General features: G+C 34.6%; 10 protein-coding genes and 1 long non-coding RNA gene across 19 annotated transcripts; 5 read left to right on the plus strand and 6 right to left on the minus strand.

The window, feature by feature from the left end:
• Positions 1-2,051: 2,051 nt before the first annotated feature.
• LOC108453444 (protein NARROW LEAF 1-like) lies at positions 2,052-8,228 on the minus strand. Of its 5 annotated transcripts, none has more exons than XM_017751547.2 (7): positions 7,929-8,228; positions 7,498-7,602; positions 6,123-6,568; positions 5,711-5,854; positions 4,013-4,253; positions 3,279-3,779; positions 2,052-2,865 (listed from the first exon to the last, which is right to left on the minus strand). In XM_017751547.2, the coding sequence occupies exons 2-7, from the start codon at positions 7,556-7,558 to the stop codon at positions 2,447-2,449; spliced, it is 1,812 nt and encodes a 603-aa protein (XP_017607036.1). In that variant the 5' UTR covers positions 7,559-7,602; positions 7,929-8,228; the 3' UTR covers positions 2,052-2,446. The 5 variants fall into 5 exon arrangements, with proteins under 5 accessions (XP_017607036.1, XP_052884026.1, XP_017607038.1 ...); XM_053028066.1 differs by having other exon boundaries at positions 6,123-6,628; positions 7,929-8,227; XM_017751549.2 differs by lacking the exon at positions 7,929-8,228 and having other exon boundaries at positions 6,123-6,671; positions 7,498-7,801.
• LOC128293025 (uncharacterized) lies at positions 2,401-4,593 on the plus strand. Its single transcript, XR_008283046.1, has 3 exons — positions 2,401-2,943; positions 3,239-3,924; positions 4,028-4,593. It is a non-coding gene; the product is annotated as an uncharacterized LOC128293025 (long non-coding RNA).
• An 855-nt stretch (positions 8,229-9,083) lies between the features above and the next one.
• Positions 9,084-9,758, plus strand: LOC108453388 (uncharacterized). Its single transcript, XM_017751460.2, has one exon. It carries the CDS (start codon positions 9,243-9,245, stop codon positions 9,516-9,518), a length of 276 nt encoding a protein of 91 aa, XP_017606949.1. The 5' UTR covers positions 9,084-9,242; the 3' UTR covers positions 9,519-9,758.
• A 128-nt stretch (positions 9,759-9,886) lies between these two features.
• Positions 9,887-15,703, minus strand: LOC108453387 (uncharacterized). Of its 2 annotated transcripts, none has more exons than XM_017751458.2 (6): positions 12,430-15,703; positions 11,498-11,722; positions 11,229-11,405; positions 10,895-11,119; positions 10,657-10,785; positions 9,887-10,440 (listed from the first exon to the last, which is right to left on the minus strand). In XM_017751458.2, the coding sequence occupies exons 1-6, from the start codon at positions 12,505-12,507 to the stop codon at positions 10,207-10,209; spliced, it is 1,068 nt and encodes a 355-aa protein (XP_017606947.1). In that variant the 5' UTR covers positions 12,508-15,703; the 3' UTR covers positions 9,887-10,206. The 2 variants fall into 2 exon arrangements, with proteins under 2 accessions (XP_017606947.1, XP_017606948.1); XM_017751459.2 differs by lacking the exon at positions 12,430-15,703 and adding an exon at positions 12,301-12,414.
• On the minus strand, positions 13,488-15,661 carry LOC108453386 (pentatricopeptide repeat-containing protein At4g19890). The gene has a single exon (XM_017751457.2). The coding sequence runs from the start codon at positions 15,659-15,661 to the stop codon at positions 13,583-13,585; it is 2,079 nt and encodes a 692-aa protein (XP_017606946.1). The 3' UTR covers positions 13,488-13,582.
• Positions 15,704-17,628: 1,925 nt separating the features above from the next.
• Positions 17,629-19,134, plus strand: LOC108451944 (protein EXORDIUM-like 7). The gene has a single exon (XM_017749660.2). It carries the CDS (start codon positions 17,878-17,880, stop codon positions 18,874-18,876), a length of 999 nt encoding a protein of 332 aa, XP_017605149.1. The 5' UTR covers positions 17,629-17,877; the 3' UTR covers positions 18,877-19,134.
• Positions 19,135-20,764: 1,630 nt separating this feature from the next.
• On the minus strand, positions 20,765-25,301 carry LOC108453124 (uncharacterized protein At4g19900). The gene is made up of 5 exons (XM_017751056.2): positions 23,742-25,301; positions 23,518-23,667; positions 22,530-22,658; positions 21,792-21,986; positions 20,765-21,007 (listed from the first exon to the last, which is right to left on the minus strand). Exons 1-5 carry the CDS (start codon positions 25,049-25,051, stop codon positions 20,821-20,823), a joined length of 1,971 nt encoding a protein of 656 aa, XP_017606545.1. The 5' UTR covers positions 25,052-25,301; the 3' UTR covers positions 20,765-20,820.
• A 398-nt stretch (positions 25,302-25,699) lies between these two features.
• Positions 25,700-29,894, plus strand: LOC108453125 (proteasome subunit alpha type-2-A). Of its 2 annotated transcripts, none has more exons than XM_017751058.2 (12): positions 25,700-25,970; positions 26,057-26,140; positions 26,240-26,316; positions 26,421-26,485; positions 26,908-26,954; positions 27,710-27,785; positions 28,019-28,086; positions 28,621-28,690; positions 28,790-28,875; positions 29,088-29,150; positions 29,324-29,389; positions 29,644-29,894. In XM_017751058.2, the coding sequence occupies exons 2-12, from the start codon at positions 26,100-26,102 to the stop codon at positions 29,690-29,692; spliced, it is 708 nt and encodes a 235-aa protein (XP_017606547.1). In that variant the 5' UTR covers positions 25,700-25,970; positions 26,057-26,099; the 3' UTR covers positions 29,693-29,894. The 2 variants fall into 2 exon arrangements, with proteins under 2 accessions (XP_017606547.1, XP_017606548.1); XM_017751059.2 differs by having other exon boundaries at positions 25,755-25,907.
• Positions 29,895-31,312: 1,418 nt separating this feature from the next.
• LOC108450937 (phospholipase A1-Igamma1, chloroplastic-like) lies at positions 31,313-33,486 on the plus strand. Its single transcript, XM_017748701.2, has one exon. The coding sequence runs from the start codon at positions 31,411-31,413 to the stop codon at positions 32,989-32,991; it is 1,581 nt and encodes a 526-aa protein (XP_017604190.2). The 5' UTR covers positions 31,313-31,410; the 3' UTR covers positions 32,992-33,486.
• Positions 33,112-37,069, minus strand: LOC108453665 (CSC1-like protein ERD4). 3 transcript variants are annotated; one of them, XM_017751914.2, is made up of 6 exons: positions 36,427-37,069; positions 35,539-35,696; positions 35,150-35,425; positions 34,217-35,055; positions 33,884-34,139; positions 33,112-33,785 (listed from the first exon to the last, which is right to left on the minus strand). In XM_017751914.2, the coding sequence occupies exons 1-6, from the start codon at positions 36,695-36,697 to the stop codon at positions 33,408-33,410; spliced, it is 2,178 nt and encodes a 725-aa protein (XP_017607403.1). In that variant the 5' UTR covers positions 36,698-37,069; the 3' UTR covers positions 33,112-33,407. The 3 variants fall into 3 exon arrangements, with proteins under 3 accessions (XP_017607403.1, XP_052884189.1, XP_052884188.1); XM_053028229.1 differs by having other exon boundaries at positions 36,398-36,512; XM_053028228.1 differs by lacking the exon at positions 36,427-37,069 and adding an exon at positions 35,970-36,323.
• A 5,990-nt stretch (positions 37,070-43,059) lies between these two features.
• Positions 43,060-51,435, minus strand: LOC128292613 (uncharacterized). The gene is made up of 2 exons (XM_053027469.1): positions 51,018-51,435; positions 43,060-43,274 (listed from the first exon to the last, which is right to left on the minus strand). The coding sequence occupies exons 1-2, from the start codon at positions 51,433-51,435 to the stop codon at positions 43,270-43,272; spliced, it is 423 nt and encodes a 140-aa protein (XP_052883429.1). The 3' UTR covers positions 43,060-43,269.
• Between the last annotated feature and the right edge of the window lie 18,285 nt (positions 51,436-69,720).

Consider the following 69,720-nt stretch of genomic DNA (forward strand, 5'->3'; position numbering starts at 1 on the left):
TGTATTATATTTGTTTATATTAAACAATAATCAGCTTGGACGGTTGGTATTAATTTGGACTTACTGGCAAAAAAGGAGATAGTTACTTTCAGCATTTAAGTTTTGAACGGCTGATATCATCTGCTATGGTCATTTTTTTTTAGTACATGATCTTGGGACAGCGCAGTTGGTGGCCTTTTAATTTGTGGATCGACAAAATCTTTAATGTAGACAGTCATGTCCTTACAAGTTTTGGTTATAGTTTGTTTCATATGAAAATTTTATTCAAATAGAAAAAAAAAACCCTACTCATATCTCAAATCCGATGGTTTCTCTTTTTAGTTACCATTTCTTTTTTGGGGATTTTCAGGGGTCAGCATCTAGCCTAGGACTCAACCCTTTTTCATTTTCATTACATTAGGATATGTGTTTGTGTGTAGCAATGTATCTGACTCATTGAGGGCTGCATGCAATGAATTATGTTTGACATTGTGATCTGATAACTGAACTTTCAGGGTTTTATTTTGGTAAGGTGTGAAGTACAAGAACTGTATCCACAGTTCCAAAAGCTTCGTAAAATAACCTTGAGAGGCTAGTTTTGCTTAATCTAATAAACCCAAACATTTTTTTTTTGTTTTTTCTCATCTTTCCTGTGAATTTGAGATAAAATAATTTACTGACTGCTTCATGTAAATGTATATATTATATATACATGAATATTATTTGCATTCCTTTTCCATTAATGGTTTTCTTTTGCTCTAATTAACTTAATTTGATTTCGATGATGGACCGGCAGCTACTAGCAAAGTTAGAATCACTGGGTTTTAATTTTAGAATAAATGATTCTGTGTGATCTTTGTTTCTCTAGCTAGTACGTGCACGAAAGGTTATAACTAGTCTAGTTTTTAAGTAAAATGAAACAGTATAATTAGTATTATCATCAATCATAATTATCAATTATTTGATTTTATAAATTAATTTGTATTGTTTTCAATTATTTTTCATAATTAATTGTAAAATAACATATGTTTATTAAGTTAAACAATTGAACTTAATTACCAATTATTTGCTAAATCTTTTTAAAATAATTCTATACTTATGTTTTAAGTTTTTTTTTATATTCAATATTTTGTAATTTTAAAATACATGACCACTTCAATTACAAGAAAATTATTCCACTTTTGGAAAGCAATAATGCTTCTATAATAATGTTTATATCATATCATCAGTTAAACCTACCCCACTCTCTGCAGCTGTTTTAGCTTCTTTCTCATGTTATGTTGGAAAGATCCTTATCCATCAAATCCATATATGTGTTATGTGTTTTATTGTGTATGGAATATTTTCAGATCCTTCTGCACTGCTGCATGAACTTGAGAATGTCATTTCGGAGATTATTGATGATAGTAATTATTGTTTTCCAAATAATAATTTCTTTTCTCACAATATATGAAGTGGGTGTCTAGACATATACTTTGAAACTAAAATCAGTTTTGAAGATTTTTCTTTAAGGAAATTTAAATTTATTGTTTTTTCTTTGTCGTCATTACTACTTTAATATGCATATGATTAGAAGAGATAAGCATTGACATGAACATTTTCTTAAAGCTAAATATAATTAGAAGCTTCTTTTTATTTTAGAAAATCACAACTTAGAAGGATAAAAAATGCTTACTGGTTCCGAATCCAGACTTTTCGAATGATGTATCTTAATGATTTCTTTATGAACCTTGATTTTCCAAATCAGAATTTTGAGCAATTCTATTGCAGAAGTAAAGTGAACTCCAGTTACTGCAATGGTTTTTGTTAGCTCAGGCAAGGAAGAAAAGAGAATGTTGATCTTTGTAAACCTGAGTTCAACCTCTATAATAAGTGGTTTGGTGCAATAGTAAAGTTTCGATTCGAACTCTGGGGACAACGTTGTTAGGAGAGACAGCTACGAACTAGAATGAACCTAAATAATACCAAAAATTTATGAATGCATTCAGACAAGACCATACCTGAAAATACCGACTAAATTTTATCATAACAAAGAGGAATGGGGAACCCAAGTGCTATCACCAAGTTGTGGATTCATCAAAAACATATTGTTTCCATGTTTTTCATTCTTGATAGCTGTCCATACTCCCACTTTCGGAGTGCTTTATGGTACACCAATTCGACACAGTAACACGAATCAAAGAAATATATAGCCAAGGTACCACTACTGCCTAACCATTATTTCTTTTTTCCCGCTAAGACCGTATAATGCATACATGTAAACCTAGCATGGTGTTAGGGGGAAAATAACATAATTCCCCCAAGTAACCTCGAACTCCTTCATGCGGCCCGATACTTACAGTTTTCTTTTATACATATAATAATCAGGAAGGCACACAAATTTTAAGCAACAGAAATAATTGTGTGACCTGATTTTGATAGGATGATATATCTCCAAGCAAATTGCCTCTACTCCATTACTCTCACTTCAAGTCTTTGATGCTACAGAATATTTTCTTCGTTTTGGTTCTGGCTCTCCTAACTGCAGTGAGACATAAATCTCCTCATCTGATCCATTCCTTAATGCTGAAAGATTTCTGGATTCCACATTTCCATTTCCCTGTTGGTTATTAACGGGAGACCTTCCGTTGGAACTAGGGATAAATTGATGTTCCACATTAGAGCCTGCTTCAACCCTATCTTCAGCTCTATATTCGGTACACATGATTGGTAGCACAAGCCCTTGCCAGGACTTGTCTTCAGTCAGAACTTGCTGGATATTTAAATTAATTGGCTCCAAGTTTTCTTCAATCCTATCCTTGGATGGAACCTGGACCAGAGGAGAAGACTCCCCGACTGTAGAATCAATCCCAGCTGCGGAAGCATTTCTTTGATCTTGCACTGCAGCTGTGTCAATAATGAAGACAAATAGAGAGCGTCAATGCCGCAGTTCAAGACCAGATGCAAAAAATATTAACCATAAAGGTACAAAGGCCCTTTCCCCACTTCTTATCTTTTTCTATTTACACTTTATTTTGCTTGATAGTGAGATATTCTACCTAAATTACCGCATATCGAAAGTTACTAAATAATAAATGATATGAAGGAAAAGTAAGGGATATAACACCAGTACTCAAAAGTGAAATAAACCTTTCACACTAAAATACCGCTTGATTAATATTTTCATTATCATTCAGTGAATGTTGGAGTCTATATACATTTTAAACTTTACAGCCATTGGAAATGGAACTCCCATTTCAACATGTAATTTGCTTGGCAGGAACTATAGTTTGCAGCACGATTGTTTTGAGAATACATACCTTGAATCCCCTCATTGGTTGTGATGAGATCAAGTTCAAGGAGGTCTAGAAGACGTCCAAGATCAACTCCGCTAGTCCAATTTTCTGGGGGTTGGCCAACTTTGAGTTTCAACCGACCCCTGTTAGCAGTCCCACCCCAAATGATTCCAACAGGCTGTGGCTTCTCCCCATTCTGACCCTTTAATAGTATGAGGCTTCCACTGTCTCCTTCAAGGTCAAAAGTCTGCTGGTTCTCACCAACTACAAGGAAATCAGTAAAAAAACAGATCCCTTTCTCATCATTGTACTCTAAAGCATATGCCATTATTGTCCCAGTGGTCAAGCCGGAGCTTCTTCCCACTTTGACAACTTGCCTCCCAATGAGACTGCTGATTGGAGATTGCAAGTCTATGATATGGACATCACCAATCTGACCTATGCCTTTTATGGTTGTAGTTACATTGTTCATATTGAAATCATCAGCAAACGGAATAAAAGCCCCATCTGCCCGCACAAATGTTTCTGCAGGAGGACCAAACCGTAATGGGCATGTAAGGGAGTCAGGACGCAATGAAAAATGCATTAGCACAAATGTAAAGTTAAACATAGCATCCTTCAGGATTATGAAACCTAATAAATCTTTGATGAAATTGATCCTAGCATCCTGGTACGAGTTCAATTTCTCTCATTTATTTTTGCTTAAATTTTCTAATGCAATGATCAACGGCAGAAAACTAAAATTAGAACTGCATTACCTGGATTTATACCAGCAAAGATTCCATACCAAAGGTCATCGGTGATAAATGAGGTTGCCCGCTCTACGGCACCAAGGTAAACTCCAGGCCCAAGGTTGGGCGGTAAAGGATGAAACATCTTCTGATTTGGGTAGTCCAAGTCAACTGCAACATGCCGATTTGTAAGAAAACCTACCTGCCTATTTCCTGTTCGGCTCCTCACAATAGCACCCAGTGTACCATATGTTTCTTGGCTCGCAACCTACATGTGCAAGGAGGAACTGAGTGCAAGACAAGTAAAGAGTTATATCAACATTTCTCAAGAAGTCCAGGGCAGAGTATGAGAGAGAAAAAGCCATTTTTTTATCTAAAGGATGTGGGATGGAGTTCGAAAAGGAACTGTACACATGATGCCAGCAAAAAGATACCAAGCAAATCTAGAATGAGAACTCAAGCTTGAAGCTGTCGAAATGTCTCCACATCTAAGACGGAGAGATAGATGATTGATTCAGTCACAGTTGTAGCATAAATAAATCATTAACAAAGCATACCACCTTCAACACTTCATTAATATTTGCAATAGAAAACAGGTAACTCTGAAATCAAGTTTCTAGCAAAATGTTGTCAAAAAACCCACAGTTAACCTTTTACATACTGCCATATTCATTATCAACCTGACAACTTCAACTGTGCAGCAAGATGTAAAGCGAAATGAATTAAAGCATCAGATAGTCATAGAGAATCATTCAAATGGCTATTGGAATTTTTTAAGGCAACAAAAGAGGAAGTGACTATTTAAGAACGAGTCTTTCCCCATAACAATATTCGGACAGCAAGCAAATATGCTACGGACTAGAATATGAGATTGCATGGCATTAGAAAAATTTCCATCAAGTGGTTGAAAAGATTCAACATGTCAGAACAGGATTCTTTGCCAATGTATAGTTATTACCAAAATGACGATGCAGGTGATATGGATGACACAATACAGGGCAGAAATTCAGAAAAAGACTATGAGGAAAGTCCTACCATGCCACTCTTCATGGTATTCCAACAGAATAGCTCCTTAAACTTATTCTCGGGACCACTTTTTGCAGTATTTCTCACAATATTGTTCATACTATAGTCAAAAGAATATCAAAACTTTATCTACTCTCATTATTCTTTACGTTGTTATAGATAGTTGAGAAGGATTTAGTTTTTACAATTCAATGACCAGTATGATAAGAGCCAAGAGCCAAGAGCAATACGTATAAGATTGTGAGTTTTCAACATTAACATCAGAATATATGTAAGAATAATGCAAGCATAAGAAGAAAGCATGTGAATTAGAAATTTTAAGGATCATGGTGGCTTGGTTAGTACGAGCACCACCAGGACTCTAAAGTTTTGTCCCAGAGAAAAAAAAAAGTTACTGCAACAAAATTACTATTCTGAAGATGATAAACTCAACACTTCATATTTACAAACACTAGCAGTAATACGCTATCAGTTACTGAGGAATGGTAAAAAAAATGTTGTGATCAAGAACCCGTAAACAAATAAAATGCTTGCAATTGTTCGTCCCGCAAGGAAACAATGTTAACCACATACTTGAAGACATTACAATATAATCATAAATACCTTTTCTTCATTTAATAAATCTATATACTTAAGCACTGAATGTCTTTGAGTGCCCATCAAATCACCAAGTTGTACATACGTAATAAGAACAATTACCTGTGAACCAGAACCAATGACTGGATCACTTCCCCTAAAGCCATCTACAAGCTCAGTATATAATTGCTCTTTTGGAGTTGCAGCAGGTGCACCATAATAAGAAAACTCCACCACATCTACATCACACCACACACCTCCTGGCCCCTGACACAATATTTTAAACAAACATTTAACTTTCCATGCAACAGATAAGTCTATTCAAGAAAAGTTAGTCATACATTTGAAATTTCTTGATCAGATCTATGCTGTTTAGAAACTTTCAAAACTATCAACAATTCACAACTTTAAAAAAATCAAATCTGACATGAAATAGTGAATTTCCCACAGATATTGTACCACCACATTAGCAGCTATTGATAAGTGAAGCCAAAAAGTTTTTGAAAAATAAGTGAAGCGAAGGGCATAAACTTACCTCAAGAGCAGCAGGTAAGCATTGAAATTGGCTAAGCCATTGCCTGTGAACTTTACGAGCAACGAAGACAAGAATAGCTGGTATATCTGTCAAAACACCCCGTCGAATACGGAACCCAATTGCTGTGCCAAGACTAAACCTGCGCAGCTTTTTACTGTGAAATGCTCTAATTGTCATCAACTCAAGTAAGGTGGTTGCTTGCTGCCCTGATGGTAACCGTCCAAGAGTTTCTGGCAACACCCCTTTCTGTAGGTTCCCAAAATAGTTTGCTCTATCTTCTGCCGCATCAATTAATCGACTTGAAGTAGGCCACGAGAAGTAGGCAGCATTGCTCTCAGGATGCTGAGTGCCGGATGCAAAGGGTTGAATAGGTGAAGGACTTGATGAAGGCATATTAACATGGTTGCAGCAATTCCTTTCCAAATCTAAAGCGGATTCCTCTGATTCTGTTGATCCAGAGTTATGAAATCTTAAATCCGATCTGATCCGCTCCATCGTACAGCTCTCTTAAACCATATAATTCAATTTGTCTCAACACTCAGAGCATATCTTACTAATATAAAGCAAACCAAACTTAGTTATACGATTACATGCAATTCTACTTATAATAACAAAAGTGGAAAACATTGATGGTCATTAAGTAGATAAACAATCGTAGTTAAATGGCAAACCAGAACAACTGCAAATGGCAAAAGATCAAATGAAAAAAATAAGAGAGAAATAAGATTCAAGAGCTGTGAACTCTAACCCCTTACAGAGAGAGAATACTAATACAATACAAATCTATGAAATGTTAATCCTAGCTAACTTATTAAATATGGATAGATTCGATAGAACAGATAACTACCCTATAATCAATAATTTTCACAAATAAATAAATAAATAGAAACAAAAACAGGACATCATTACATTCAATGTCCAGTGGCCATAGAAGGAGGAAAATCCTTCCAAGTGTGTTTTCAAAACTGAAAGCCAACCCAGATGGAATGATGATATCATCCTCTCCAAGCTGGAAGAGGCATGTAAGAGTGTGAGAGAAAATATGACCAATGGGGATAATAGGTTTGATATCAGCAGAGAGATAAACAATAGCCAAAACAGATACCCTTTTTATTGGAGGATGTTGAAAAGAAGTGAAGCAAAATTTTGAACCTTTCGGATATGGCTATTTTAGGAGTTGAGCAATAATGGACTAATGAAAACCCAGAAAGGTAAAAGGCAACAATTCAACATATTAAATCCCCGGAAATTATAAAAAATAAAAAATAAAAAACTCAAAAGAAGAGATAAAATATTTGGACAAATTTAGATGCAAACCCAGCAAAAGATATAACCTTTATCGAGAATCCTAAGCATATAGTAAGCTAAAACTCACCTATAAACAATGATGCAACTGGTATAGAGGACTCCAAGTCAAGCCCTTTGGAGATTTCCATGCTTTAGTGACACTCACTGTGACTGTGTTATTCTATTTGTATCTCTACGAAAAAAAAAAAGAAAAGAGAAGCACTGAATTTAGAAAGATTGAAGCTTTTTTCTTAGTAAAGGAAAGAAAGATGGTCTGATTAGAGAGAGAAAGAGAAAAGGCCCCAAATATCTGCTAGCTGCTACTTGCTATAGTGTTTTGGCCAAGCAAATATATAACTTTTTTGTAGTTGTTGTTGTCAATAGCAAAATTTTAAATTAATAAATAGAGATATTACATATTGCATTACGGAATATAGACATATCTAGGAACTATTCCAATGATGAGATTTTTAGAGTGGAAAATATAAATAAAATTGGGAGAAAAAGAAAAGAAAATACCTTTCTTTCTTTCTTTCTTTTATTCAGTCTTCATTTCATTGAATGGCTGGGCATATAATGGTGGAAAAGAAAGTGCAAGCATGATAAAGAGAAAATATATAATGGAGGAAGAAATGGGGCAAAGAGTAAAATAACTCTTTTTTCTTTTTTTTTTCTTAGACATTGATATTTTTAGTGTAATGGAGAAAAAAATTAGGGGCCATCCATATTTGCTCCCCAAAAGCAGCACAAATTCTTCTCCGAAATAATTCTAAATCCCACCTATTCATTCATTTTAGATTTAGGATTTTAGTAGTAATAATCTTTTTTCTTTAATTTCCCTTATTATCATCTTTGATTTTTTTGCTTTTGGTTATTGGGATAGAGATAATTAAAATATATTTGAGGTTATGATTTAAAGGTTGGGTCGTTATCATATAATATAAGATAGAAAATAGATGTCGTGTGGGGGCATATAGGGTCAAATTTGGTGGTTGAAGAAGCCCTCAGTATCCCCAATTTATTATTATTGTTTTTATCACTTTTACTTTTTTTTTCTCTCTCTCTCACACATTTAATGGGTTTTATCTAAAAGAGTGAAGTTCATTTGTGCGATTTTCCATTACTCGCATCAGACACTTACATAGGAGTATAAATTAATTAAGCTTGAATGGATATAAATTAAATTTGCAGAATGTCACCGCATAATTGGCAAATTTTATCCTAAAGTTTTATAGAAATCAAATTGCCAAGATTTAAAGTGGAATATAATGCAGCAATAGAATAGAAAAATTTGTGGGGGGGCGAGAGGACATATTTCACATACAGTTCGTTCATGACTTGTAGTATATGATTATTTTGCATCATTGATTAGAAATGGAGGAAGTGAAAGGGTCCATGGAGAAAAGTTCAACATTGCAATTATTGAATCCATGTACCCAATGAAACATATGGGTTCCCACCACAATTCACCCATCGCTCATTTTGTGACACCACTCACTTTGAGGCCTTTTTGGTCAAGTCTTTTGCTCCTCATTTCTTCTTCTTTTAATCTTTCATTTGGATTAGATTAAATTCGCATAAATCTTCAACTTTGTTTTGTTTTTTGTTTTTTTTAATTAATAAATCATTTTTATTTTATTTAAAAAAGTTTAATACCTTTCCTTTATATAATAAAAACTTTTAGTACTAGTTACTACGTGGCACACGCCCTTAGCTTTTGATATATCATCATCATCACAAACAATCTTGTGATGAGTGAGACCTTTTCTTTCTTTCTTTTTCAATGATTTGGATCTTTTTGATCGAAGCGTGACGCGGTCGCAGACAATAAACATGGAAGAAGCCGGTCGCGATCGAACCGGGTGCGAGAATCTCCAGAGGGCGCTAAGCGAGTGCTACCAACGTTTCGGACCTGGTGCGACGCGGCACGCGGCCTGTCGGCACTTGAACCGAGCCCTAGCGGAGTGCTTGGTCTCGTTTGTGTGCCCCGATGAATCGGAGGCGGTTAGGACACTGTGCGGCAGCGGCGGAACCCTGCTGAAGCGGTCCCAGTGCCAGCAGGCCCAGCTCTCTCTCTCAGTCTGCATTTCTTCTCATCAACCAGATTGAACGATCCTGATCTCATGTTTTCGCTTAGTAAAATTACCATTTTGACCTCTTTTGAGGAGAAGAGTGATACAAATTTTGTATTTGTTGGTAAATTCCATCAGAATTTTATGGTTTATACACATAGATTATTAACAGTGTGATTACTTCTGAATAGTGTTTATGTCATTTCAAATATTGAATTTAGATTACATTACATCACTTCTGGATAGCTAATAAAGTTTTATCTTTTATTGTTTTTCATTTGCATTTCATATATATACGCCTCTCTCTATATATAGACCACCAAGAATTTTCTGTTCTTTTAAACTCGAACCACCCAGAACTGGAAAACTTCAAATGTCCATAACTAAGATGAATATTTCATTAGCTTTAATCACAAATGACACCGTAAAACTTTGATTAGATACAAATATATATAATTCCATATACTGCTTGTATGCATATTAAGCTGATTATCAAAGAAAATATTGAAGCGACCATCGTTCCCCTTCTAGGTATTTATTGGTAACTAAAAACAACCTGCCACAATGAAAAAACTAAAAACTTTGATCCACGAGAGTATAACATATAATGTCTTTTCCAGAATTAATTCATCTTAAATGCAAGGGGAGTTGTCGACCGCAACAGCGAGCATCGGTGCATCATTGAACAAAATAAACAAGAGCTTATAGTATGGGATACATACTTCCTATGCGGTAAACCGTGCTCGGTCATGAGGAGAAGAATAGTCAATATTTGGGCCAACAGGGATTATCCCGAATGGATTTATAGAAGGGTGGCTACCATAGTAGTGGCGCTTGATGTGTTGCACATTCACCGTGCTGCTCATGCCTGGAATTTGGTAAATGTCCTTGGTATAGTTGAACAAATTCGGGTACTCCCGTAGAAGCTTTTTGTTGCACTTGAAATGTACGACATAGACCTGTTATGAAAACAAACTCGTCATCAATGGGCATGAAACGATTTTATTGCAAAGATGTCAAGGTTTTCCATCTTTTTTTCAAAAAGAAAATCAAAGCGTTTTTCCTTTCCCTCTGTTAGAGTTTCAAGCAATGAACGTTACTGGTCACCATTGAAGGTGTTTTTAGTTTATCTCAAATACATAATATTAGAAAGCTGTACGGGCAAAATGAAATACCTCATCGAATCTTATGAGGGTTACAAACAGTCGAATATCTCCCTCGGTTAGAATGTTTCCGCAAAGGTACCGCTGCTTGGAAAGAATCTCCTCACATTGGTCCAAAGCGTCATATAGTTGTTTTACAGCCTGATGGTCCAATTATAATACATGCTTTAGGGAAGAATATAACTCTTTCAAGAATGTAGAGACCAACAAGTCTCGCATTGAACTGAAGATAACAACCACATGAAAATACCTCATCATAAGGCTCTTGTTTTCTAGCAAACCCGCATTTGTAAACACCGTTATTGATTCCGCTGTATATCCACTCATTCGTCTTGTCAATTTCGGCTCTCAAATGTGGAGGATATAGGTCCACAGCAGGATTCTCAGCTATATCGTTGAATTCGGTATTAAGCATGCGGATTATCTCAGCACTCTCGTTACTAACAATAGTCTTGAACTTCTTGTCCCATAGGACCTATAATATAACAGAAAGCACAAAATAAATTGAAAGAACTTGAACATGGAAATGTAAAGGAAAAACAGAATGAGAGCTGGAAGGAGCTTTTAATACTTTATGAACTTACAGGGACTGTGTACTTCCCAGTATAGTTCGTACTTGCAAGCTCATATAGTTCCCTTATGCTCTTTGCTCCGTTAAAGGGGTCGGGTGCAGCACCTGGCTCTTCTGTATCAGAAGTGGGAAAAACCCATCCCATGTGCTCATCAGTTTCCTTTGTCCTTTCCCATATGGGTTTGACTGACTGGTGAACAATTGAACAACAAAAGATCATTAGCTTTGTGACAGATTTAATCAAACTACAAGAGCTTAAAATACATGGCATGATTCACCGACCGTAAAACCAATGGCCTTGTCAAGTCCTTTGATCTTCAAGTATGCAAGGCACCTGGAAGCCCAAGGGCAAGCATAAGATACATACAAATGATACCTTCCTGACTCAGGTGGAAACTGAGAACCAGGGTCTCGAGAGATGAAGTTACGAAATGTTGAGGCAGTTCTCATAAAAGCCCCAGAATCTGACATTTCATCCAGTGCAGATCGAGCCATTTGACAAGTACGCTGAAAAAAGAAAGCATCATTTCAGAAGCTTGTGACTTCTCAAAGTCCACCAAAATCATGCAATCTTCAAGATTCAATTAATAAGCAAGAAGACTTTCTCAACCCCAAAACATAAGTGTGGTCTTTTGTCTTAAATTTCCCATATAAATCTTGTTTATATATTTCTTTCAATGAATTCTCTCTGTCCTGTTTCTGTATAATCAAGGAAACTTGACGCATTCAGCTATTAGCTGGAGAGTAAAATATTTACCATGAAATGAAGTTCATCATCATTCAAGGCAATAAATTGAATTTACATATGATGCATCAACAAAATTTATATATATATATATATAAATCAGTTCGAGCAAATAAAGCAAGCCTAAAAATAGAAACCGTTTTCACTCGTAAGACAGGGAGTAAAATTTACTAGATAAAAAGCACATATGGTCTAAATTCCTCAACATGCACCCATTATTCCCTACTGTTTATCCCATTATTAATAACAAACGATATGAATTTGTCAAAAGATTGAATAGAGATATGATAGAAACCCATTATCATCAAAAGAGATCTGAACTAAAACAATAACCCATCACCTTTGTTTCTCGGCAGCAAGTTAAAATATTCAAGAGTAAGTAAAGAGACTAACGGAAACGATACAGCGTATAAACTAAAACCCAGAAATATAAAGTCAAGAGAGATCAAAACTAAAGCAGAAGTCTTACCTTGAAAGCAAATAATGAGAAAGTGGAGGAGTTGTTGGTACCGAATAATGACGGAGTTTTGCAAAAGAAAGGGAGCATGGGCTTTTTATAATGTTCCTTTTTTTGTTGGTTATTTAATACCGATGTGTTTCGGTGCTCCTATAAATACCCTTTTTATCTTGGTCTTGGCTGCTTAAATTCACAGATGCAATGCATCTAACCTTTAGGAGGCTAAAACAAATGCTGCTATATATATAATAATATCACTAGTTGTAACAAAAGCGATGACATCAGAAAAAGCTAAGATCTTTTGGACTTTGACTATGTGAGCTGCTAAGACAATTCATTTAGGGGGAAAAAAATTATGACGAAACATTGACATCATTCAAGGACAAATCAGTTTTAACATTTTTCACTGGGATTTGAGAGGTTTAAAAGAAAGAAAAAGAAACTCTTTTCACACTTTGTCCTCTTCGGATATGTTATGTTTTAATGACTCTAGTAGAATGTTTTTAGTTGTATTTGTGGTTCTTCTCAAGACTCTTTATTGCCACTGTTGCAGGATGATGCTAGTGATATGGTTGTATTTCGCACTATTTACTAGTTTTTAATGTCATGTTCTTTTTTCTACCAACAAAAGGACACCATTTAGAGGTTAGAAAGTTTTAAAATGATGATAAGAATTAGAGTATCTTTAAAGGTTTTGCATTGTAAGTGAGCTAGGAATTAATTATTAGACAACTAAAGTTAGTTCCTAGTATGGTAACAATAACAAAGGTTTGCCCCTTTCTTTCCTGGAAACAAAGCCTTGGAATCCTAACATCTTACTAACAACATCCGCTAAGACTTGAGAGGATAAACAGGGAAATTCATTTTGCCATTCAATGTGATCGATGCAAACTTTTTATTTTTGTTTTCACAAAATAAAGTTATAATAATGCATTCCTCAATACCTGAGGAGCACTAAATTATCCAGTAGGCAGGTCCTTTGAATTTTCAGTTGACAGCAGAAATGCCAATGGACGGAAAAGGAACTGAAGAATCTCAAACCACCAAGGAAAAGGGATCAAAAGATTGACTTCTTTTTGAAAAACTCAAAAAAGGGAACTTCATTTCTTGACATGTTACCTGCTTCAGCAGAAAAGGTTTTGATTGAATACATAGACCATTTGCCCTAACCAATTCCTTTAGAGATCCTTTCATTCAGGTCAGAGACAAGAGCAAACTTGTCAGTCTCATAACATGCAGTAACGAATGCTGCCAAAGTTACACGATTAACATTGCGATCCTTATCCAATAATCTATGAAAGAATAATGCTGCTATGCCCACTTTCTTCTCACTACAAAGCTTCCTGATCAAGGTGTTAACCGTGCGCATCCAAAGTTTTTTCTCTAGTCTTTCCAACATAACCATGGCAATGGCAGAATCACCTTTTTTGCAATACTCGTAAGCAAGTGTTAACCGAGTTACTTCACATGGAAAGAGCCCTTTATCCATCATAGTCTCATATAACTGGCATGCCTCCTCCAACCTAGACTCTCTGCAAAGTCCATTGATCAATGTTCCGTATGTGATGCTATCTGGTACACAACTGTGGTCACTCATCTTGTTGAAAAACTTGAGCCCCAAGCTTAAGTTTCCAGCGCGGCAGTACCCACTTATCATGGATGTGTAAGTTTCCTTGGTTGGAACCAATCCAAGCCTTAAAGCTTCCTCAAAAAGGTTCTCACTCTCTTTCATTTCCTTTTTCTTGCAGAATGCTGCAATCAATGTGTTATATGAATGCATATCAGGCAGGAGGCCAACTTTAATCATCTTACCAAAAAAGGCCATAGCTAGCTCAGTATTAGCTTGCTTGCACTGTTCAGTAATGAGAATGGTATACGTAACTCTATCAGCTTGCAATCCATGCAGAAGGCCATTTCTAAGCAGTTCATAGGCTTCTTGAACCCTTCCCCTTTTACAGAGACCACAAATAATTGCATTATATGTATATATATTCGGAGTAAAACCTTCTTTATCCATTACACGCATCAATTCATATGCTCGGTCAAAACTTCCCATTTTGCAATGGCCATTAATAAGAGTGGTATATGTGTTGGTGTTAGGAACCAAACCTTGCTCTTTCATTCTGCTCAATAACATCTCTGCCCGATTCAACTTCTCCTCACTGCAATAACCACTGATCATAGAAGTATATGTATGGACATTTGGCTTGTATTTATCACTCCTAACAAGCTTAAGGAACAACCTAAAAGCCTTCTCAGTCCATCCTTTCTTGCAAAGCCCATCGATCAAAGCAGTATGTACATACACATTAGGCTTCCATCCTTCCCTAACCATTTCTTCCAATTTTCCGAAGGCTTGCTTTATACTACCCTTCTCACACAATCCATTAATCAAACAAGAATAGTTAATCAGATTAGGCTTAAATCCCATCTTCACAATCTTATCAAAGTACCAGAGTGCTCGATTTGCAAAACCCTTGTCACAGAACAAACTGATAACCAATGTGCAAGTAGCATTATCAACAATGAACCCTCTTTCCAGCATTTCTTTCAGCCACTTATCAACCTCTGAAACCCTCCCCATTCTACAATACCCAACTACCATCAATTTATAACTACAAAAAACCCCACACACCCCTCTCTCAGACATTTCATCAAACACTTTCTCCAAATAATCAAGCAACCCCATTTCCAAACCAACCCCCAAGATACAATTAAAGGTTTCAGCATTTAGCTTCAAGCCATGATTTTGCATCTCAAAAACCATCCCAACGGCCTCCTTTAACCTCCCGAGTTCAGAAAAATTTCTTACCAGACATTGCATTACTTCATTGGCTCTATCAAAGTTACCGTTTCTAATCAAAGAAGTGGCAGTTACAATGTAAAGCCTCATGAAACGTTTAAATATGTAGATATCAAGTGCCCAGTAAAAGAAACTTAGAGCAACCATGGAACCAGATTCATTAGCCAGAAAAGCAACGATTGAAATGGCTTGTTCATGGGTCAAAGAATAAGGATTGATGTTAAGGTTGAGCCTTGGAGGTGAAAATCTAGAGAAGGCTTGTTGCTGATACGATTCATAGACTTGAGAACAGATTGTTTTAACAAAGGATTGGGTTTCAGATGATGGGAATGGAGATTGGGCATCAATGGGATTTGTGCTAAAATGGAGATAAGACTGATTGAGAGTGAAGAGGGGATTGGGTGATAATCTGGGTTTAATTCCATGCTGCCTGAGAAGCATTAGGAAACACCAAAAGAGGGTGATTATGACAAAGAAAATCAAAACTGCAATTTACAATTCGACGCAGAAACGTTTTACTCGGTGCCAAATCAAAAGCGAAAGTGTATGATTCTATGAAGCCATTGAACTTAAAAAACTCAAATCGAATTTAAAACATTGGGCTTTGGTTTTAATGAAATTTACAGGGTCCTTAATTTGGGCTTCACTTCGTAATTTGTCAGATCCAAAAAATATCTATACTGACTCGGATTATTTGGTGAAAAGTTTTGAGTCTCATTCCAAGCATATCTGGTGGTTGAAATCACCATATATATTTTTTAAAGTTATTGTACATCTACAGTTACAAAATAATAAATATATATTATTATAAAATCAAATAAATACAAAATATAGTAAATAAAGAATTGAGAAAATTTTATATATTGTAATTACATACGGTGAAATCCGAAGAATTCAAAACCTCTTCTTTAACCAACATGACAGTGGTTTGGCTGGTTAAGGATAGCTTTGGGGCTGTCTTTTAGAGCATTATGGCAGTATGGTTCCGTCGTGGTGCACTGGCATGCTGACTGATAGATAATGCAGTTATTTTTGTTGGTATAAATTGAATTGACTTGTTGGGAACCCACCACAATCATTTATTTCTTAGTCTAATATCTCAATTAGTAGCATTTCTTTCTGCAGTTTAAAGTCGTAGATTTTTTTCCCCCAACACAAAAGGCAATCTGAAACGAAGTTGACAGCCCATGCACCCTTCAACACCTTTACATGTTTCATTTGATTGCTCCTTGATGATCGCCCACACTGCCAAATTATAACCAAAAAATGCTATCCAGAACAGCAAATTAAATGCAGAATTCAACAGCCAACTATACTCATGAACGTAATTTTTTTTTTCCTTTTCACAGAAGAAAATGTAATACGATCATGTTCAAATTTGAGTTAAAAGAAGCATATATAAATTCATTAAAAAATTAAAATAAATTGAAGTATTTGTATTCGACACATATATGTATTTCAAGGTTTGAGAAAGTGGCCTTAGAAGTGGGAAGGCTGGTATAAATATATTCTGTTAAAAAGGGGCAAAGTTTTATTGGTTTAGTGAGGGAATGGAGGGTTACTTTTCCCATGTTTAGAAATCAATCATCCCCTGTAATTAAGGCATGGGAAATTGAAGGTGGTTATGGGTCCATCCATCACATGCATCTCCTGCCCTTTGCTTTGCATGATTGCAGACTACTACGTTGTTTTTTATCTTTCTTATTCACCATATATATAACTACCAATAATCAAGTGTCACATGGTACTTATGTGAGCTCTCACCTCACCTAACCCAAAACATTAATGGAATTAATTAAAATCCAAATCAACTTGCCTCCTCCACTTTTGTAAAAATGTTCCCATTTTGAATGATCCTTTTAACTCATTCTCTCCCATTTTATATTACTTGGATCCAAATTCAATATTTGAGGGTATACATTCATCATTTTACATTTTACTTACTGCCTTTCACTCTCCTTTTTTCTCTTTAGTTTAATATTGTCAAATTAGTCAAGGATATACACTCCAAAAATGTAGACAGGTCATTGTCTCTGGACCATCAAAGGTTTGATCCCAGCACAAATGGCATTCATTAAAAGAAATTAAAATTCAAAGCTTAAAATTATTGGATGTCATTAAAAGTTTGAGGTAGGCATTTATGAAAAAGAAAAATATCATCAAGGTGTCAAGTTGATTATCTTTTTGGATTTTTCTCTCAGTGTTTGGTAGATGAAAGTCATAAAAGATTATAGTGTGTTAAAAGAGGGACTCAAAAGCCAAAGATGCAGTAACCACTGTATTAAGTAATAAAAATAGTTTTGTTGTTCATCCAACATTATGCAATTATTTTTTAGCCCTACACATTTAATTAATACATGTGAATTAAGATTAAAACAAATGAATCTATAATACCAAATATTAATCTATAAAACAAAAAGAAACAACGGATTTGAACATTATTATATTTATAAATGATGATTAAACATTAAATATTGACCATAAAAGTAAGTAATGGAAAAGAGCTGAACTCGGAATCATAAGGATGTAGGCCTCAAGAAAAATAATAAAGAAGAATCTCAACCACCCTCCATTTTCTTTCCTTATATAAGAAATCTGTATTGTCTTTAACCGTCACAAAGCTACAACATCCAAAGAAACAACGACAGAAAAAAAAAATGGACAAGCTCTCTTGTTACTTTCTCTTGCTGTTGTCGTTCTTTTGTTTTCGTTTGGATCTTTCATGGAGTCTAGAAACCAGGTTTAACCGAGCTCCCAATAATCAGGGTTCTTCAGACCTGGCTAACCTTGTGTACCACATGGGTCCAGTCCTTTCATCGCCTATCAAGCTGTACATAATCTGGTATGGTAACTGGAATTCAACCCACCAAGCTACTATTAGGGATTTCTTAAATTCCTTTTCTTCTCCAGCTCTTTCTCCTTCTGTTGCTGATTGGTGGAAAACTGTGAGGCTCTACACCGACCAGACAGGATCCAACATCACCGATAGCCTTTCCCTTTCGGGGGAATTCTTTGATTCAAGACTTTCCAATGGTGTTCGTCTAAATCGTTTATCAATGCAACACATCATCAAAAACGCAGTCACTTCCAAGCCAAGCCCACTGCCTCTCGATCCTCGCAGTGGTCTCTATTTGGTGCTGACTTCATCTGATGTCCAGGTTGATGAATTCTGCAGGGCAGTTTGCGGCTTTCATTACTTCTCCTTCCCATCCATTGTTGGTGCCACGGTTCCTTATGTCTGGATTGGTTACAGTGGGACTCAGTGTCCAGGCGTGTGTGCCTATCCATTTGCCCGGCCTTTGGGGGCGCCACCGCCGAGTGCGATGGGAGGTAACGACATCATGCGCCCACCGAATGGAGATGCCGGAGTCGACGGGATGATTAGTGTTATAGCTCACGAGCTAGCTGAATCGTCGAGTAATCCACTGGTGAATGCATGGTATGCTGGTGATAATCCAATTGCACCGGGTGAAATCGCAGACATGTGCCTCGGTTTGTACGGTTCAGGCGGTGGCGGTGGGTATGTGGGTAAAGTTTCCACGGATGCAGGGGGGAATGGCTACAATATGAATGGAGTTAAAGGAAGAAGATTTTTGGTTCAATGGGTATGGGATCCTGTGAAAAAAAGATGCTTTGGACCTAATGCCATCGATTAAAAGTGCAGCACGTAAAACAGTTTAACCTGTTTCTTGCTATATCGGCATGAAAAGACAGGCCCGCGGAAGCATAACGGGATTGGTCGGCAATGTAATAGAAAGAGTGAGCTACCTTGTTGATAAATATTGTTTGTACTTTTAAGAAAGGAGCGACAGGGATGACGATCCTTTGCTTGTTTAATTCGCATTTACTTTTCGTGTATGTTAGCAGCACAATTTGAATAAATAAATAACTCAAATTTGGATTTGAATTTATAATTTATAATTTATGAAAATATTTTTTATTTGGGAATTAAAATATTTGAAATTTAGGATTTTCAATTAATCTAAATGGGAATCTAAATTCATTGTTTGGATAATTTAAATATAGAAATTAATTCTAAATCTTAAAAACATTTTTAAATTTAATTATTTAAGAGAATTTTGAACATTGTTGTTTTAACGGATTAGACTAATCGATTGGACTGAAAATCAACCAAGGTATTGTTATGGAGAAAGGTATTAGATCGGTTGACTTGAGAATTGATACAGACAAGTTGATTGGGCGATTGAACTTATTGAACTAATTTTTTTTAATATTTTAATGGTTTATTTAATAAAATCGAAGGAACCAATCAAACTAATCGTACAGGTCAAATCGAACAAACCAATTGGGCCAGCAAATTGATAACCTAATCAGTTCGACTACTAGATTAGTTTTGAAATTTGGATCGACCCAGCTAGTCAGACTGATTACGCTGGGCATAATTGGACTTAGGTATAAATTAAAAATCAAGATTTTAAAATTAAAATTGTGGAAACCATGGTATAAATTAAAATTTTGAATATTTATGTTCTATTAAATTAAATGCATGAAGCTTTATCATTGTTTCCAAATTCAGATTAGATCAAGAATAGATCGGGACATAAGTCCGAAATAAGGGGTCAGATTGGTTGACTTGTGAACTGATTGAATTGGTCGAACCGACGATTGAATCAATTTGATCTATTTTTAAATATTTATTTTTATTTTTATTAATTTATTCAATTGAATCAATTGAATTGATCGAACCAATTGAACCAAGAATTGGTGGTCTAATCAGTTTGCCTACTGCTTCAATTCATAAAACCTTGAACTTAGTTAACGATATATTATAAGTAGAATTAATTAATTATTATTTAGCTTTTGAAAGAAATGAGAAAGAAGAGAGAATAAAAAGTTTTAATCAATGTTGAATTTTAAAATTCAAAGTTTTAAAATAGATTTTAAAATTCAAAATATAACTCTTATCAAAATTAGACTTAAGTTTACTCAAATTCAAATTTAATTATCCAAAAGAAGTAAATTTTCAAATAGAAATCCATTTACTTTTACCCAAATCATGATTTCGAAACAGGCTATAACATAAATCAACTGTGAAATCATAGGATCTATCAAATGAAACACCAGTCACTTTTGCCTGGTATCCTTGTCTTCACAATACCCGACCAACTTCCATTACTTTTGCATTTGGCTTTAACTTCCATTACTTTTGCATTTGGCTTTCTTTATTGAGGAAGTTTTGGACACAATGCTAACTACAATTCACGAGAATCTAACATTGGATATCACTCAGCAACATGTCAATGTAATAACTTGATGTTGATGGATCAAAATGACTATTTAATAAAGAAACCACTTCTATTCATTAGGCAGCCATGTCTTATTTGCACAACGGCCAAAGGTATATATTACCAGCTGAGCTATTTAATTGGCAATAAAATTACAAAAGATCAACTTTGACTTGGTTGGGGAGCCTAATCATTGGCAAAATTGGAGGAATGAGATTATAGAGACTTTACAACTATGTTGATTTCTAACATGAAATTGAAAACCTAAAAATATCATAAACCATTTTGTGACCGTCGGTTAAAAAATAATTGTTTTGATTAATTCTTTGGCAACACCAAAGAGAGATGTGAAATTCACAACAATTCGGAGCAATGAATACATGGATGGTTAATAAGCCTGGCTACGAGGCTCTTTGGCTCTGGAATGAGCGCAGACGTCAAGCTGTTCCAGAAATGAAACGTCACAGACTCGGTCAGAATCCTGTTGAATAAAGCATCTTGCTGCAATTTCTCAGATTCTGTCGTCGGTGAGACAAAGTATCTGTTTTTTATCCAAATTAGTAATTGCAGAAGAGAATAATTTATAACTTAAAATGAAAAGAAGTCAACTAGTTAAAGTGCAAAGAATCGCAAGGCAAGCTAGAGAAAATGTTAACATGCAAACTGTAAAAATTTCCTTTTCATAAATGCAAGTTAGTGTGTGCCTTGAGGATCACAATTATAAGGTAATACCTTTTATTGGCTATGGAACACTTGCTGCAAGAGCAGGCCATTGACAATCTGTTTTATGGTAAAAGTGGGTGTTTTTTCTAGGTTCTAACAGAGTTCGGCAAACTGCAAGAAACAAACTCACTAAAGCTATTGAAATATAAAGGAGATGGTCAAATGACTAAATGTTCATTCTAAGATAATAACTCTTCTTGGAACCATCTACACCTGGAAATCCAAGGATCTACTTATTTAAAGCGTAGTTCTAGGCATATAGCCAAAACATGGCAAAATAGAGCGTTTGCTAGAGTAGAGATATCCCAAAAAGAAGATATAACAAAGGAATCACCTTCCCACAAACTAATCAGTCACTGTGGAGAAGCAGAAAAAAAGGCAGTAGGAGAAGAAAGTTGGAGTTGGGGGAGCATGGAGAGCATCACTAGTCAGATTTTGCAATAATAAGAACAAAATATACATATGCTTAGAAACATGTACATGGATGGTTTCATGTTTATTCGTGCATACATGCATATTGCCTAAAGTGACTTGGAATTGTAAATTTTACGAGAGACATGCGTTTATCATTTCCAAGAGGTGGGATGTATATGGGATGGTACCTTATAATATGCTGAGAACTAATAGGGAAGAAAACAGCGGAAGGTTTCACATTTAACTCTGGCTGTTTGATGGATATGTTCTTTCCATTCGAAAACCTTTTTGCAACTCTTGATAGAAGATCAGCCCCATTCCATCTCAATCGGGTATCATCATACGTCAAATAGAACTCATTCAAACACTCCATTATAAAAGGACTGCACAAATGCAAATATCCAAGATTGATTTAATTGCTGGTATAAGAAAAACCAACAATCTACCAAAACCATATAAAATCGAAAAGGAAAAACAATATAAATTTCTCTACTTCAGAGGTGCCCTTCCAAACCCCAGAGTGTAGCTCTCCTACAATCCCTCCCACCCAAAACTTTGAGGAAGAGACTTTCATTTCAGAAACTAGATATAAATTATAGACCAAAATATATGTCTAGTCATTAGAACATGCCTCAACACAGAATAAAACAGATATAGCTTTCTATTATAAAATTTATTCGAAGAAAGGAAACAAGAAGAAGAGCTTTTTCTTTTGAAAGAAATGAATATGATAAAACCAAAAAAAAGCAGCATCATGTTGAGAAGATGACACAACAGCTTCAAGTAGTAAAACTCTTAAAATACTCAAGAATTAATAAAAAAATATTTTTATTACTTGAAAAATCCAAGCACAAGCAACACTAGTTTCAACCAAGCCAAAAACTGGAAAAAATAATTGAGAACATAAAAAACAGTGCAACATTTACCTCTCCTTTCTAAATGCCATTAAAGCTCCATTCAAAGAGCTTCCTTGATCTTCAAGGCCCACAGAATTATTGAGTGTCAATAACGGTTTCAGAACTATAATGTCAGAATCAAGATAAATGCCACCATATCTGCAAAACAATATCGGAAGACAAGCAGGAATAAGGGTACAAGGAAAACAAAAACTGTAAACATTGAAGCTAAAAGGTAGCAGCGTACTGACTGAAGTCAGTCATGTAGCCACCTATTAAAACCAATGATTTAGAAAGTTCAACTTAAGAAGAAAGAAATAAGAGATTGTCATAAATTCTCTATGTCGTGCTCCAACTAGGAGTAATAATTAACATTTACCATACTAAAAACAAGAGAACTGAGCTCAAAACTCCAAATAGAACCATCGTGATCCTCAACATTGAGTAAGGGAGACTGCTTCCCTTCTGCACCACTTTAAGCTTTTGATTTGACAGTTAGTTACTTTTACCCCTCAACAATGTGCCCAAAAAAGTTAAGCACATTTAGAACGTGCTAGGTTGAGTTGAGTGGAAAAGAGAAAGGATGGAAAGAGGGAGTGGAAAAGTAGAAAGAAAATAAATTTTGAATGTGCTAGGTATATACTATAACAATAATAATAAAAGGGAAAACGGATGAATTTTGATGTACCGACAAATTTAATGCCTTAGTTTATCTATAAATCTCAAATATAAACTATAACAATAATAATAAAAGGGAAAACAGATGAATTTGACTATCAGAAAAGAGCATAATCCATTGAAACAAGACCTGATTTCCAACATGTATTGCAGCAAATTGATAAAAACATCCTAAACTTCACAAAAATATGTGCACAGATGAGCAAGCTTACTTGTAAAGAGCATAATTCATTGAACAACCAAGATCCAGTTTCCAATATTTATGGCAGCAAATTAATGAAACAATTCAAAATTGCATTCTAGACTTCACAAAAGTATGTAAATAGATGAGCAGGCTTACTTGTAAAGAGCAGCAAGTCGAACGAGCTCACTATAATGGATAGTATAGAATTTTGTCTTTCTCCATTTAAACCACACAGATGCAAATACATGGGTAGGTGTATCTTTCAACAATTCATCAAGGTTTGGCATTGCTACAGCAACTTTGTAACTGTGCGGCACACGAAACCATTTATAGAAGCATTGATATGATAAATCAAAATGCAGAACCAGAACAAAACTTACCCATCTTTCAAAAAGCTAACTTTGAAGAAATCAAGCTCAATCGTTTCGGAGAACACTAAGACACAAGCATCTCTATGCTGAGCAAGCAGACTCTCTAGCCCCCTTTGGTGCCTAACACTATACATCCATGGAGGGGAATTCCATATCATAAAAACTCTCATATCACACTTCCCTTTCTTAAAAAATGCATCCACAAAATCTATAAAAGACAACCTTGAGTCCAATCCAGGATAGTAACCCCATCTCTTTCCATCCGCATATATATGGCCTGAAAACTCAGTGTTAGTCTTATGAGCCTCCAAATCTTCATTCTTGACCTCATTCTTCCTAATTCTACTCTCATTTCTATTTGTATTTGAACTCAAATCTTCACTGCTACTACTTTCTCTTTCGCTTAACATATTCCTCGCATTTTCATTTTTCTTACTCTCACTGCCTTTATTAACCTTCAAGCCCGTCTCGGAAATCTCCAAGGGCTTCTTCCCAGTAAAAGGGACCTTCTTAAACTCACTCAAAATCCACTTCTGCACCATTTTATCCCCTCTAGTCAAGCCAGTAGCACCAATCCCGTCAGGGTCTTGCAGCAAAGGATTATTCAAAGGATTCAAAATCTCCAAATTCGACTTAAACATTCTATCCCTTCTCAAAAAATCACTTTTCTTATCAAACCAATCACCCCATTTCTCCCTCAAAGGGTTCACTTTTCTCCCGGCAACTTTCTTGACCAGCAAAGCATCTTCAATACTTTCCACTTCAGTCATCTTGCTCCTAACTTCCTCATCCAATGGGATATCATCGGATCCAAAGGCTGCCTTAATTTTGACATCTTCCCCCGAAAACCCTTCGTTCAAAAACCCTCCATCGTAATCCCAATCTTGAATCGAACGTCTATTGAAAGCTCTTCTGATTGATCGACTTAAATGGTCGAAATAAAAATGCCCAGACGAAAAGATCTTGTCTTTTTTATTCATAGTCGTGATTTCTTGCTCCTCTTGCTCGATCTCATTGTTGTTGTCGTCTTCGGTTATGTCGTTTTCTTCGAGAGTGTCGAGTTCGTCAATTTTGTCGTCGGTTGAGGAGATGATGGTGGTGGTGGCGACGTCTTCGGAGTCGGAGAGGAGAGGGATGGAGTGGAAAACCGCGTCGTTGTTATCTACGGAGGAGTGGTGGGGATACATGTGGGATTTGGAAGAGAGGGAAAGGCGGCTGTAGAGAATAGATACTGAAAATAAGAGGAGAAGAGCTGAGATCACAGCACATACCTGTGCGCCGTAACGTGGCCGCCGCCGAGATCGGAGATTCCGAATCATTTTCCCCCGCCGTTAAACTCTTAGCGAACTCCGGCAATGGATAAAAGAGAAGACGGAGTGCGACAGTGCAGAAAGTTCCTAGCCTTCACGTGGAGCATTTGGCTATGGTGGGAAATTAACATATTTTTCTATGTTCTAACCAAATTTGTAAAATTTATTTATAAGGGGTAACTTCTGGGTAACGTTACGCAATTTTGGTAACCATTTTTAAAATTGTATTAATTTGCAGGTTAAAAAATTCGCTAATATGTAAAAAAGAATTTTCCTTAAATTAATTTGTGCCTCCCTCCATCCTTAGAGTGGTTTAAAAATTAAAATAAAATAAATCACCTTTTTAACAATGTAAACTACTATGGATTATGCCACCTTTCGCTTTATATTATTTTTTGGATTAATTAATTATTTTAATTTTTATGGTTTAGAAATAATTACTATTTAAAAGTCATAGCTCAAATAATTTCTATTATTTTTATTTCTTTCACTATGTGTGAAGATTAAAAAGTTTGTGAATGATAAAGTTAATTTATGATTAAATTTTTCAAATTTTAAGTCAAAACATTGTAATTAAAATTTTGAGTTTCACATCAAATTTTTCCATTTGCATGCTTAAATATTAATTTCTGTAAAGCAAGCAAGGAAATTTGCAGAGCACATTTTGTGCAATTCTGATGATAAAAGAGCAAAAAATTGGAGTTTCACAAACTCAGCTCCCCTGGAAATCCTCAAACCCTATAAGCTCATGGGCCTTAAATGGAGTTTAAAAATGGTTTATGCAAACAAAGCCCAACCCACATCTCCGCGAACCTTCTTCCTCGACAAGAAATGAAAACTTCTCCGATCTAGCAACCTACATAAAGTAAAAGTGCACACTTTTTTTCTTTTGTTCATAATCACCCCCCCCCCCCCAAAAACCCCCGAAGTAAATCCTTTTCTCTTTTAGTGATATCCGCTTGGTTCCCTCTCTCTTTTCTTCTTTTAACAATTTTCAGTGTTTCGGACTTTCAGGTTTCTGTATTTTATCAATTCCGTTTCTCCTTAAATCAAAACCATGGGAGACAGTCAATATTCATTTTCTCTCACAACTTTCAGGTAATGTCTTCTTCGCTTTATAGCTTTGTTAATGTACTATATTTCATAATTTTTTTAGAACAAAAGTTCTTTTTTTTTTTTTGTTGTGTTCTTGAACAGTCCTTCAGGAAAGCTAGTTCAGATCGAGCACGCCTTGACGGCAGTAGGATCGGGTCAAACATCTCTTGGAATCAAAGGTTTCTTTGTTTTCTTTTTAAAAAAGGGTTTTGGGATTTTAGAAGTATTAAAAAAGTTGCTGATGGTTTTGATTTTTATGCTAATAAATGGTTTTAAATTACAGCTGCTAATGGGGTAGTAATTGCTACTGAGAAGAAATTGCCTTCAATCTTGGTTGACGAAACCTCTGTGAGTATATTATTTAGTACCATACACTCACACTTTCTATCTGCATTTGGATTTCTAGATTTTCCCATGTTACATCGACCTTGGTGTCAATATGACCTTGGGTATTGGGTTTACCAAAAATTAGGGAATGGTTGAATGCACTCACTTCCTAGCGATAGAAACATGCAATGCTTGTATTTGCTTAATTACTTTTAGTTTTTGTTTTGGGAAAATATGTGAGGCTCTATGTTATCATGTAAAAGTTAACTGATAATTGATGATGCTTTAATTTTCTTTTCCTGGTAGAATTAGTTTGTTCTTTTGAAGCAATTCAACTTTATAATGTATGAAGATTAAAAGCCTAGGGTATTCGATTTCTAGTTCCATGCTGATGATTTTTTGTTAATTACCACAAAATGTGGACATTTGATGTCTGATTTCAGGTTCAGAAAATACAGTGTCTGACACCAAATATTGGAGTTGTTTACAGGTTTCTTTTCTTTCTGCAATTATCTGGAAAGCTCAGTTATTTTGTTCTTTTAGTTGGAGATATATTGGATCTGATTAGCATGCATATTGGATTAAACTTCTTGAAAATTAAATCTGTAATTATCTCTGTGTTTCGCCAATGTCTTGAGCAAGTACCAGTTCATGTGCATCTATGACATTGTTGACTTACCAAACAGAGATTTCAAAAGGAGCACCCTAAGTTACTAACTCCACGGTTCATAAGTTGGTCTATCATAGAATACTCTTTTTCTAAAAATCGACTATCCAGTACATGGCCATTTTTTGTTTCATGGAATTTATTCCTTTTTTAAAAAGCTTCCCTACCTTTTCTTTTTGTTCTATGCCTTGATTAATATATGAAGAATTCATTTGCTCATATCCTATTTGTCAGAGAATTTTTATTTATGATCTTGCTGTCTTGTTATGTTTTTTTTTTTTTGTAAGAAGCTCTGTAAGTTGTTAACCATGTAATATAGTTTTTTTTATGGTTTATTATTTTGTGCCACTTTTCGCTATAGCCAACAAAAGAAAGGAGACTGTGCTTTTGATTTTGAAAGACGGTTAGGCATGTAGAAAGGTGAAATGCGTTTCTTTCAAAATAAGTAGGTTTGATTACTAGGCTACTAAGTAAATAGCTCATCACCATTTCTATGTTTTAATACAGTTCTTTGCTTCTAATATAACTTCTATATTTCTGATATATAGATTCACATAAATCTTCGTATTGTTCTGTAGTGGTATGGGCCCTGATTTTCGAGTTTTGGTTCGGAAAAGTAGAAAGCAGGCAGAACAGTATCATAGATTGTATAAGGTATTGATGGCTCTTAATGACGCTTAGTTAACTTAATTTCTAACCTATGTGCATCTGGGAAAAAATTATGTCAGATCAAATCATGGTATTGTAGCTTTGGTCTGATCTATTAATCAAAGTTAATTTTATCTGTACATTTACCTTATACATTTGTCCAATAACTCAGTTAAAAAATAAAGGGTTATATGTCATATATTGACTGGATTCTAAGATGTATTAGTTTTTGTTTGAAGGAACCAATTCCAGTAACACAACTTGTAAGGGAAACTGCAGCTGTGATGCAGGAGTTCACTCAGTCTGGGTAAGAATTTTGTCCTTGTCTGTAAAAACAACTATTCTTCCTTCTCTTTTCTCAGAATTATGGCTATGATTTTGAGGAATCAAACTGTTTACAGGCTTCGATAGTAGTCTGTTATGCAAAAGTAGGTCATCTTTGCTTCATGTCAGCTATTGAGTTGTAAAGTAGCATAGTTTATTTGGCCAAAGTGAAAGTAGCATAATTCTTAAATGTTTTTTTCTTAAAACTTTCTGTATAATACTAAGTTTCTTTTAGAAGACTTTGTCTTAGAATTTTTGTATATTACTAAGTTTTTTCCGGTGTAATTTTGGCCTTAATATTTTTGCATTATGTTGGAGCTGAAAGTGGAATATGAGAAGAGAACTTCAGAGAAAAATGGCAATGTTGTAGACCGCAATTTTTTCACATGCCTTATCATCCATGGCCTTGCTGCTATTTTTGGGTCCGTTTGAATTGGACCAAAAAAGTGGAAATGCTAAATTGTGCAATCCTCTTGCTTTGATAGTAAGTTTGATGTATCTTTCTTTCTCTTTGTAGTGGTGTAAGGCCTTTTGGTGTATCTCTACTGGTTGCTGGATATGACGACAATGGTCCACAATTGTACCAGGTACTTCTCATAGATAATAGTTAATTATATGGCCAGTTAGAGATTCAATACAGTGTTTTATGTGCTTTTCAGCTTCATGATTTTGTTCCTTATCACTAGGTGGATCCATCTGGTTCCTATTTCTCATGGAAAGCCTCAGCAATGGGGAAAAATGTCTCAAATGCAAAAACATTTCTTGAGAAAAGGTGTTTGCCTAGAATCTGGTTCTTATAGAATTCAATTCTAAATTTACCAAAAATTTATATGATATGTTATACTGATTATGTTAGGATATCAATTTATTTAGCTTAAAATTATATAAATTAAATGCCCATCATTTCCAGAATTGAGATGGACATTCTCCTGCATTCTGTTTCTCTGTTACTGAAATTGCAGTTGATTTGTTCTTTCCTTGTAGATACACTGATGATATGGAGCTTGATGATGCTGTGCATACTGCTATTTTGACTCTCAAAGAGGGGTAATGTCAATGCTAAAATTTCTCCCACCTGGTTATCTTTAAATGTTACCGCACAGGAAGATCCCTTATCTATATATATATATATATCAAAGAACCTCGGAAAAAAAATTGTATAGGTTGTCTTTACTATTGTGTCATTAATAATCTTACAACCCGTTCTCTCAATTTTGCAGATTTGAAGGACAAATCTCAGGGAAAAACATTGAAATTGGGATTATTGGAACTGACAAAAAATTCAGGCAAGCACCGCTTTGACCCTTTCCCCCACTTTCTAAACCCTTTTGCCGGTGGTATGGTGATGGAATATGGCCTTTTAGGAAGTTTTACAAAGTAGCGACTCCTTGTGAAATGCGCTTCTGAATCTGAATGTTGTGTTTGTTTACTTGCAATCATGCTTATTGCACTTATTTGTGTTGTTCGTGCTATTTTTTATTTCTGAAATTCAGAACGTTTGTTTCTAGTGGCTTAATTACTTCTGCTTTCTGTACTGCAGGGTACTAACCCCGGCTGAAATTGATGATTATTTGGCTGAAGTCGAGTAGCTTATCTTCTTTCTCGAGACTATCAAGAAGTGTTCCTTTTTATGCAACATTTGTTTTGAGACCGTACATTTCAGTCAAAAATGATTTACTTTACGTTTCTGGTATACATGTTTTTAGCTTTGTTGCACCTCAATTTTAAGGGCATGCTCACATGCGCCTGTTGGTTAGGGAATATCTTCAGGGTCTCTCTTCTAGATTTAAACCCTTCTGCCTTGTTCATTTAAAACCAGTCCTTTGTTGGGCAGTTTTTTTGCCGTCAAATGAGGGATTCTTTACTCAATTTACCAACATTTTCACATGCATATGCCTGCGTGAATCCGAATTAAACTCTGACTGTACTTAAGAAACCATCAATAGGTGAATTCCCAATGAATTGAATCCGTGCTTGATTACCACTGTCAATGTTTTTAGTTCTAGTTCACCAAGCTCATCCCGGAAGACATTGTTACAACAATAATTGATCAATGCTATGCCATGCGGTGAGCTTGAAATTCCAAAGCAATTAAACATATGGGAACCAGGTGACTACTACAAATATTAAAAGCTTTAAATTATAGAAAAGAAATGGTTAATGTAATATACACATAAAATTATCTAATCAGAGATGATGCTATTAACTTCAAATAATAGTCAACTGAGAATAGTTAATATTAGATTGCAAGTTGAATTTTATTTGATTTTTTAAAAAGGTGGTTGGGATTTTCAATCTATTGTTCATGAAGTTGCAGTCCAATGGCATATAGGTGGGGGCCTGGAGCTAGGACGATCGCATTTGTGCAGGGGCAGTGAGTGAGACCCAGAACTATTGTCATATATGGTCTTATCCAGTTTTTATTTTGGACCTAACATTAAATATTCTCTAAATCATATATTTAAACCCAATTAAACTTAATAAGTCAATTGCAATATAGCTTTTTATAAAGAAATTAACAGTAATACGAACTTAGTCCATACCACATCTTTGGTCAGTTGAGGCTGCTTAAGAAGGGGAGCCTCCCAAGAATTCATGAATATGGCCAATGCACAAAGCGACACAGCCTCACACGTTTTTTAAGTCTCAAATTAAAATTGACCCAACCAACGTCCAAGAACAAAGCTCAGCTGCCATTGGCGACGATATTATGGCTTTTACCAATTATTTTGTTATCGTTAAAGGGTTAGCAGTGATGGCTCTGAGGTTAACCCTAGACCAAAAAGTAAAAACAATTTAAAAAAAAAATCAACATGAAACGTTGAATAGATACGAGGATGATATAATAAATACGATATGGTATACTCAAAAACATATATTATATTCATGTTTAAAATTAATAATACCTTAATAAATTACGGATTTTACCAGTTATACACACAACAAGACGACGTGTATTAAGTTTTTATTATTTGATGCAGTCTCCAATTGACTTCCGTGGAACAAAGAAAAAACAAAAAAAAAGTTGATAATTGACCATCCAGATGGCGATGGCGATCGCAGCTTAGAATTCAGAAGGTTCTCAGAACAAGAAAGTGTTGCTACTTGTTCCAAAGGTCTAACAGTTTGGTTCTCTGATTAAACAATCAATATCTATATAAACCCTCCCATTCCCATGTCTTTCTCAAATTTACATCAAACATACCGTTTTCTATATTATTCATTTTCATCCACCACCTTTTCACGGTTCTTGCTTTTTGCTCTCCACCACTACGCCGATATTAGTATATTACCAGGTTTTTCTTTCATGGATAAGATGCAGTTGTCACCGGTGAGACATGTCGATAGGCAGAAAACAGAAAGGCCAAGGACCAAAAGGGTATGGAAACTGAAGCTTAGTGTTACTTGGCAGCGTATGAAGAAGGTCTTGAAATCCACTCTCAAGCATCGCCTTCATCTCCATCTTGCATCAAACCTGAGCAAGCTTTCGACTCTTAAACTTAATCATCATGATATGGCTATCATCAAGCCGATTAAGCATGTAATGAAAAAGAAAAAGACAATTCGTCCCACGATGCCATTGGCACAACTCATTCAATTGCCCTACACCGCGGCCGATTTCATCGACCACGGTCATGCAATGACTCCCACCAAGTCCCCCATCGAGAATATATCCACACGATGGCGTGAGCTTCATGGTTTGCATAATTGGGATGGCCTTATTGAGCCTCTCCACCCTTGGCTAAGGCGAGAGGTTGTCAAGTACGGAGAATTCGTCCAAGGAACGTATGATGCTTTCGACTTTGATCCTTTATCAGAGTTTTGTGGAAGCTGTAGATACAATAGGCACAAATTGTTTGAAGAACTAGGCCTTACTAAACATGGTTACAAGGTTACCAAGTACATTTATGCCATGTCCCATGTCGATGTTCCTGAATGGTTGGAGAGGACTTATTGTACTTGGAGTAAGGATTCCAACTGGATGGGATATGTTGCAGTCAGCGGAGATGCTGAAACCGCAAGGATTGGGAGGAGAGATATCCTCGTGGCATGGCGGGGCACGGTGGCTCCAACCGAGTGGTACACGGACCTCAAAACACGTCTGCAGCGTCTTGGGAAAACTAATATCAAGGTGCAAAGAGGGTTCCTCAGCATCTACTCTTCCAAGGGCGACTTCTCAAGGTACAACAAGTTGAGTGCATCGGAACAAGTCAAGGAAGAAATCCAGAAGCTTGTTAGCTTTTTCAGAGACAGAGGTGAGGAAGTTAGCTTAACAATTTGCGGTCATAGCCTTGGAGGCGCATTGGCACTCCTCAATGCCTACGATGCCGCAACGTATGTCCCCCATCTCTTCATCAACGTCATCTCTTTCGGTGCACCAAGAGTTGGGAACATACATTTCAAGGAGAAGCTCAAGGAACTAGGAGTGAAGACACTAAGGGTTGTTGTCAAGCAAGACATAGTCCCAAAGTTGCCAGGGTTCATACTCAACACCATTCTTAACAAGTTTACAGCGGTTACAGGGAGATTGAAATGGATTTACCGGCATGTCGGAACGCAGTTGAAACTTGATGTACTCATGTCCCCATACTTAACACGTGACCCGGATTACACAGGGTCTCATAATTTGGAGACTTACCTCCATCTGTTAGATGGATACATTAGCAAGACATCAAAGTTTCGCTGGAATGCAAGAAGAGATGTTGCCTTGGTTAACAAGTCAACTGATATGTTGATAAAGGAGTTGAAGATCCCAGAGTTTTGGTATCAAAGGCCATTCAAGGGACTTGTGCTGAACCAATATGGCAGATGGGTTAAACCAGGGAGACCAGTTGAACACATCCCTTCTCCACGTAGCATCGGATCTGATCACGACCCTTCACTTTAAAGATTAATTGTTGATTCAAAAACATGAACCCAAAGTCCAATTTTGAGTGTGTTCTTTTAGCCCATTTCTTCTGTTGATATAAGAGTCATTTATTTGTTGAACATCTGATCTACAAATGAGTTCTTTTAGCTCTCTTTTGTTGAATTTGATTATACAGTAAGCTTGAAAGAGAAGCAATTGTTTACAAGGCGACCTATCTACAAAACTCCATTAAACACTGAACAAGAACTAATTTAAGAAATTCAAGCTGAAGATCCAAAGGAAGTGATTGTGTTAAAAACAAACTATCTGACAGCAAGGTTCCCTAAAACCATATTATCAACAGACAAATCTAAGTTTAAGGACACTTGAGATTCAAGACAATGACATGGTACCTCAGTGGAAAGACACAAGCAAGACAAACAAAAAAATGTACATCAAACAGAAGATTCTGATCTTGAAACTTGAGACAAAGCATCTTCAAAGTGCTCATCTTCTTGTTTGTCAGAGATCAAGCTTGGTGGGATAAAGGATTTGAATATCTGTTCCATGTGAGGAGTTTCTTTCAGTTCTTGGCTAGCGACCTCAAGCACCGTGTGACAAAAAGCCCCATAGAATTTCTTCCTACAGACAATGACAAAGACGAGAGACAATATCGGGAGCGGAACCAGGATGGGAGTATAGTAGAATCTCATGACCCCAAAGTAACCCAACATGGTAACTTGGTATAAGAACAGGGCACTAATGATTCGGGTTTGCATGTGAGGCCACATTCTTCCATAGCTCTCATATGCCGGAACATAAACTTTGAGTGCCTGTTATACGAAGGGTGTACAACCAATAAATAAAACGAAACTAAAATCAAATTGTGAGAATAATTATCAATAAGCAGAAAATTAACGGGGTAAAATACCTGATTCCGGAGAACAAGCCAACCCAAGGCAAAGTAAAGTACTCCAAATGGGATGATCACAGGAGCTATAACCGAGTAGCAAAGAACGATTGTGACGATAAGCATGTCACTAGGAACTCTAGTTACATAGTTAATATCTCCGGGAAACCAAGCTTCTCTTAACTCGGCTTCGTTCTTGCAAAGATATTTCCTCTTCAAATGATATATGATTAGAGGGACTATTCGAGAAAGCTCAAGCCCATAACCAACAAAGAACCTGTCAAACCAATAACCCAATCAAACTAAAAATCAAACATTTAAAGCAATTGCGATAATAAAAGGATGAAAGCTTACTTTAGAGCCACGAATGTAAGGAAGAAAGTTGCATTGCCAGGCAGACTTTTTGCCAGCATGTCGAAAACGGAGTTAGGTTTCTCCTCAATGGTCTTAATTGAAGCGATCAAAGTCCCACCAATAGTAACACCAATGAAAACATTAAACACGATGAAATAAAAGTATTTCCCAGATGCAGCCCTTATGACATGGCTCCCACCAGGGATTCCCTCGGTTTTAGAGAGGAAAAAGAGGAACTTGGGCAATAATGCCAAAAATATGATGAGTGCAAGCTGAGGAAGATATGCCTCCAATACCGTCTTTAGTGCAGCTATATCAACAATAGGCTTCAAGAATGGCAGAAGTTTTCTCAGATTCTTAAGGGTTGTGACTGCAGAGATAAAAGTAATGGGAATCATATAAAAAACTATGGTCAGAAACACGACAATATAAACGACATATTGTCGTATTATTCTATCGTAGAACTTGATGGCCAGGTTGCTCCATATGAGTTGACGAGGTTCGGGCGCTTCAGTAACGGTCCAATTGTCAACCATCTGAGCATGTAGGCTTTGAGCAGCCAGCGCTGCAGTCACCCTACTGGTAAAGAAAACCAAAGCAGAACCTTGCTGCTTTTCTCGGAGGGTCACCTTTTGTTCAGCTTCCAATTTTTGTGTCAATTCCTTAATCTTTTCATTGTAGTACTCTATGCTGTCTACTTTTTTACCACAGAGACCAAGGAAGCTGGTTCTGTTGGTTGGTCTCGTGCCTTGACCATTTCTCTGGGACAGTGCATATATGGCTTCTGCGCGCGCAAGCTTCTTCTTGAACCCTTCCAACTCTCCCCAGATTTTATCAACCTAAATTTCAACAATATGTTTGCTTAAAAAAATTGAACAGCGATGAACAAAAAGGTTTCGACTCGAAAAGAGATGCACATTATTATCATCTTACCTCTTTGTTGTTAGTGACCACCATTGATCTGTAGAATGTCTCAGGATATATAGATTTGAAGTATGTATCAACCTGCTGTTTTCGAGTTTGACCTGAAGTGGCATTCGGCAAGTCTCTAACAAGAACCGCGAATTGCTCAGGTTTCACTTCATTAGACATTAGAGCAGTAGCTCTTAGTGCAGAAACATGTTGGTAAGCCTTAAATGTAAGGAAATAGGTGACAACAGACACCCAATAGGTGGCTACCAGGAATGCCCACAACCTTGGACTCTTCACCTGTATAGACAACAATAAACAGACTTTTGTACATCAAAACATATCTGTGACATCGTAATCGTACTTGGTCGGAGAAAAACAAATCCGGTTCATGAGAATGTTACATAGCTTACCTCAATATTCGCCATTGATAACTTGTCTAGGTCGCTGAAAGTTCCATTGCTCGTAGTATTACTAGTATGTTCGTTCTTCTTCACACCATCATCAGTTGCAGCGATGGGTAGAAGAACTGGAAGCAGTACAATGCCAGACAAAACCAAGATTCCCAATACTGTCGAAAAAGAATTAGAATTTCAGAGTTCATCCTTCAGACACTTTTATTCATTACATCAAGCAAATTCAGACAGAAAATTTCTTCATTGTTCTGGAATCAAATAACAAAGATCCTATATTTCCTTACCTTCATTTTCCTACTTTTTTTTTTTATATTTTTCTTAAAATGTTTGTGTTACTATATATGTTATATGGTTCTCTACAAGTATCTTAGAAAACATAAACTGGGAAAATTTAGATATATTGGTTCCAAACATATACCATAACCTACATTTACAAAGTCCAAGTCCAGCTAACATAGAATAAACTAACACAATTTCTGGTATAATAATTCAGAGTACTTTGTATATTTGACTGATATATCAGAAAAGACAAGAAGAATCCCATTAAAGTAGAGAAAAAAAAAACTGACCAGAAATAGAAACAGAGAAGTCAATATAAAATACACTTCAGGAAAAAATTCCCAAAAATAACAACAAACCAACAAAAGTTCTAACCCTAGTTTAAAACTAAAGTAAGAAAAAAGCTAACTTTCTAATCAACCTCCAAAAAAACCTCCTAAACTAGAACTTCATTAACAAACACAAACAGATCTCAAACTCAAAAAAAAAAAAAAAAAAAAAAAGGACAGGACATAGAGTAGAGTAACTGAAAAGCCAACATTTGTACATAAGATTCACACGTGTGAAGAAAACTGACAAAGGAGACAAAAAGATAAGGACAAAAACCAGTGCTGAGGAAGACGAAGTAGACGGCAGTGTCAATCCCAGACATGTTGATGACATCTTGTTCACTCGAAGACAAGGCTTCCTTTATCCAAGCGAAAGGGTTTCTTGTCCTTGAACCGCCTTCCCACGGTTCCATACCTTTGACGATCCGGTTCGGATAATACACCACCGCGTTCCCTTGCCTCGTCGAAAGCCATGCAAAGAGCACCATCAACACTATGAATATTACAAAAGAAGTCCCTAAGGACGTCAAGAATGAACTAAAATCCATCTGCCTTCACTCTTCCTTTAAAAAAAAAAAGTTCCTCTGTTTTCTGAAACTGAAGGTAGAAGAAGAAGGGAATGAAGTGGTAGCCGTTAAAAGACCTGATAAAATAACAGTCTAGGAAAAGAAGGGGAAACAAAAGAGGAAAGGATTTAAAAGTTGAAGGGAAAAAAAATTAATTTGGCATTTATTGAGTTGGTGGGTGGTTACAGATTACGATAACCCAAAGTTTTCAAATGAAAAAAAAAATATCTAGAACTGGGGTTTTGGATGCTGGTTTTTTCCTTTTGTGGGGTATGAAAATGAGTATTTCATTCTTTGCTATGTTCCATCTTTTTTCTCTTTTTTTTTTCGTTCTTTCTTTTTAATGCAAGGATTGGCGTAAGAGAACAGTGTTTTAAAGCGGATTTCATGGAGATGGATTGTTAGTCTGTGGTCAAGTAAAAGGACAAGACAAAAATTTATGTTTGTTCTTACAGTTACGTACGGTTAAGTAAGTTTTAATGAACTGATAAATACTTAACAATCGCCATAATTTGGTTTTTCAAGCTGTGAATGATTGGTTTTCCCACTTTATGTTGCTTACATGCGGGCAAATCTGTCGGTAAGACACTAAAATGGAGAAAAAATTTGGGATCCTTTGGTTTCCCGTAATGAAATTTCATTTTGTATGAATTTGTTTCATTAGAGACTTACTAAATTTTATAGTTAAAACACACTTATGTTTTTTAATACAGGTTACCATAAAATGTTACGGACTAAAATCATCTTTTATGGAAATAAAAGGTGATAATAAATTAATAATAAAATGAGAAGTGTATTAATGTATTGTTTTGCATTTGAATGCAATTAAAATAGTATATTTTATATTAAAATATAAAAGTATTTTTTAATGTTAAAAGTAAAATCTTTTAAAATAACAATTTCTTATAGAATGCACATCTGCTTAATTGATTCTTAGAACTTATTTAATATCTTACTTTTATTAAATTCACTCATTCATTTTTTTATATAAACGGAAGGCTTGAAACTCAATATATAAAATAAAACTTCAAAAATGTGGTGGAAAAAAAGCTAATGCCATAATTTCTTTTGTCCGTGTCTATCTACCTTATCCACTAAAAAATCTGTGTGACTCAGAAATTACCAGCTTAACTCTCATTTTTTGTCTCAGCAACTTCAAATGATTTTTGAAAACAAACGACAAAATATGAAGAAAAAAAAAAGCTGAACTTCAAGTGAAAGCTATTGTCTCTCTGTATGTTACACGTGTTAGATCCCTATATGCAGTCGGCATCAGCCAACAGCGAGTGCGATGTCGGAAATTACTCCCGCCGAGTAGGGACTTGAGATATCTTTCTTTACCAACTTAAAAGCCAGACGTGGAAGGAAAAAGAAAGGGGGGGGGGGGGGGGGACAGGGCTTTGATGTTCGCTCTGACACGTGGCATAATTTTGCGTTGCCGACAGGTGATGAGATAATATTTTTCACGGTTGAGGAGAATGTGGGACCCCGAACTTGTTTGAAATTTAGACCGTTTTTTCCTGAGAAAGACTGATCCAGGAGAGGCACGTGGCGGGGCAGATTGCCGAGTGGGGACCACCAACATGTGCCTATGTGTTAAAAGAATGTTAGTTGATGAAAAGGGAAGGTGGGATGGAGCCGAAAATATCTTTCTTTTATGAAAAAAAGATAATTAGTACGAGTATGTAGATATATAATCGTTTAAAAAAAATCTCATTTAATTGAACCTTAAATATTTTTTTTATACAAAGCTAAATAAATAGTCAAAATCATATATTGCTTCAATAGAATGGCAAAAGAAATAAAAATCTTCACATCCACATGTGATCCCAATTAAAGACTGACAATGTGTTAACAAAAGACTTTCATTTTTATCATTCTTTAAATAAAATAAATTCAAATGAATTTCACACAGAAAAAGAAATCATTAAGCTAAAAGTAAAAGTGAAACAATAAGTAGTGTATTTCACACTTGGCTAATATATGATTTGGCAGATATAATACTGCATGGGAACTCTTGTTGACGAAAATTTTATTTTATTTTTTGAAAAAAGTAGAAGAAAGATATACGAATAGTTTGTGTAGTTGGCAAATTATAACACTTTGCTTGAAAGGAAGGGCAACTTTTTATCAACGAACCACCTTGGCCCACGCCTTTTTTCAACTTCTCTCCATCATCACATTCGAGTTGGATAGAACCTAAAGCAGTGTATTTTTAATAAAATTATGTGTTACCTTTTACGTAACTTTGGATTCTAATAATGTGAATTTTTAGAAATGAGGTTTTCTTTACAATTCATTAGTTTTAATTTTCTTGCTTAACACCATTGTGTGTAATTAATACATATTAAAAATTATAACAAAAATGGTTGAATATAATTGGAATATATTAATTATTTTGATAATCCAATAATGCATTAACAAGTAAAGGTGATACTAGACACTGAAAATCACCTTGATTTTTCAGTTTCATTGAGGACCAGACGCCGTGTTGTTAATATTAATAAGCTACTTCTCAGTCAATTGCACAGTGCCTTTGTCTTCAATTATTTGAATTTAAAAGATTCATATGAGGGGAAGATAAATTCGGAGTGGATTTAGAAAAGGCTTGTTGCCAGGTATTCCTTCCGATGAGCCCTTAATTTCCGACCCCCATAATTATATGGAATGGGGGATTGCTATGTTGATATCAAGGAATTCAGAGAAGAAAATAGCTAGAGTAAAAAATGTACCTTTTTTTTTATTATTATTGGCGAGACTTTGAAAGACAAAAATAGATATATACAGTGTAAAACCCTTTGTAAAGGTGAAATGATAAGTGTGAAGGATAAGGGAATGTTGAAGGTTTAAACTGCAAAAATAATTTGTATGAAATGTATTGGTAGTGGAAGGCCAGGCTCCTTGATAGCAATGGCGCTATTGTTTATGGGACCAAAGCGCTTTTGTACACCTTATGTTATTTGTAATATGATGAATTGAGTTAAATGATTCATCCATTAAAATACTAGGTTATCTTTTTCCGCTTCATAATGTTTTCAGATTATAAAGTCTTAATCATTATTTCACTACTTAGAGGAAACTGTATTCACATTTTAAAGTTTTAAGTTATACTATAATTAAATTGATATAATGAGTTGATTAAAAGTTATTTTTACAAAATAAATTATATTATTATAAATAATTTAAACATATATTTTAACTCAATATGTTGGATTTATGGACAAGGAGGAACAATGAGATTTTCCATGCTAATTATGTGGCTTTTTTATATATATAATATAAAAAAATTAAAAATTTTGAAAATGGGATACCAACTTGATTAATTACGAAGCTAGTATGGTTGGGGTGACGAAGGGTGTCAAATAGGCGGCATCACTCTATTTTCTAACACATGTCAATCACCATTAAAAAAAAATTTATATTAGATGAAGGTATCTTTATTGGCAGTATCAAAATGAGATTTTATACGGTTTAAATATGAATTGATAGTTTTGCCCATGTAATAGGCGACACCAATGGTGTCAATCTCATAGATGACACATTTGGACAAATTTATTGGCTTTAGTTAGAGCATCAACCATGATAGTATCGCTTTTAACTCTCTTTCCACAAAAAATTGTAGTTATGAGCAAAATCGTATAAAAAAATTATCATTTTAGTTTACCATTATTGCCTAATGAACAACAAAGCAATTCGATTAGAATTTAGAAAGAAAACATAAAAGTCATCAAATAATAGTACATAACAGAAATTAGCAACATTAGAACCAAAGAACTTAATGGAACAATCTCAAATTACACAATTTTCCAGGAAAAGAAAGAACAAAATTATTCTTAAAAATATAAAAATCATAAATAATAGCATACAAACATAAAAGAACCAAACCGCTAAACTTAGAACCTCAAATTACCCAATTAAACTTAGAACATCAAATTACCCAATTTTTCAAGTAAAGAAATAATATAAATAATTAAAAGAACACAAATTAGGTAAAGAGCTGAAAACCGCCTATGAGATTGGCACCTATTACATGAGCACAATCATCAACCCGTATTTAAACTATATAAAATCCCATTTTAATACCGCTAATGAAAATGCCTTCACTTGATATAAAAAAAAATTTATTTAACAGTCACTAATATTTGTTAGAAAATAAGGGTGGTGCTGCCTATTTAACACATTTCTGTCACCTCAACTATACTAATTTTGTAATTAATCTAATTGGAATCTCTTTTTTAAAATTTTTAATTTTTTTATATTATATAAGTAAAATAGCTTGATTATGTTGAAGCAGAGAATGTCTACGGTTGCAGGCTGAGGTACAAACATCATTTCATGACAAGCAGGTTGGGAATACAATTTTCAAACTAGAGTGTGCCGTTTGGTTCAACGAGAGAATCCACCTATTGGCTGGTTCAAAGTCAATACGGATGAGGCATGTAAAACAGATTCTGGTTTAGCTTACTCTGGAGGGATTATATGTGATCATAGGGGTGAGTTGATGGCTGGATTAGCGAGGAATATAGGGCGGTGTACTATGACTGAAGCGGAATTATGAGTAGTTTATGACGAGCTGCAGCAGGCTTGGTTTTGCGGAACGAGGAGGGTAGTGCTAGAGCTGGATGGTTTAGTGGTGGTGAATCTGCGGTGTAATAGTTTCGATAGTCAGCATTCCAATGCTCTAGCTGTAGGGGGTGATGTGGCATACTTATCGAGAAGGCAACAGAGTTGCTGACGCAATGGTGAATATGACAACAGGTCGACGATATTTTAAGAAATAGCTGATGGATTACCCGGAATCTCCTTCCGCTCTGTAAAGAAAAGGGATTATAACAAAATTACATATTGGCATGCTAAAAACATTAGAAACATGTTCGTATTCAGTATACTGCTCCGTTGTAACCTTCCTCTTCATGAATGCAATTACTTCTAATAGAAACTAAAAAAATATGAAAGGATTTTGAAAAGGGGATTGTAGGCTCCAAAGCCAAAAAATTGCGTTTGTATTGTAATCGATAACTTTTTGCTATTTTAATGGTTTTGGTGCAAGTTGTATCTTGTTAAATGATTCGGAGCAACAAGACGAAACCAAAATAATTAATCTATAGAAAGTAAAATAGATATAGAAAACATTTTTGTTACACTAAAATGATTTCCTTTTAATAAATTTTTGGTAAACTTCACTATCTATCCTAAATTTTGTTTAAAATTACATTTTAATTATTGAATTTTCAAAATTACTTAATAGTCATTAATATTATTGAATAGCTACATTGAAGTTAATGGATGAACATTAATTCAAACCGTTAATAATTACTTTAACCCTTAAATTATAATTAAAATATCATTTTGTTACTTTTGAAAATTTTCTTGTAATTGAATTTTATAAAAAAATCTTAAAACTTAAAATATTAAAGTTGATATATAAAAATCTTAAAATTAAGTAAAAATATAAAACGTTTAAAAGATCATAAGAATAAAAAGATTTAATATATAATTTATAGAAAATTAAACTTCAAAAATATATGTAAAAAAATTAAAAATAATTACATAATTTTCTAGCTTCACGAGTAATTTCTATATTCTGTTTGTTCTTTTTTTCTTCATTCTTGTTTTTCTTTTCCTTTTTTTAATTTCTAGCTTCTTGCAATAATGGAACCCAAACTTAATCAAGGAAAAAGAACCCCATGTCTTCATCACCCTCCTCTCTTTTCCTTTGCAGCCTCTGCGACTGTAACGCCCCTTACCCGAGACCGTTTCCGGAGTCGAGCGCAAGGCACTACTAAACTTATTTGAGCATTTAACCAAATTCAAATAATTTATATCATACTTTTCAGACAAGCTGTCTAACTGCGTCATAGTTGCTAAATAATTCATATCTCGAGTTATAAAACTCGAAATCCAAATCTGTAAATTTTCCCCGAATTTATACTCATATATCTACTTACCAATTTTTTTATATAATTTTTGGTTGGTCCAATTAGTACAGTTTATTAGTTAAATCCTCCCCTGTTTCAGGGTTTGGCTACTTTGACCCCTGTGCACTACGAACCAAATTTCTCTCTGTACAAAATTCAAATAATCATGCCGTTTGTTTCTCTTAAAAATAGACCCAATGAGGAATCCATACATATACAGTATGACTCATAATTATTTTTGTGAAATTTTTAATGATTTTCTAAAATCAGAACAGGGGAACTCGAAGTCATTCAGACTCTATCTCACCACAATTTAAATATCTCATAACATAAAATCCAATTGCATGCACCGTTTCTTCTATATGAAACTAGACTCATTAGGCTTTAGTCTCATTTTTTTTCCAGCCCTTAACTCAATTTCCACAATTTATGGTGAATTTTCAAAGTCAAACTACTGCTACTTACCAAAAACTGTTTTAGTACAAATATTGTTAACTAGTTCATAACATCTTTACTTCAATTCATTCAAACTCTATACATGCCATATAAATCTTTAAACATAAAACAAAAACTACCAGAATTGATCTGAATAGTGTGCCCTGTTGTGTTGATCCGATCTACCCACTTCACTTCAAGTCAATCTACATAAAAATATTAAACACACACAAGTAAGCTTATTGAAGCTTAGTAAGCTCATAGGCATAAAAACACAAATCATATCAAATATCGTACACAATCATATATCTATTAGTTTAACTATTTCATCCTCCAAATCACAATTTCATTAATAACTCATTGGAATAATTTTCATATGGCTACTCACAATTTAACTCCCTTAGGCCCATTTCTCATTTACTTCATTGTCAAATTAGGGAACAATAAGGGAATTGAGTGCTTCATTATCACATTGCTATAGTAAACTATGGACTTTCACATTGTTACGCATCACACACAAGCCATAGCCTTGCCATGGTCTTACACGGTTCACATATCATACCGAAGCCATATCCTGACATGGTCTTATACTAATCACATTATCACATTATACTGATGCCATAGCCCACTATGGTCTTATACTGAGTCACATTGTCACATTGCACCGATGCCATAGCCCAGCTATGGTCTTAAACGGGCGCACTTATCACATATTTTTCGTCAATTCATCGTGTCACGAATAGAAGCACTCAAATCCATTGTTCCTACTAATTTGTACTTTTAGTTACACATTATTTATTAATTAATGCAAACCGATAGTATTCATCAACAATGAAATACTTTAACAATCATAAGATTTTCATATCAAAACATTGAACTTTGCCATATGAACTTACCTGGACTAATTTGCAAAAGTCGAGAAATTCGTGGACTATTCTTGAATTTTCTCCTTTCCACGATTCGATTCGTTTTCTTGATCTATAATTATAAAATCATTCCTTCATTAGCATCCATTTCAATTCTATTTCACTTCACAATTTATGCTGTTCAAATTTTGAAATTGCACTTTTACCCCAAAATTTACAGTTTTCACAATTTAGTCCCTGCTTAATTCACCCATCAATTGAACTAATTTTTCTCAATTAACACTTTATTTTATCATTATAAACTATTTCAAAACCTTTTATATTCTGAATTTCAACAGAAACCTTCAATTCACAACTTTTTCACAATTAGGTCCTAAATATCATTCCCTATCAAAATCACTTAATAAAACCACCTTAATATGAAATTAGAACTTAAATTTCATAATAATTCATCATAAAATTCCCTTGTCCATCCAGGGTAACTTCCAATTTCACCCATAAAATCAAAAACTAATGAATTCTACAAGTGGAACTAATTGTAAAAGTCATAAAAACATAAAAATTATCAAGAAAAAGCAAGAATTAAACTTACATGATGTAAAATATAAAAAACCAGCTTTCTCCAGACCTTCTATGGCGTTTTGGCTGATAAAATATGAAGAGATCTCTAGATTCTTCAATTTTATTCTTATTTTATATGTTAAAGTTGTAAAATTTCCAATTTTGCCCTTATTTCCCTTATTTTTCTGCTGATTTTCTTGCCTTTGCCGTCCAGCCTATTCACTTTTAGGCTTAATTTCCCTTTAAATCTTCCTTCTTTTAACACTTGAGCTATTTAATCCTTTTAGCAAAATTTATTTTATTACAATTTAGTCCTTTTATTTAATTGACTACCTAATCGTTAAAATTTCTCAACCAAACTTTAATACTAGCTAAATGAAACTTCATAAATATTTATAAAAATATTTATAACTTGATTTTCAAATTCGAGGTCTCGATACCTCGTTTTTGACCCGTTTGACCTAATAAATTCTTTTAATTCACTAATTTCACCATTTCACAAATTCTTCTAAATTCTTACTTGACTCATAAATATTAAATTACTATCTTGTTCAATCTTATTTGTCGGATTTAGTGATCTCAAATCACCATTTCCAACACCATTGAAAATTAGGTAGTTATAACTCTCCCCTTAGGAAATTTCGTCCTCGAAATTTCAGACTGAAAATAAATGCGGATATTGTGATCTCATAGATTCTTCCGCTTCCCAAGTTGCCTCCTCCAATCCATGTCGATGCCATAACACTTTTACTAACTGTATTTTCGTTTATTCCGTAGTTCTTTAACTTCCCGAGCTAATATTTTCACCGGTTCCTCCGAATAAGTCATATCGATTGTAGCTCTATCTCAAGATGAGGAATCACATGTGAAAGGTCCGATCTATATCGTCTCAACATAGATACATGAAATACATTATGGATCTTCTCAAGTTCGGAGGCAAGGCCAATCTATAAGCTACTGGACCGATCCTCTCAATGATTTCAGATGGTCCGATAAATCGTGGACTAAGCTTTCCTTTTCTACCAAACCGTAAAACTTTCTTCCACGGAGAAACTTTCAAGAACACACGATCACCCACATTGAACTCTATATCTCTTCTTTTCAAATCAGATACGACTTTTGACGATCTGAAGCGACTTTCAAACTTTCTCGAATAATCGAACTTTCTCTTCGCTTTCCGAATTAAATCCACTCAGACTAATTTCGATTCACTTAATTCGACCAATACAACGGGTTCTGCACTTCCTTCCATACGAGCTTCAAACGGTGCCATTTTGATACTAGCTTGATAACTGTTATTATAAGCAAATTCACTAAAGGTAAGTACCTTTCCCACCGCCATCGAACTCGAGTATACAACACCTTAACATATCTTCCAAAATCAATCACTCGCTCGATTGTCCATCTATCCGAGGTGAAAAGTCATACTAAATTTTAACTTAGTACCTAAAGCTTCCTGTAGTTTATTCCAAAATCTCAAGTAAACCTCGGATCTCGATCGTAAATAATTGATGTCGGCACCCCATGTAATCTCACAATTTCGACACATATAATTCCGCTTAACTTATCAAGTGAAAATCATTACGACCGGAATAAAATGCGTTGATTTAGTGAATCATCTACTATCACCCAAATCGAATCTTTTTCTTCTGAGTCACCGCAATCCAGATACAAAATCCATCGTCACATGTTCCCACTTCCATTCGGAATCATTACGGGTTGTAACAAACCCAGAGGCACTTGATGTTCAACTTTTACCATTGATGATTAAACATTTTGCCACAAATTCACAAATTTCCCATTTCATACTAGGCCACCAATACATTTTTTTCAATTCACAATACATCTTCGTACTACCCGGATGAATCGAGTACATACTACTATGAGCCTCTGATAAGATATCCTTCTTCAATTCTAGATTATTCGGGACACAAATTCTATTACGATGGTATAACATACCACTATTATCAATAGAGTAATCTAAGTTCAAATTATCCCGAACCATTTTTCGTTTCAACACCAACTTCGGATCTTCATCTTGTAATTCCCAAATTCGTTGAAAGAATACTGGTTTTGTCTTTAATTCAGCTAATATAGAACCATTTTCATTAACAGACAAATGGGCATTTAATGCCCGAAGAGCAAATAATGATGATTTCCGACTAAGTGCATCTGCCACTACATTTGCCTTACCCGGATGATAATCAATGATAAGATCGTAATCTTTCAACAACTCTAACCATCGCCTCTGTCTCAAATTCACTCTTTCTGCGACATTAAATATTTCAAACTTTTATGGTCAGATATACATAACATTTCTCTCATATAGGTAGTGTCTCCAAATTTTAAAGCAAATACTATGGCGCTAATTCAAGATCATGTGTAGGTAGTTCCTCTCATGTGGTTTCAATGTCGAGAAGCATATGCTACAACTTTTCTGATCGCATCAATACACAACCTAAACCATTCGAGACGATCACTATATACTACATATGGCACACTTGATTCAAATGAGTTAACACCGAGCCTCTGTCAACATTTTCTTTAATTGATCAAAACTTCGTTGGCACTCATCGGACCATACAAACTCAACATTCTTCGTAATAATTTAGTTATCGGTGAAGCAATCAAGAAAAATCTTTCACAAATCGACGATAGTAACCAGCTAATCCAAGGAAACTTCGCACTTAGTAACATTCTTTGGAGTTTTCCAATTAATCACCGTGACACCTTACTCGGATCTACCCGTATACCATCAACTGACACAATGTGACCCAAGAATCCCACTTCATGAAGCCAAAATTCACATTTACTAAATTTTACATATAACTGTTTTTCCCTTAATATCTGTAGTACAATTCTCAAGTGCTGAGCATGCTCGGATTCTGTCTTTGAATAGATCAAGATATCGTCAATAAACACAACCACAAATCTATCCGTAAGACCGGAAAATTCGATTCATTAAATCCATAAAAGCAGCAGGAGCATTTGTCAAACCGAATGGCATAACTAAGAACTCGTAATGACCATACCGAGTTCTAAAAGCTGTTTTCGGTACATCACATTCCTTTACCTTTAACTGATAATACCCAGATCTGAGATCTATTTTTGAAAACACTGTAGCATCCTTAAGCTGATCGAATAAATCATCAATACGAGGCAAAGGATATTTATTTTTAATTGTTACCTTATTCAGCTGCCTGTAATCTATGCACAGCCTCAATGAACCATTCTTTTTTTTCACAAATAAGACAGGTGCACCCCATGGTGACATACTCGGTCTGATAAACCCTTTGTCTAACTGTAACATTCCGAAATAGGGCCTAAACGGAACAGTGGTTGCGAAACCACAAATTGAGGGTAAAAAAAATATATATATATATATTATTATTATTTTGAGGTTCATGGTATGATTACATGATTGTGTGAAAATTTCGTGATAAAATTCTATGCATAAAGTGCTTAAATTGAGGTTAGGGACTAAATCGAATAATTTGCAAAACTTGCATTCTAGAAGTTTTTAGTATGAAATTATTTTGGAATATTAATTAGGACATCTTAAATGGTAATTTGACCAATTTTAAGTTCATGGACAAAATTAGGACATGGAAGGAATTTTTGAAAGTTTAGAAGGAGGGGCATTTTGGTCATTTGGTTATTAACATTAATAAAAAGGTAAAAAAGATGATAAAATTGTATCATCTTCTTCAAGTTACCAGCAGAACCTTACCTCTCTCCATAGCTGGGGTTTCTTCAACTTTCAAGCTTCATAGTAAGTGATTCCAAGCCCGCTTTTAATGATCTTTACGTTTTGAAGTCCTGGTAGCTCGATAAAGCTTATGCTAGCAATAATTTAAGTTAGGAATCAAATTTGGAAAAATACCCATAGGTGAAATTTGTGTATTTTGATGTTTTATGATGGAATATGAGGTTTTAAATTATGTTAGACAACTTGTGCTACTTGGTTTTAAGTGAAAACGAGTAAAAGGCTTAATCGGTAAAAATACCTAATAGTCATAAGTACATGTTAGTGTGTGAATTTGATGTTGCCATAGAAGGAAAAATGATCAGCATGTCATAAAACATAAGAAAATAGGATGAAGTTTAATTTACGAGCCTTGGGGCAAAAGTGCAAATATGTGAAAGTTTAGGGGCAAAATGTAATTTTTCCAAAGTTTGAGTAAAGGGTTGTTTTGATAAATGTTGATATTAAATAAGCTAAATTTGCTATTATAGATCAAGAAGATCGAAATTGAGAGTAGATCGGGAAAAGAAAAGTAAAGGACTAAATTGTAAAGTTTAGTCACATTTTGTATCGAGGTAAGTTTACAGTAAATAAATGCAATATTCTTTTATTTTACATTATTATTGTCAATTTCAGCATTTATATATTTATGTTATGAAAATATTTAAAGTCGAATTTAAGGTGAAGTGACGAGAAAAAGTGTTAGAAAGCCCAGTTGAACCCTAAGAATGTTAGGATATTAGGGTTGACAGATGAAACGAAATGAGCCATGTAAGTCCATATTAGAAAAAATATGGCTTTGGAGACAGGATTGAGCCATGTAAGTCCATATTATATATGGCATTGGAGACAGGAATAATTCATGTAAGTCCATGTCAAAGACATGGCATTAGCAGGATATTGATAGACAGGAACGACCCTAGTATCCTTAGTATTCCGAGTGGTTCAACGGGTCAGGATACGAGTTAAATCACAGTGAATTAACAGCAAAGGAAAAGTAGATTATACTTATGAAAAGGAAAGGTCGTAAGAAAGAAGGTAAGGGAATAAAGAAGAAGATAGAAATTGAGAAGTAAAGAAATTTATGATGTTAGATGATATTATGCATAATTATCCATTATGTTGAATGTTGTGATTTATTTGCTTGTAAGCTTACTAAGCCTAGTGCTTAATCTCTTTATTTTCTTCTTCTTATAGTACTTATCTAGCCACTCGGGATCGAAGGAAACGCGGAGGCCGATCACACTATCAAAGAAATAACTCGGTATAATTAGACGTTTTGTTTTGTGTATGGCATGTATAGAAACTTAGCCACTTTTGGTATAATATGAACAATGAATGATGTGTAAATACTTGCTAGTGATTAGCTAATAAAATGGCCGATGATATGCATGTTTATTAATATGTATGATTGAATGGTGATTATCACATGAAAATTATGAAAATGTGAAAGTAACCTAAAACAGATTCAAGTAACAGCAATGACGTAACTTTGAAAAATCACTAAAATTGTATAAACATAGTTTGAAGATGAATAATATATGAAATTAAATCTTATTATGTCTATTTTCTTATGGAATAAGAAAAATAGGTAAAGGTATTATATTTCATGATATATCTGAGTTTTAGTGAAACAGGGTCAGAGCGATTTCTGGAACCCCTTTTTCAACTTTGAAAATTCACCATAAATTGTACAAAACTAATTAGAAGGTATACTTTATATAGTTATAATCCTTGTTGAGTCTAGTTTTAATAGAAACAAACGTCTTAGTGATATGAATTTTGTACAGGAAGAAACATGGTTCGTAGTAACAAGAGGTTAGTGCAGTCGAGTTTTGAAACAGGGGAAACTTTAACTAATAAACTGTACTAATTGGCCAAGTCAAAAATCTATGAAAAAAATTAGTAGATAGATATATGAGTCTAGTTTCAGGAAAAATTTACGGATCTTAATTTCGAGTTTCGGAACTCAAGATATGAATTTTTAGGTGACTACGATGCAGAATGGCAGCACATTCCGAAATGCTTAAATAAACAATTTAAACCTATTTAAGGGATAGAATAAGTTTAGTAATGCCTCGTGCTCGATTCTGGCAACAGTCTCGGGTAAGGAGTGTTACACTAACAGTTCTTGCAACTGCGCTTTTAACTCTCTTAATTCTGCTGGAGCCATTCTATACGGTGTCACTGATATGGGAGCTGTTCCTGGAAGCACATCTATCACGAACTCAACTTCTCTATCGGGTGGTAAACCTGGTAATTCTTCAGGAAATACATCCATGAATTCATTTACAACAGATAGTTGCTCTAACTTTGATTTAGAACTTCGAGTATCAAGAATATAGGCTAAATAAGCCTCATTTCCTTTACGCAACAATTTCTGAGCAGACATAAAGGAAATCATTCTAACCATGTCATCCAAATTCCCAGACTCAACCAAAACAATATCTCATGTTTGACATTTCAAGCTAATTCGTTTTTCTCGACAATTCACTACCGCGTCATGTTTCATTAACCAGTCCAGATAATATCAAATTCACGAAAGGGTAGCAGCATCAAATCAGCGGGGAAATCACAGCCCTTAACTTTCAGTGGACAGTTATGACATATTAAATTAACTACCACACTTTGACCTAACGGATTTGTAACTTGTACATCATAATCAGTAGGCTCAACAAATAAGTTCTTTTCAGATGCTAACATAGTGCAAATATATGAATGAGTAGACCCAGGGTCTATTAAAGCATACACAGGAACATCATAAAGATAGAAAGTACCAGCAATTACATCTGGAGCTGTTGCTTCTTCTCTCGCTCGAATGGCATAAGTACGAGCAGGAGCCCTAACTTCTGATCGGCTAGCAGTATCTTTCATACCCGAACGAGTAGCCCCTGTAGCACTGCTCTGACCAGAGCGTCTTCCTTTTTGAGGAAGAATTTTCTGTTTCTCCCTCTGTTCCACTTCTTCTACTTGTAATTGGGGACAATCACGAATAAAGTGATCAGTGGCCCCACATTTATAACAAGCCCCTAACTTACTTCTACATTCACCGGGGTGACTTCTTCCACAATGTTGACACTTAGGCCTTTGGGTATTTTGTACACTACCCACACTAACAGCAGGTCTGTCAGATGCTTTGTAATCAGATTGTCTTGGCCTACTTTTTCCTGATCTTTCCGTCTTCAAGTGGCTCATCAATTCCTCTTTAGATTTCTTCACTGGTAAAGCCGAAAATGACTTAGATGCACTTCTTTTGAAAGATTCTTTACTTCTTCTATCTCGTTGCATCTTTTTATTATATACTTCTTCAAGCTTCTGAGCACGATCTGATAGAACAACAAATTCTCGTATCTCAATGCCCCCTATCATCATTTTAATCTCATCATTAAGCCCTTCTTCAAATCTGATACACATTTCTTCTTCAGTGGGTACTATATCTCGAGCATATTTGCTCAGATAAACAAATTCTCTTTCATATTCATCCACTGACTTGTTTCCCTGTCGCAAGTCGAGAAATTCTCTTTTCTTCTTATCCAGATATCTTCTATCGACATATTTCTTCTTAAATTCATTTTGAAAAATTCCCAAGTGATCTTCTCAAATTAGATAACAACCTTCTATTGTTTCCCACCGGTTATAAGCTTTTTCTTTCAATAATGACACGGCACATATTAAGTAATCATCTGGTGAGCACGCCATTTGCTTAAAAACCCTCATTATACTTTGTAACCAATATTCAGCTTTAACGGGGTCATCATCTGTTCTTCCCCGAAATTCTTCAGTCCCATGTTTTCTGAGCTTTTTAAATGGAGAACGTTTGCCAGATTCAGTTGTCGGAGGAGGTGGAGGAGCAACCGGGGGTACTACAGATGTTGAGATAGGGGGAGGAGGTTGCGGAGTCTAATTTCTTTCTCGCACATTCTCATTATACCACTGATTCATGAATCCATAAATCATATTTTTGAGTTCTTGTTCTTGCATCAATGAAACCGGAGCTTCACTACTTGTTCCTTGTTCAGAGGTTTGTACTCTGCTATTAACTTCTTCTTGCTCAGTTTGTTCTGGTCTATCTGACATCTTTTCAAATTGAAGATAATCTATAATAAAAACAAGGATTAGATCGGATCATACACAGCACACTATCACAGATTTATATGGCATGTAATTCTAGACACTTTTCACATCATACATATTCCGAGAATCGACTAAACTAAAGCTTTGATACCAATAAATGTAACGTCCCTTACCCGATACCGTTTCCGGAGTCGAGCGCAAGGCATTACTAAACTTATTTTAGCACTTAACCAAATTCAGATAATTTATATCATACTTTTCAGACAAGCTGTCCAACTGCGTCATAGTTGCTAAATAATTCATATCTTGAGTTATAAAACTCGAAATCCAAATCCGTAAATTTTCCCCGAATTTATACTCATATATCTACTTACCAATTTTTTTATATAATTTTTGGTTGGTCCAATTAGTACAGTTTATTAGTTAAATCCTCCCCTGTTTCAGGGTTTGGCTACTTTGACCTCTGTGAACTACGAACCAAATTTCTCTCTGTACAAAATTCAAATAATCATGCCATTTGTTTCTCTTAAAAATAAACCCAATGAGGAATCCATACATATACAGTATGACTCATAATTATTTTTGTGAAATTTTTAATGATTTTCTAAAATCAGAACAGGGGAACTCGAAGTCATTCAGACTCTGTCTCACCACAATTTAAATATCTCATAACATAAAATCCAATTGCATGCACCGTTTCTTCTATATGAAACTAGACTCATCAAGCTTTAGTCTCATTTTGTTTCCAGCCCTTAACTCAATTTCCACAATTTATGGTGAATTTTCAAAGTCAAACTACTGCTACTTACCAAAAACTGTTTTAGTACAAATATTGTTAACTAGTTCATGACATCTTTACTTCAATTCATTCAAACTCTATACATGCCATATAAATCTTTAAACATAAAACAAAAACTACCAGAATTGATCTGAATAGTGTGCCCTGTTGTGTTGATCCGATCTACCCACTTCACTTCAAGTCAATCTACATAAAAATATTAAACACACACAAGTAAGCTTATTGAAGCTTAGTAAGCTCATAGGCATAAAACACAAATCATATCAAATATCGTACACAATCATATATCTATTAGTTTAACTATTTCATCCTCCAAATCACAATTTCATTAATAACTCATTGGAATAATTTTCATATGGCTACTCACAATTTAACTCCCTTAGGCCCATTTCTCATTTACTTCATTGTCAAATTAGGGAACAATAAGGAATTGAGTGCTTCATTATCACATTGCCATAGTAAACTATGGACTTTCACATTGTTACGCATCACACACGAAGCCATAGCGTTCCCATGGTCTTACACGGTTCACATATCATACCGAAGCCATATCCTGCATATGGTCTTATACTAATCACATTATCACATTATACTGATGCCATAGCCCAGCTATGGTCTTATACGGAGTCACATTATCACATTGCACCGATGCCATAGCCCAGCTATGGTCTTAAACGGGCGCACTTATCACATATTTTTCGTCAATTCATCAGGGTCACAGAATAGAAGCACTCAAATCCATTGTTCCTACTAATTTATACTTTTAGTTACACATTATTTATTAATTAATGCAAACTGATAGTATTCATCAACAATGAAATACTTCAACAATCATAAGATTTTCATATCAAAACATTGAACTTTGCCATATGAACTTACCTGGACTAATTTGCAAAAGTCGTAGAAATTCAAGGACTATTCTTAAATTTTCTCCTTTCCACGATTCAGTTCGTTTTCTTGATCTATAATTATAAAATCATTCCTTAATTAGCATCCATTTCAATTCTATTTCACTTCACAATTTATGCTGTTCAAATTTCAAAATTGCACTTTTACCCCAAAATTTATAGTTTTCACAATTTAGTCCCTGTTCAATTCACCCATCAATTGAACTAATTTTTCTCAATTAACACTTTATTTTATCATTATAAACTATTTCAAAACCTTTTATATTCTGAATTTCAACAGAAACCTTCAATTCACAACTTTTTCACAATTAGGTCCTAAATATCATTCCCTATCAAAATCACTTAATAAAACCACCTTAATATGAAATTAGAACTTAAATTTCATAATAATTCATCATAAAATTCCCTTGTCCATCCAGGGTAACTTCCAATTTCACCCATGAAATCAAAAACTAATGAATTCTACAAGTGGACCTAATTGTAAAAGTCATAAAAACATAAAAATTATCAAAAAAAAGCAGGAATTAAACTTACATGATGTAAAATATGAAAAACCAGCTTTCTCCAGACCTTCTATGGCGTTTTGGCTGATAAAATATGAAGAGATCTCTAGATTCTTCAATTTTATTCTTATTTTATATGTTAAAGTTGTAAAATTTCCAATTTTGCCCTTATTTCCTTATTTTTCTGCTGATTTTCTTGCCTTTGCCGTCCAGCCTATTCACTTTTAGGCTTAATTTCCTTTAAATCTTCCTTCTTTTAACACTTGAGCTATTTAATCCTTTTAGCAAAATTTATTTTTATTACAATTTAGTCCTTTTATTTAATTGACTACCTAATCGTTAAAATTTCTCAACCAAACTTTAATACTAGCTAAATGAAACTTCATAAATATTTATAAAAATATTTATAGCTTGATTTTCAAATTCGAGGTCTCGATACCTCGTTTTTGACCAGTTTGACCTAATAAATTCTTTTAATTCACTAATTTCACCATTTCACAAATTCTTCTAAATTCTTGCTTGACTCATAAATATTAAATTACTATCTTGTTCAATCTTATTTGTCGGATTTAGTGATCTCAAATCACCATTTCCAACACCACTAAAAATTAGGCCGTTACAGCGGCAGCAGCACATCTACCTCCGATGAAGCCTTCTCCTCCACACTTCCAATAATCACTTGGAAAATGGTAAAATTACAGGTGATTACAGAGAAATTTAGTGCAAAGACGAAGAGAGAGATTTGGAGGTGTTAGAGTTGTGACTCAAATTCTTATTAAAATAAAATAAAAGTGCAAGATAGGAGATTACTTCTGTTGATTTGTAACACCCCCACGCCCGAAACCGTCACCGGAGTCAAGCTTGAGGTGTTACTAAACTTATCTTACCTTTTAAACAACTCTAAACCACTTATTTTAATTTTCGGAATAAACTATTTTTCTGCGTCATGGTTGCTTAAAAACTCATTTCTCGAGTTTCAAAACTCTAAATTAAGATCCGTAATTTTTTCCTGAAACTAGACTCATATATCTATCTACTAATTTTTTTCTAGAATTTTTGACTCAGCCAATTAGTACAGTTTATTAGTTAAAGTTACTCCTGTTTCAGAATTCGATTGCACTGGCCTCTACTTACTACGAACCACTTTTATCTCTGTACAAAATTCATATGACTGTACCGTTTGTTTCTATTAAAACTAGATTCAATAAGGATTCTAGCAATATGAATTACACCACCTAATTATTTTTTTAAAATTTATGGTGAATTTCTAAAGTTGGAACAGGGGATCCAGAAATCGCTCTGGCCCTATTTCACTAAAACTCAGATATCTTATAAAATACAAAACGTTTACCTGTTTTGCTTATTCCATAAGAAAATAGACATAATAAGATTTAATTTCATATATTATTCATCTTCAAACTATGTTTCTACAATTTTAGTGATTTTTAAAAGTTACATCATTTCATTACTTGAATCTGTTTTAGGTTACTTTCACATTTTCATAATTTTCATGTGATAATCACCATTCAATCATACATATTAATAAACATGTATATCATCGACCATTTTATTAGCTAATCACTAGCAAGTATTTACACATCATTCATTGTTCATATTATACCAAAAGTAGCTAAGTTTCTATACATGCCATACCCAAAACAAAACGTCTAATTATACCGAGTTATTTCTTTGATAGTGTGATCGGCCTCCGACGCTTTCCTTCGATCCCGAGTGGCTAGATAAGTACTATAAGAAGAAAAAATAAAGAGATTAAGCACTAGGCTTAGTAAGCTTACAAGCAAATAAATCACAACATTCAACATAATGGATAATTATGCATAATATCATCTAACATCATAAATTTCTTTACTTCTCAATTTCTATCTTCTTCTTTATTCCCTTACCTTCTTTCTTACCTGACCTTTCCTTTTTCATAAATATAATCTACTTTTCATTTGCTGCTAATTCACTGTAATTTAACTCGTACTCGACTCGTTGAACCACTCGAATACTAAGGATACTAGGGTCGTTCTCGCCTTTCAATATCTCGCCAATGCCATGTCTTTGACATGGACTTACATGAATTATTCCTGTCTCCAATGCCATATATAATATGGACTTACATGGCTCAATCCTGTCTCCAAAGCCATATTTCTAATATGGACTTACATGGCTCATTTCCGTTCTGTCCTGTCAACCCTAATATCCTAACATTTCTAGGGTTCAACCGGGGCTTTCTAACACTTTTCCTCTGTCACTGTCACTTCACCTTAAATTCGACTTTGAATATTTTCATAACATAATATATAAATGCTGAAAATTGACAATAATAATGTAAAATAAAAGAATATTGCATTTATTCACTGTAACTTACCTTGATACAAAATGTGACTAAATTTTACAATTTAGTCCTTTACTTTTTCTCTTCCCCGATCTACTCCCGAATTTCGTTCTTCTTGATCTATAATAGCAAATTTAACTTATTTAATATTCAAATTTATTAAAACAGTCCTTGACCCAAACTTTGGAAAAATAATATTTTTACCCCTAAACTTTCACATATTTGCACTTTTGCCCCAAGGCTCGTAAATTAAACTTTATCCTATTTTCTTATGTTTTATGACATGCTGATCATTTTTCCCTTCTATGGAAATATCAAAATCAGACTCTAACATATACTTATGACTATTGGTATTTTTTTTCCGATATAAGCCCTTTTACTCGTTTTCACTTAAAACCGAGTAGCATAAGTTGTTTAACATAATTTAAAACGTCATATTCTATCATAAAACACCAAAATACACAAATTTCAGCTATGGGTATTTTTCCAAATATGAACCCTAGGTTGAATTATTGCTAGAATAAGCTTAATCAAGTTACCGGGACTCCAAAAACGTAAAGATCATTAAAAACGGGGCTTGGAATCACTTACTATGAAGCTTGAAAGTTGAAGAAACCCCAGCTACGGAGGAGAGCAAAAATCGGCAGAAACTAATTGAGAAGATGACCATTTTTGTGTTATTTTTCCCTTTTTAATTCATTTAATATCCAAATGACCAAATTGCCCCTCCTTACTAAACTTTCAAAAATTCCTTTCATGTCCTAATTTTTGTCCATGAACTTAAATTTGGTTAAATTGTTATTTAAACCCTCCTAATTAATATTCCAAAGCAATTTCATACTAAAAACTTCTAGAATGCAAGTTTTGCAAATTATTCGATTTAGTCCCTAACCTCAACTTAAGCACTTTATGCATAGAATTTCATCACGAAATTTTCACACAATCATACAATCATACCATGAACCTCAAAATAATAATAAAATAAAATTTTATACCTCCTATTTGTGGTTTCACAACCACTGTTCCGTTTAGGCCTTATTTCGGGATGTTACATTTCTCCCCCCCTTTAGGGATTTTCGTCCCGAAAATCTTACCTGTGAAGAGATTTGGGTACTATTTTCTCATAGCCTCTTCGGGTTCCCATGTAGCCTCATCTACCCCGTGTCTATTCCATAGTACTTTCACAAGTGCAATACTTTTATTCCTTAATTGCTTTACCTCTCGAGTTAGAATCTTTACCGGTTTTTCACCGTAAGTCATGTCTGGCTGAATCTCAACCTCTGTCTGAGAAATCACATGTGACAGATCTGAACGATAACGACGTAGCATAGACACATGAAATACATTATGAATCTTCTCTAACTCAATCGGCAAAGCTAACCGATATGCTAATGGTCCAACTCTCTCAATTACTTCAAACGGTCCAATAAAACGTGGACTTAGTTTGCCTTTCTGACCAAATCTGAGAACTTTCTTACACGGGGATACTTTCAAAAAAATTTTGTCACCAACTTGATACTCAATCTCTTTTCTCTTCAAATCTGCATACGACTTTTGTCTGTCTGAAGCTGCTTTCAAGCAATCTCTGATGATTTTTACTTTCTCTTCTATTGCCTTAACTAGATCAATCCTGTAAATCTGATTTTCTTTAAGCTCTATCCAATACAAAGGTGTGCGATATTTATGTCAATACAAAGCTTCATAAGGTGCCATCTTCAAACTTGACTGATAACTATTATTGTAAGCAAACTCTACTAATGGTAAATATTTTTCCCAACTGCCTTGAAATTCCAATACACAGCATCTAAGCATATCTTCAAGTACCTGAATAACTCTCTCTGACTGACCGTCTGTTTGAGGATGAAAAGCCGTACTAAAACTCAACTTTGTACCTAAAGCCTCTTGTAACTTCTTCCAGAACCGTGAAGTAAATCTTGGATCTCTGTCTGAAATGATCGATAATGGTACCCCGTGTAGTCTAACTATCTCTGAAATATATAACTCGGCCAACTTGTCAAGTGAATAATCCATACGAACTGGGATAAAATGAGCCGACTTCGTTAACTTATCAATCACAACCCATACTGCATCTTTCTTTCTCGGTGTAAACGGCAATCCTGTTACAAAATCCATAGTAACTCGATCCCATTTCCATTCCAGAACTAGCACAGGCTGCAATAATCCTGAGGGTACCTGATGTTCGGCCTTTACCTGTTGACAAATCAAGCATCTAGAAACAAACTCTGAAATATCTCTTTTCATTCCTACCTACCAATACAATTTCTTCAAATCATTATACATTTTTGTACTGCCTGGATGAATAGATAAATGACTGCTATGTGCTTCCTGTAAAATCTTCCGAATAAGCTCATCATTCATTGGTACACATATTCTGTCTCTAAACATCAAACAACCATCAGAACCAATCCAGAAATCTGATTCTATGCCTGACTCACATTGAACTCTTTTAGCTTGTAACTCATTATCATCTTTCTGAGCTTCACAAATCTCTTCAAGAAATATCGGTTTAGCTCTCAATTTAGCTAAAATAGAACCATCATCTGACATGGCTAAATTGGTATTCAAAGCTCGCAATGTAAATAAAAGTTTCCTACTTAAAGCGTCAGCAACTACATTTGCCTTACTTGGGTGATAATCAATCACCAACTCATAATCTTTAAGCAATTCCAACCATCTTCTTTGCCTCAAATTCAAATCTTTTTGAGTCATCAAGTATTTCAAGCTTTTATGATCGGTAAATATCCGGCACCTTTCACCATACAAATAATGTCTCCAAATCTTCAATGCAAATACAATAGCAGCTAGCTCTAAATCATGTGTCGGATAATTTTTCTCATGTGGCTTCAATTGTCTAGAGGCATAAGCAATTACCTTTCCTTCCTGTATGAGTATACAACCGAGCCCATTCAAGGATGCATCACTGTAAATCACAAATTCTTTACCCGGTTCCGGCTGTACTAAGATAAGAGCTTCCATCAACAATGCCTTTAACTTGTCAAAACTTTGTTGGCACTTCTCAGTCCATTCAAACTTAACATCCTTCCGTAGTTGTAACGGTCTAATTTTCAGTGGTGTCGGAAATGGTGATTTGAGATCACTAAATTCGACAAATAAGATTGAACAAGATAGTAATTTAATATTTATGAGTCAAGTAAGAATTTAGAAGAATTTGTGAAATGGTGAAATTAGTGAATTAAAAGAATTTATTAGGTCAAACGGGTCAAAAATAAGGTATCGAGACCTCAAAGTTGAAAATCGAGCTATAAATATTTTTATAAATATTTATGGAGTGTCATTGAGTTAGTATTAAAGTTTCAGTTAGAAAATTTTAACGTTTGGATGGCTAATTAATTAAAAAGGACTAAATTGAAAATAGCACAAAATTTGTTAAATTGTGAGTAAATAGCTTAAGTATTTAAAAGATGGATTTAAAGAGCAATTAGACCCAAAGGTTAATGGCTGGACGGTTTGGGTATGAAATAAGCAAGAAAACAATGTGAACAAGGGCAAAATTGGAAATAGATAAAAGTTAATAGTTAAATAATGATGTAATTGAAAAATCTAGACATTTCTTCATATTTTCTCAGCCAAAACGCCATAGAAGATCTGGAGAAAGCTGGTTTTCATATTTTTACATCATGTGAGTTTAATTCTTGCTTTTCTTGATAATTTTATGTTTTTATGACTTTTACAATTAGGTCCACTTGTAGAATTCATTAGTTTTTGATTTTATGGGTGAAATTGGAAGTTACCCTGGATGGATAAGGGAATTTTATGATGAATTATTATGAAATTTAAGTTCTAATTTCATATTAAGGTGGTTTTATTAAGTGATTTTGATAGGAAATTATATTTAGGACCTAATTGTGAAAAAGTTGTGAATTGAAGGTTGCTGTTGAAATTCAGAATATAAAAGGTTTTGAAATAGTTTATAATGATAAAATAAAGTGTTAATTGAGAAAAATTAGTTCAATTGATGGGTGAATTGAGCGGGGACTAAATTGTGAAAATCAGAAATTTTGGGGTAAAAGTGCAATTTCGAAATTTGAACAGCATAAATTGTGAAGTGAAATAGAAATCAAATAAATGCTAATGAGTAGAAATATTTTATATTATAGATCAAGAATCCAAAGAAGAACGAGGAAAAGAAAAAGTTGCGAATAGTCCCTAAATTTCAATATCTTCTACAAATTAGCCGGGTAAGTTCATATGGTTGAATTTAGATGTTTATTTGTGAATGATTGAAGTTTATAATGTGTTATTATATACTAATTTGTTGTGGGATTGTGTAGATTTTGTTAATGAAAGAATAAATGTGGAAATGGAAATTAGGAAAACGCAGGATTAAGTAATGCTCGTATCGTGACGTGCGATGAATTGATTTGATAAGACCATGGTTGTTCCATGGCAAAGTGTGAAATGTAGGTATGGTATTATCCATATTGAAATGTGAAATGTAGGTATGGTATTATCCATACTTGAGTCATGAAATGTAGGTATGGTATTATCAAATCCATCTTGAGTTAAGAAATGTAGGTATGGCATTTCCCATACCGAGTTGAAAAATGTAGGTATGGTATTTCAATGAGGAAAACCATACTGAGTTGTGAATCGTGGCATTGAGTAACGACGTACTCAATTTCGTAAGCCGTTTGATTATAAGAAATAAAAGAGAAGTGATCCAAATGAAAGAGATTGAGTAGTTGTTACTGTTGAGCTCAACTATGTGAATTATTATAACAATGGTTGTGAATCGCAGGAAACTTTAGTAAATGTTTTGGTATTGTTTGGAAATATTATGTTTGGTAAGCATTACTTTTAACCTATGAACTTACTAAGCTTCAATAAGCTTACTTGTGTGTGTTTAATATTTTTATGTAGATTGACTTGAAGTGAAGTGGGTAGATCGGATCAACACAACAAAGCACACTATCCAGATCAATTCGGTAGCTTTTGTTTTATGTTTGAAGATTTATATGGCATGTATAGAGTTTAAATGAAATGAAGTAAAGATGTTATAAACTAGTTAACAACATTTTGTACTAAAGCAGTTTTTGGTTAGTAGCAGTAGTTTGAGTTTGAAAATTTACCATAAATCATGAAAATCTAATTAGAGGTTAAGTAAAATATGAAATTAAATCTTATTGAATCTAGTTTCACATAGAAGAAACGGTGTAAGCAAAAGGCTTTCATATCGGAGATATTTGAATTTTGTGAGACAAGGTCGAGTGATTTTAAACTCCCTGTTCTGATTTGTAAAATCATTAAAATTGTAAACAATTAATTAGGAGTCATACTATATATGTATGGATTCCTTATTGAGTCTATTTTAATAGAAATAAATGTATTGGTTATTTGAATTCTGTACATGGAGAAATTTGGTTCGTAGTGAACAGGGTCGAGCAGCCGAACCCTGAAACAGGGAGACTTCAACTAATAAACTGTACTAATTGGCCCAATCAAAATTCTAGAAAAAATTAGTAAGTAGATATATGAGCCTAGATTTGGGGAAAATTTACGGATTTGGATTTCGAGTTTTGTAACTCGAGATATGATTTTTTTGCATCTGTAACGCAGTTGGACAGCTTTTGTCCGGAAAGTGTGATATAAATTGTTTGAATTTGTTTAAGTGCTCAAATAAGTTTAGTATGCCTCGTGCTCGACTCGTGTGACGGTATCGAGTAAAGGGGCGTTACATTTATTGGTATCGAGCTTTGGTTTAGTCGATTCTCGGAACTAATTTGATGTGTAAAGTGTTTAAAATACATGCCATATAAATCATGATAGTGTGATGTGAATGATCCGATCTAATTACTAATTTTTGTTATAGATTGTAAAGATGTCGATAGACCCGATGGTGCTAGTTAGGAAGAGGAAGTTAATAGTAGAATACAGACTTACGAAAGGGAACAAGTGGTAATGTCCCGATTTCTTTGATGAGAGAGAAGAACTTAAAATATGATTTACGGATTAATGAATCGGTGGTATCATGAAACAATACAAGGAAGAAGTCGTGCACAACAACCTCCTCCTCCCCTCTCTGTACCACCGCCACAACCCCGGTTGTTCTTCTTTAATAGATGAATCTAGCAAAAGAACACCAATTGAAAAACTCGAAAAGTTTGGAGTGAAGAATTTCGAGGAGATCGGACGATGATCCGGTTAAAGCGAGTATTGGTTAAAGAGTTTGGAGAGAGTTTTTAAACAGATGATGTGTTCTCCGGAAGACTATTGGGATGTGGAGTTTCGCTATTGAAAGAAGAAGCGTGTAATTGGTGAGAAACCATTGAGGCAGTGGTACCTGTAGATAAACTTACCTGGGAATTCTTCCAAAACGAATTTAAGAAGAAGTATGTGGGAAAGAGATATTTAGATAAGAAGAAGAGAGAATTTCTTGATCTTCGACAAGGGAATAAAGCAGTGGCCGAATATGAAAGAGAATTTGTGTATCTCAGTAGATATGCTCGGGATGTTGTTCCGACAGAGGAAGAAATGTGCATTAGATTTGAAGAAGGGCTTAATGATGAAATCAGAATGATGGTTGGAGGTACAGAGATTCGGGAATTTGTGATTCTGTCTGATCGAGCTCAAAAGATGGAAGAAGTGTATAACAGAAAGATGCAAAGAGAAAGAAGAGGTAAAGAGGTATACAAAAGAAGTTTCTCTAGATCAACTTCGACTTTTCCGGCCAAAAAGTTCAGAGATGATTCTGGTCGACCTGTTATAATCCCGGAACGATCGAATAAAAGTAAAACGACTCAACAAGATGTCGGAGTAACTAAGAAACCAGCAGCTAGTGCTAGTAGTGTGCAAAATATTCCGAGACTTAGATGTAAAAATTGTGGTAGATTTCATATTGGTGAGTGTTGGGGAAGAGCCGGAGCTTGCTATAAATGTGGTGGAACTGATCATTTTATTCGGGATTATCCTCAATTATTAAAAGAAGATAGAGAACAAGGGGAGAAGCAAGCAAATACTCCTCAAAAAGGTAAACGTTCAGGTCAAAGTAGTGCTACTGGGACTGTTCATTCGGAACGAGAGATACTGCAACTCGATCGAGACAAGAGTACCAGACGTACATATGCTATCCGCAAGGGAAGAAGCTTCGCTCCGGATGTGATAGCTGGTAATTTCTATCTTTTGATGATTCTGTATGCTTTAATTGATCCCGGATCTACACATTCATATATTTGCACTGCATTAGTGTCAGAAAAGAAAATGACTGTTGAGTCCATCGACCTTGAATTGCAAGTCACTAATCCACTAGGGCAAAGTGTGTTGGTTAATTTAATATGTCGAAATTGTCCACCGAAAATACAAGGTTGTGAATTCTCTGCGATTTAATGTTGTTACCTTTCGAGAATTTGATGTTATTCTTGGAATGGATTGGTTGATTGAACACGATGCCATAGTGAATTGTAGAGAAAACGGATTGATTTAAAATGTCGATGTGGAAATAGTTTCAAATGAGTTTGGGGATAAAAAATGATGTCGTAATTATTTCACCTTTTACATTTCGAAAATTGATTCGGAAAGGTAATGAAGCATTTTTAGCTTATATTCTTGATACTCGGGGTTCTGAATTGAAGATGGAACAATTGTCAGTTGTTAATGAGTTTACTGATGTGTTTCCTGAGGAATTACCGGTTTACCCCGGATCGTGAGGTTGAATTCACAATTGATGTAATTCCGCATGCACTCAATATCAATAACACCGTATAGAATGGCACCAATGAGTTAAAAGAGTTGAAGACACAGCTTGCAAGAGTTATTGGATAAAGGGTTCACCGCATCGAGTACATCACCTTGGGGCGCTTTGTCTTATTTGTGAAAAAGAAAGATGGTTCGCTATGATTGTGTATTGATTACAGCGGTTGAATAAGGTAACAATTAAAAATAAATATCCATTACCTCGTATTGATGATTTGTTTGATCAACTCGAAGGTGCTGCAGTGTTCTCAAAAATAGACCTTAGATCCGGGTATTATCACCAAGGTTAAAGAGTGTGATGTGCCAAAGACGCTTTTAACTCGGTATGGTCACTACGAATTTTTGGTAATGCCTTTTGGTTTAACGAATGCCCTCGCATTTATGGATTTAATGAATCGAATTTTTCAGTCTTATTTGGATAGATTTGTGGTGGTATTTATTGATGACATATTGGTCTATTTAAAGACAAAATCCGAACATGCATGTAACTTGAGAATTGTACTACGACTTTGAGAGAAAAACAGTTATATGCTAAATTTAGTAAATGTGAGTTTTGGCTTCATGAGGTTGGATTTGGGTCATATTATATCAATCAAGGAATTCGTGTGGATCCAAGTAAAGTTTCTAAGCGGTGGTGAATTGGAAAACACCAAGAATGTAATCGAAGTGCTAAGTTTTCGGGATTAGCAGATACTATCGCCGCTTTGTAAAGAATTTTTCCATGATTGCTTCACCAATGACTCTTTTATTACGAAGAATGTTGAGTTTATGTGGTCTCGATGAATGTCGCAGAGCTTTGATCGATTAAAGAAAATGTTAATGAAGCTCCAGTCTTAACTCAACCGAATCGTATATCTGGTATGTTGTGTACAATGATGCATCTTTAAGTGGTTTGGGTTGTGTGTTAATGCAATGGGAAAGGTGGTGGCTTATGCTTCACGGCAATTAAAACCACATGAAAAGAATTACCCTACACATGATCTTAAGTTAATGCAATTGTTTTTGCCTTAAAAATTTGGAGACACTATTTCTATGGTGAGAAGTGTTATATGTATACGGATCACAAAAGTTTGAAATACTTAATGACTCGTAAGGAACCGAACTTAAGACAGAGACGGTGGTTAGAGTTGTTGAAAGACTATGATTTGGTTATTGACTATCATCCGTGGAAAGCTAATGTAGTTGCCGATGCATCGAGTCGAAAGTCATCCTTGTTTGCACTTCGGCAATGAATGCTCATTTGGCTCTTAATGAAGAAGGTGTTGTATTAGTAGAATTGAAGGTAAAACCAATGTTTCTTCAACAAATTCGAAGCTGCAGAATGAAGATCCAAAATTGGTCTTTGAAACGGCAAATGGTTCGGGATAATTTAGATTCGAGTTCAAGATTGATGATGAAGGTATATTGCGCTATCATAATAGGATTTGTGTTCCAAATAATTCGATTTAAAGAATGATATTCTTTCTGAAGCACATAATAGTATGTATTCTATTCATCCGGTAGTACAAAAATGTATGGTGATCTCAAAAGACATATTGGTGGCTCGGTATGAAAAGAGAAATTTCGAATTTATTGCAAAATGTTTGATTTGCCGCAAGTTAAAGCAGAGCATCAAGTGCCAACGGGTTTATTACAACCCATTATGATTCTGAATGGAAGTGGGAGCATATTTCAATGGATTTTGTGTCGATTGCTGTGACTCCAAGAAAGAAAGATTCGATATGGGTGATTGTTGATAGATTGACAAAGTCAAGACACTTTATTCCAATGTAATGATTTTTCACTTAATAAGTTAGCGAATTGTATGTGTCGAGATTGTGAGACTACATGGAGTTCCAATATCTATCATTTCGCATCGGGATCCGAGGTTTACTTCAAGATTTTGGAATAAATTGCAAGAAGCCTTAGGCACCAGATTGAATTTTAGTACAAACATTTCATCCTCAAACAGATGGACAATCGAGCGAGTGATTCAAATTTTAGAAGATATGTTAAGATGTTGTATACTCGAGTTTGGTGACAGTTGGGAAAGGTATTTACCGTTATTGAGTTTGCTTACAACAATAGCTATCAGTCTAGTATAAAATGACACCATTTGAGGCTCTTTATGGTAGAAAATGCAAGACTCCATTGTGTTGGTCTCGAATTGAGTGAATCAAAATAGTTGGGGTTGATTTGATTCGAGAAACCAAGAGAAAGTCCGGATTATTCGAGATAGTCTAAAAGTCGCTTCAGATCGTCGAAGTCATATGCAGATTTAAAACGAAGAGACATAGAATATGCAGATGGGTGATCGAGTATTTTAAAAGTTTCACCATGGAAAAGGGTGTTACGATTTGGTAAAAGGGAAAATTAAGTCCGAGATTCATAGGGCCATATGAAATTGTGGAAAGGGTTGGTCCTGTGGCTTATCATTTGGCTTTACCTCCGGAACTTGAGAAGATTCATAATGTGTTTCATGTGTCTATGCTAAGGCGGTATAGGTCGATCCTTCACACGTAATTCCCATATCGAAATTGAGCTTCAACCAGATATGACTTATTCGAAGAACCGGTGAAGATTTTGGCTCGTGAAGTTAAGGAATTGCGGAACAAAAGAGTACCATTGGTTAAAGTATTATGGCATCGACATGGTATGGAGGAGGCAACCGGGAAACAGAGGAGTCAATGAGATCACAAGATCCAAATCTATTTTGTAACAAATTTCGAGGACGAAATTTTTAAAGGGGAGAGTTATAACTACTAATTTTCAAGTGGTGTCGGAAATGGTGATTTGAGATCACTAAATTCGACAAATAAGATTGAACAATATAGTAATTTAATATTTATGAGTCAAGTAAGAATTTAGAAGAATTTGTGAAATGGTGAAATTAGTGAATTAAAAGAATTTATTAGGTCAAGCGGGTCAAAAATGAGGTATCGAGACCTCAAAGTTGAAAATCGAGCTATAAATATTTTTATAAATATTTATGGAGTGTCATTGAGTTAGTATTAAAGTTTCAGTTAGAAAATTTTAACGTTTGGATGGCTAATTAATTAAAAGGACTAAATTGAAAATAGCACAAAATTTGTTAAATTGTGAGTAAATAGCTTAAGTATTTAAAAGATGGATTTAAAGAGCAATTAGACCCAAAGGTTAATGGCTGGACGGTTTGGGTATGAAATAAGCAAGAAAACAATGTGAACAAGGGGCAAAATTGGAAATAGATAAAAGTTAATAGTTAAATAATGATGTAATTGAAAAATCTAGACATTTCTTCATATTTTCTCAGCCAAAACGCCATAGAAGATCTGAAGAAAGCGGGTTTTTCATATTTTTACATCATGTGAGTTTAATTCTTGCTTTTCTTGATAATTTTATGTTTTTATGACTTTTACAATTAGGTCCACTTGTAGAATTCATTAGTTTTTGATTTTATGGGTGAAATTGGAAGTTACCCTGGATGGATAAGGGAATTTTATGATGAATTATTATGAAATTTAAGTTCTAATTTCATATTAAGGTGGTTTTATTAAGTGATTTTGATAGGAAATTATATTTAGGACCTAATTGTGAAAAAGTTGTGAATTGAAGGTTGCTGTTGAAATTCAGAATATAAAAGGTTTTGAAATAGTTTATAATGATAAAATAAAGTGTTAATTGAGAAAAATTAGTTCAATTGATGGGTGAATTGAGCGGGACTAAATTGTGAAAATCAGAAATTTTGGGGTAAAAGTGCAATTTCGAAATTTGAACAGCATAAATTGTGAAGTGAAATAGAAATCAAATAAATGCTAATGAGTAGAAATATTTTATATTATAGATCAAGAATCCAAAGAAGAACGAGGAAAAGAAAAAGTTGCGAATAGTCCCTAAATTTCAATATCTTCTACAAATTAGCGGGTAAGTTCATATGGTTGAATTTAGATGTTTATTTGTGAATGATTGAAGTTTATAATGTGTTATTATATACTAATTTGTTGTGGGATTGTGTAGATTTTGTTAATGAAAGAATAAATGTGGAAATGCAAATTAGGAAAAAGCGCAGGATTGAGTAATGTTCAGATCGTGGCGTGGGATGAATTGACGGATAAGACCATGGTTGTTCCATGGAAAAGTGTGAAATGTAGGTATGGTATTATCCATACTGAAATGTGAAATGTAGGTATGGTATTATCCATACTTGAAATGTGAAATGTAGGTATGGTATTATCAAATCCATCTTGAGTTAAGAAATGTAGGTATGGCATTTCCCATACCGAGTTGAAAATGTAGGTATGGTATTTCAATGAGGAAAACCATACTGAGTTGTGAATCGTGGCATTGAGCAACGACGTACTCAATTTCGTAAGCCGTTTGATTATAAGAAATAAAGAGAAGTGATCCAAATGAAAGAGATTGAGTAGTTATTCTTGTTGAGCTCAACTATGTGAATTATTATAACAATGGTTGTGAATCGCAGAAACTTTAGTAAATGATTTGGTATTGTTTGGAAATATTATGTTTGGTAAGCATTACTTTTAACCTATGAACTTACTAAGCTTCAATAAGCTTACTTGTGTGTGTTTAATATTTTTATGTAGATTGACTTGAAGTGAAGTGGGTAGATCGGATCAACACAACAAAGCACACTATCCGATCAATTCGGTAGCTTTTGTTTTATGTTTGAAGATTTATATGGCATGTATAGAGTTTAAATGAAATGAAGTAAAGATGTTATAAACTAGTTAACAACATTTTGTACTAAAGCGTTTTTGGTTAGTAGCAGTAGTTTGAGTTTGAAAATTTACCATAAATCATGAAAATCTAATTAGAGGTTAAATAAAATATGAAATTAAATCTTATTGAATCTAGTTTCACATAGAAGAAACGGTGTAAGCAAAAGGCTTTCATATCGGAGATATTTGAATTTTTGTGAGACAAGGTCGAGTGATTTTGAACTCCCTGTTCTGATTTGTAAAATCATTAAAAATTGTAAACAATTAATTAGGAGTCATACTATATATGTATGGATTCCTTATTGAGTCTATTTTAATAGAAATAAACGTATTGGTTATTTGAATTCTGTACATGGAGAAATTTGGTTCGTAGTGAACAGGGTCAGAGCAACCGAACCCTCAAACAGGGAGACTTCAACTAATAAAC

Source organism: Gossypium arboreum, chromosome 5 (assembly GCF_025698485.1).
Source record: "Gossypium arboreum isolate Shixiya-1 chromosome 5, ASM2569848v2, whole genome shotgun sequence".
NCBI classification, from domain to species: domain Eukaryota; kingdom Viridiplantae; phylum Streptophyta; class Magnoliopsida; order Malvales; family Malvaceae; genus Gossypium; species Gossypium arboreum.

Excerpts from the sequence above, each read along its gene's own strand:
- LOC128292613 (XM_053027469.1), bottom strand. The coding sequence starts at position 51,435 with ATGAGCCACTTGAAGACGGAAAGATCAGGAAAAAGTAGGCCAAGACAA.
- LOC108453665 (XM_017751914.2), bottom strand. The coding sequence starts at position 36,697 with ATGGATTTTAGTTCATTCTTGACGTCCTTAGGGACTTCTTTTGTAATA. Across the intron at positions 35,426-35,538 it reads TATCAATGGCGAATATTGAG|GTGAAGAGTCCAAGGTTGTG; the intron begins GTAAGCTATGTA and ends TTGTCTATACAG. Across the intron at positions 33,786-33,883 it reads GGCTTGTTCTCCGGAATCAG|GCACTCAAAGTTTATGTTCC; the intron begins GTATTTTACCCC and ends TTCGTATAACAG.
- LOC108453125 (XM_017751058.2), top strand. The coding sequence starts at position 26,100 with ATGGGAGACAGTCAATATTCATTTTCTCTCACAACTTTCAG. Across the intron at positions 28,876-29,087 it reads AAAACATTTCTTGAGAAAAG|ATACACTGATGATATGGAGC; the intron begins GTGTTTGCCTAG and ends CTTTCCTTGTAG. Across the intron at positions 29,151-29,323 it reads ATTTTGACTCTCAAAGAGGG|ATTTGAAGGACAAATCTCAG; the intron begins GTAATGTCAATG and ends TCAATTTTGCAG.
- LOC108453444 (XM_053028066.1), bottom strand. The coding sequence starts at position 7,558 with ATGGAAATCTCCAAAGGGCTTGACTTGGAGTCCTCTATACCAGTTGCA. Across the intron at positions 5,855-6,122 it reads GCTTACCTGCTGCTCTTGAG|GGGCCAGGAGGTGTGTGGTG; the intron begins GTAAGTTTATGC and ends ATATTGTGTCAG. Across the intron at positions 3,780-4,012 it reads CTTTGCTGGTATAAATCCAG|AAACATTTGTGCGGGCAGAT; the intron begins GTAATGCAGTTC and ends GTCCTCCTGCAG.
- LOC108453387 (XM_017751458.2), bottom strand. The coding sequence starts at position 12,507 with ATGCTCCCTTTCTTTTGCAAAACTCCGTCATTATTCGGTACCAACAAC. Across the intron at positions 11,723-12,429 it reads TCTCATTATTTGCTTTCAAG|CGTACTTGTCAAATGGCTCG; the intron begins GTAAGACTTCTG and ends TTCTTTTTTCAG. Across the intron at positions 10,786-10,894 it reads AACAAGAGCCTTATGATGAG|GCTGTAAAACAACTATATGA; the intron begins GTATTTTCATGT and ends TTGGACCATCAG.
- LOC108453124 (XM_017751056.2), bottom strand. The coding sequence starts at position 25,051 with ATGATTCGGAATCTCCGATCTCGGCGGCGGCCACGTTACGGCGCACAG. Across the intron at positions 23,668-23,741 it reads GTTAGCTTTTTGAAAGATGG|TTACAAAGTTGCTGTAGCAA; the intron begins GTAAGTTTTGTT and ends TGTGCCGCACAG. Across the intron at positions 21,008-21,791 it reads AGTTCTCAGCATATTATAAG|ATACTTTGTCTCACCGACGA; the intron begins GTACCATCCCAT and ends GATAAAAAACAG.
- LOC108453386 (XM_017751457.2), bottom strand. The coding sequence starts at position 15,661 with ATGCTTCTCAGGCAGCATGGAATTAAACCCAGATTATCACCCAATCCC.
- LOC108450937 (XM_017748701.2), top strand. The coding sequence starts at position 31,411 with ATGGATAAGATGCAGTTGTCACCGGTGAGACATGTCGATAGGCAGAAA.
- LOC108451944 (XM_017749660.2), top strand. The coding sequence starts at position 17,878 with ATGGACAAGCTCTCTTGTTACTTTCTCTTGCTGTTGTCGTTCTTTTGT.
- LOC108453388 (XM_017751460.2), top strand. The coding sequence starts at position 9,243 with ATGGAAGAAGCCGGTCGCGATCGAACCGGGTGCGAGAATCTCCAGAGG.